This window comes from Mchenga conophoros, linkage group LG23 (assembly GCF_057382185.1).
Source record: "Mchenga conophoros isolate Kocher_MC1m ecotype Shallow Benthic linkage group LG23, M_conophoros_male_GT1.1, whole genome shotgun sequence".
Classification (NCBI taxonomy): domain Eukaryota; kingdom Metazoa; phylum Chordata; class Actinopteri; order Cichliformes; family Cichlidae; genus Mchenga; species Mchenga conophoros.
The window spans coordinates 19435440-19507528 of record NC_140547.1 but is presented as its reverse complement, the minus strand read 5'-3'; the positions used below and the strand labels follow the sequence as shown (position 1 = coordinate 19507528).

At 40.0% G+C, this 72089-nt stretch overlaps 2 protein-coding genes and 1 pseudogene across 4 annotated transcripts; all 3 read right to left on the bottom strand.

Annotated features, from left to right (window-relative positions):
* Nucleotides 1–28802: 28802 nt before the first annotated feature.
* LOC146547088 (uncharacterized) lies at nt 28803–35221 on the bottom strand (annotated as a pseudogene).
* Nucleotides 35222–38697: 3476 nt separating this feature from the next.
* Nucleotides 38698–43119, bottom strand: LOC146547087 (uncharacterized). Its single transcript, XM_085265465.1, has 4 exons — nt 42756–43119; nt 41870–41974; nt 40158–40255; nt 38698–39700 (listed from the first exon to the last, which is right to left on the bottom strand). The coding sequence occupies exons 1-4, from the start codon at nt 43117–43119 to the stop codon at nt 39602–39604; spliced, it is 666 nt and encodes a 221-aa protein (XP_085121591.1). The 3' UTR covers nt 38698–39601.
* A 7753-nt stretch (nt 43120–50872) lies between these two features.
* On the bottom strand, nt 50873–64408 carry LOC146547086 (uncharacterized). Of its 3 annotated transcripts, XM_085264620.1 has the most exons (5): nt 64161–64408; nt 63975–64055; nt 54626–54724; nt 53889–53986; nt 50873–53793 (listed from the first exon to the last, which is right to left on the bottom strand). In XM_085264620.1, exons 1-5 carry the CDS (start codon nt 64336–64338, stop codon nt 53695–53697), a joined length of 555 nt encoding a protein of 184 aa, XP_085120746.1. In that variant the 5' UTR covers nt 64339–64408; the 3' UTR covers nt 50873–53694. The 3 variants fall into 3 exon arrangements, with proteins under 3 accessions (XP_085120746.1, XP_085120745.1, XP_085120747.1); XM_085264619.1 differs by having other exon boundaries at nt 63975–64408; XM_085264621.1 differs by lacking the exon at nt 63975–64055.
* Nucleotides 64409–72089: the final 7681 nt, after the last annotated feature.

Sequence of the window (72089 nt, the reverse complement as noted above, 5' to 3'; positions counted from 1 at the left end):
AAAAGATAAAAGATACTGAAATATTACCCAAAACTCGACTTCTAACAGAGATGACAAACTTCTCTTTAATTAAAAAAAAGTATTTTGTATAAGTTCAAAATACATAAGAACACATATTCCTGACATCTCTTTAAAGTCCTGCTCTAGTGTGCATGAACAGTTCACATGTAGCGCATTGCTGTGAGAGTCTAAACAATGTCCATCAGCCAGACATGCTTCCAAGAACTGCATTAAATTCTGAACGAAAATCTGGGAAGTTTTCATAGCTGTTAGCTCGCTGCAGAACATTCCCACACGTGTGTCCGACTGGTCTTCATATCATATCATATCTTGAAATTCCACATAAATGCTGTTTGTTACTCTAAGATCAGCTCCGGTGCAGAAACGCATACATTTCTGAAGTTTAATGTTATCCAGCTCTCTGATGAATCTTTTGAGATGATTTTTCACTTCCTTTTGTTGTGGAGTCAAATCCACAGCCAATTTCAGCAGCTGGCACACTTTTATTTGAAGTTGGTTGCAGTTCAGAGAATAACTTGGTCAGAATCTGTGGCAAGATCTGAAAACTGCTGTTCACAAACGCTGTCCATCTAATCTGACTGAGCTGGAGCTGTTTTGCAAAGAAGAATGGGCAAGGATTTCAGTCTCTAGATGTGCAAAGCTGGTAGAGACATACCCTAAAAGACTGGCAGCTGTAACTGCAGCAAAAGGTGGTTCTACAAAGTAGTGACTTAGGGGGCTGAATAATTACGCACACCCCACTTTTCAGTTTGTATTTGTAAAAAATGTTTGGAATCATGTATGATTTTCGTTCCACTTCTCACGTGTACACCACTTTGTGTTGGTCTTTCACGTGGAATTCCAATAAAATTGATTCATGTTTGTGGCTGTAATGTGACAAAATGTGGAAAAGTTCAAGGGGGCCAAATACTTTTGCAAGAAACTGTAAAACTGCTGTTCAGTCTAATGAAATTCTGAGGTTTCCACAGTTTTGTGTGTTTCATAGCAAAGAAAATTAAATCTCTATGGTTGTAAAGGACGAGAGATCATGTGTGTTATTCCACTTGAGTTACTTTTGAGTCCCTAGTAAAGTTCCTCTTTTGACAGACTTGCCTCTCAGTTCTTAAGCATTTTGAGATTGGTTTGTTGATCAAAAGGTTTCTATTCTGTGTTCAACAATTTCTTCACAGGAAAATCCTGAACTACCACTGACCTCAAGAGAAAAACCTCCAAACAAAAGACTTAAACATATCTCAAAGTAATCTCTGTAAACAAGTTAAAAAATGGACACCCCAGTCATATTTTTTCACCACACTTTATGTGTTCTATGCCATTATTTAAAGAAACCACTAGGTGGCGCATATGCTCAGGAGGAACTTAAACCTTCTTAGAGGCAAGCCTGCTGAATCAATCCTGCAGTCTAAGCTGTAAACAAACCCATGATCTGTGTGTCTTTATTTTAATGCACAGTTGCAGGATTCAGCTCCCTGATGCCTGCATGTTGGTAAATGTGGTCCATTAACTGGAACATTACTGCAGTACAATGCAATACAGTTACTGACCCCGTCACTGATACTGTAGCTTAGTGTTTTTTCTTCTCAGAAATGTTCAAATGCTGAGTCAAACACATAATGTTGACGCTGTGATTCAAAAGTGACAAATGAAACTGAGCTGTACAAATATTTACAGGTTTTCACGACAGCTTCTGGCTCTGGTATATGTGTCTTAAATTCTTAAACACCTTGAACCAGGTTTGGCTAAGGATTGTCAAATCTGAACCCAGCAGCTGTCATCCACGTGTGCAGGTGTGTCTGTCAGCTTGGAGGCAGTGTGGAGTGAGGAAGCTAAACTTGAGAGTAAACGCTCATCATAGCAGCAGATGAAGGTGGGAGCTGGATCTCTGAAGCAAATCATACAACAACATGTTTTTACCTAAAAGGACAGTGATACCTTTATTGTAAAACTTCAACAGGACTAGAACGAGTACTTTTATACTACAGTCTAGACTGCAAATATTACTTATTCTCTCTAAAATAGCAGTAAAACTTCAACTAAGTGGCACTAGGTAAAATGTACTTCTGCAAAGGTGCATCAACAATCACTAAACCCTCTAAAAAGTCCTGCTAAAACTATAACTGTACTGGCAGAGGTGCCAAAATACTCAACTACCCACAATCCTGGTTATGATTGTTTCTGTTACTTCCTTAAGTTTACTGAGGTGTTAATAGCCTTTAATTAAACTGGTACTAACCTACTTCTTTATTTACAGTTCTGCAACTCAATCTATGAATAAATATAAATAAATTTAGTCACAGAGTAGAGAAATTAGCCTCCGGACTAAGACCACCAGGTACCGGAACAGCTTCTTCCCCACAGCTGTCAGACTCCTGAACTCTGCCTCCTGACATCTGACCCACGTTAACTCATGGACTGGACATACACACACCCACAACCACCTACACAGACAATGGACAACTGTACCCTCAAACACACAATAATAACATGGACTGAACCACCACTCATAATCACTAGCACTTTATATAGCCTCTGTAGGAATTATATCTCACTTATCTTAACTGCACTACTGTATAGCTCTGTGTAAATAATCATTCTGTACATTTGATAATTTTTAACCCTACAACTGTTTACAACTTGCATAGTTCCCATTTCTGTATAACTGTATATCTCAGATTTCTGTAAAGTTATTTATTTCATATTCTGTATAGTTTTTCATATTTATATCCTGTTCATAGCCTGTAAAAAACTAAAAATTGCTGCAACTCTTCAGTTTTTGCTGTTTGTTTGCAGGAATTTTCCAATTTGTGTTTTGAGGTTCAAAAAGAAACGACTGAAGAATGGAGGCGACGTTAAGTTTGGATCCTCTCCTGATAATCATGTTGTTATTGCTTTTGTTCTGATCAATGCAGCCACATCTAAAAGAAAATTGAAAAACTCATTTTTCCTTAGTAAGATTTCATTACATTCAAATAAATATTTAATTAATTTCATAATAAAATATTGTAATAATAATATATAATATAAATATTCATTAATCTCAGAGGAAATTATGTGGTCAGTAACTGTAAAGGTCAAGTATCAACATAAAATATTACAAAATATTTAAAAAAAATTACAGGAAGCTCTAATATATAAATATTCTGATATATTACAGTAAATAAAAATATAAATAAAGTTGATGTTGAGGTTATAATTTCAGGACCATGACAACACATGCAGGTTTCACCATGATCTCATGAGCTGTGCCTTGACAGGTTTTTAATGGCGGGCCTTCACAAAATCAGCTGCTGGCAGTTTTTCTTTTTTAACTAAACAAATCCAGCAAAGGTAAATTATGGTGATGTTGTTAACACTAAAGGTCACAGAGTAGAGAAATAAACTTTTGCCAGTTGGGCATCTCTGGTTCACTTTATGCCCTGCAGGCATGTGACTGCACCTGTGGGTGGGGCAAAACGTACAATATATGAAGACAAGAAACTACAGAGGAGCAGAACATTGTGAAACTCTTCTTTAAAGAACATCAGACAGGTTTGTTTTCTCTGCATTGGTGTTCTCACATGTTTAATGTGTTTATACTAAATGTTACAGAGAAGTACATCAAACCACATTTTGTGATTAAAGCAAACACAACATTAAAAGAACAAACTAAAGAAACCTGACATTTGCAGTGTTGCTATAAAAACACTGGTGAGAGTAGAAATATATGACAACGTCTGAATTCCTAAACCAATAATGAATGAAAGAATAAACCTAAAAATGTGCACAAACAATGGATTACATGTTCTTTAAAGGTTAGTGAAGTCCTGCTGCTGGTATATAAATGTGGGAATGTGAGGTTTTGCTTCACCTGACCTTCCCTCAAACAAACATTGTCTGAATGGAAACATAGTCTATGTTCTTAAACCTGTAGATGTGGTTTGGTATTCATGGGTCCGTCAAATCTGATCAAGGTTATTTAAATGCTGCAAAAGAAGAATGGATTGGAATAAAAAAAAAAGTCCTAACCTTAATTACTGGGGGAGACATTTTTGACATTTTTATCAGGTGGTACACACTGTAAAAAGTTTGAGAAACACTGATAAGTGTATGTGTGCTTTTGGAAAACATTTAAAGCTGCAGTACAGAATCTTTGAAACAAGCTTAAAACATTTTTAGAATATAAACAGAGCATCTGCTTCTCTTTACAGCTCCTCACTCCACCAGGGCTGTTTGGCTCTTTCTGATAGTGTGCAAATGTGATGTACGTACAGCGGCAGTCATACAGACAACTGGACGGTCCAAAAGTTGGCCGACCTATTACTGGCTGAGGTTTCAGTAGAGTTGTGGCTGAACCACATAAAAATATATCATTAATTTTAATCTCCGCAATCAATGATAATGTTATGTTGGGATGTTGTTAAAGAGGGTCAAAAATGCTTCAACCCAGTTTGTTTTGCAGATTCTGTGTAGCAGCTTTAATATAGGGAGGACACAACTTCCAGATTGTGTGAAATCAGTTTTTTCTCTTTGTCAGTTTAACAGTTTCTGTTGTGCCTGTCACTGTTCCCTGTCTGTTTTCTTACCTGGATCTTCCTGACCTTGTACTTTCTCCTCACGTTCCCCTCTTTCCTTCAAGGTTCAAGGTTCAAGGTTCTTTATTTGTCACATGCATAGTTATACAAGTATAACACACAGTGAAATGTAGCCTGACACGCTCCTCGACATGTGCAAAAATTTGGGGGGGGGGGGGGGGGGGGGGGGGGTGTAGAGGAAGAACATTATATATATATATATATACAGACATATAGTATATACACTGGGTGAATGTGCAGTAGTAGCAGCAAGCAGGTGAATTCTGTACATTAATATGAATAGACATCTGACTATTTTACAGGATAGACAATATATACATATTTAAAATTAAAGGAATTGAAATGTACATTGTGCCTTGGTTTAGTGTCTGGAAGAGTCCTGTCTCAGTCAATTATAGATGATGTGAGAGGTGTGTGTGTTTAGGGCACAGATGGCTTGGGGATAGAAGCTCCTCTTGAGTCTCTCTGTCCTTGCCCAGAAGATGCGGAACCTTCTACCAGATTGCAGAAGTTGGAACAGTTTGTTGCCAGGATGGGACGGGTCCTTCAGTATCTGCGCTGCTCTAGTCCGGCATCTCCTGGTGTAGGTGTCCTGAAGCAGGGGGAGAGCAATCCTGCAGCAGCGTTCTGCTGTACGGATCACTCTCTGGAGAGCTTTTTGGTCCTTCACACAGCTGTTCCCAAACCACGATGTCATGTTCTGTGTGAGGATGCTCTCCACAGCGCCTGTATAGAAAATCCTGAGGATCTTTGGAGAGACCCTGAACTTCCTCAGTTGTCGTAGGTGATACAGGCGCTGCCTAGCCTTTTTGGTCTGGACCTGAATGTGGGCAGCCCATGTCAGGTCTGAGGAGATGTGGACACCAAGATACTTGAAGGACTGCACCCTCTCCACTGGAGCTCCATTGATGATGATGGGCTTGTAGTCTCTGTGCTGACCCCTTCTGAAGTCCACCACCAGCTCCTTGGTCTTGCTGACGTTCAGCTGGAGGTGGTTGTCCTGGCACCACGATGCCAGATTCTTCACTTCATCCATGTAGGCCGCCTCATCGTTGTTGGAGATGGCACCCAACACCACTGTGTCGTCAGCAAACTTCACAATGGTGTTGGAGCCATGGGTGGCCACACAGTCTGAAGTGTAGAGGGAGTAGAGCAGTGGCGAGAGGACACATCCCTGAGGTGCTCCTGTGTTGATGGTGATGCTGTTGGAGAAGCACCTGCCCACCCTCACCACCTGAGTTCTGCCAGTGAGGAAGTCCAACACCCATGCACACAGACGGCTGTTAAGTCCCAGATCCCTCAGCTTTGTGAACAGTCTGCAGGGCACTATTGTGTTAAACGCTGAACTGTAATCAACAAACAGCATTCTCACATAGTTACCCTGTTTCTTGTCCACGTGGCTGAGAATGGTGTGTAGGACGTGGGCGATGGCATCCTCTGTGGATCTGTTGGATCTGTAGGCGAACTGCAGCGGATCTGTGGTGTCTGGGATGGAGGAGGAGATGATGTTCTTCAGCAGCCTCTCAAACACCTTCATTACTACCGAGGTCAGTGCAACTGGCCGGTAATCGTTCAGGGATGAGGGTTTGCTGTTCTTGGGCACAGGGATGATGGTGGATCTTTTGAAGCATGTGGGGACCACAGACTTCGCCAGGGACTCGTTGAAGATGTAAGTGAACACACCTGCTAGCTGGTCAGCACAGCAGCGCAGCAGACGGCCGGTGATGCCGTCTGGCCCCGCCGCTTTCCTTGTGTTCACTCTCCTCAGTGCCGCTCGGACGTCATGCTCCGCGATGCTGGTCACCGGTCTCTCGCTGATGACGTCACTGTCCTCGGTAGTCAGGCGGTAGATAGCATTAGCCGCCTGGCTAACCTCGAAACGGGCGTAGAACCGATTCAGCTCGTTGGTGAATGCAGAGTCGGCGTTGATCGGCGCAGTGTCCCTGGCTTTGTAGTCCGTAATGGTGCGTAGTCCGTGCCACATACTCCGTGTGTCGCCCTGGTGGAAGCGGGACTCCACACGTTCCCGGTACCTGCGTTTGGCATCTCTCACCGCGCGCCGCACGCCGTATGAGGCCGCTTTGTAGGCGCTCATATCGCCAGTGGCGAGACCCGCGTTGTAGGAGGCGGTCCTGGCGTTTACTGCAGTGCGGATCGATCTGTCCATCCACGGTTTCTGGTTTGGGAATGTGGTGACTCTCGCAGTGGGGATAATCTCCTCCGCTAGCATATTGACGAAGCATACTGCTACTTCCGTAAACTCGTTGATGTCGACTGCGCATGCTCTGAACATGTCCCAGTCTACGTCGTTGAGTGCGTCCTGTAGCGTAGCTTCTGATTGGGCAGTCCACCGTTTTACCTCCCTCTTGGTCACGTCTTCCCTCCGTATGCTTTGTTTATACTGGGGAATGAGGAAGATGGCGTTGTGGTCAGACTTCCCAAAAGCCGGGTGTGAGACAGCTTTGTAGCCCTGCTTGTATGGCGTGTAGCAGTGATCCAAAATCCGATCCCCTCTCGTTGGACACGAGACATGCTGGTAAAAGTTTGGCATGACTTGTCTGAGGTTCGCTTTGTTAAAGTCTCCTGCTACAATGAGGGCTGCTCCCGGGTCCTTGTTTTGAAGCGAGCTCAGCACATCATGTAATTCGGACAAAGCCATACCTGTGTCCGCTTGGGGTGGGATGTAGACCGCCGTGGCGATGACTGAGGTGAACTCACGGGGCAGATAGAAAGGGCGGCACTTAATGCTCAGGAACTCCAGATGTGGCGAGCAGCCGCTGGAGAGAGTAGAAATGCTCCTGGCATCACACCACTTTCTGTTTATCATGAAACACACTCCCCCACCTTTGGTTTTGTTCGACTCTGCCGTTCTGTCCGCGCGGAGCACAAAGAATGAATCCGACGGAGTTACGGCCTGGTCCGGCACGGTGGGGGTCAGCCATGTCTCCGTGAAGCACAGAATGTTGCAGTCCCTCATGTCACGTTGGAAGGTGACCCTTGCTCTTAGGTCATCGAGCTTGTTCTCCATGGATTGTACATTGGCCAGTAGGATACTGGGCAGTGGTGCGCGATGCGCCTGCTGTCTCAGTCTGTTCCTAATACCAGCGCGTTTTCCCCGGCGCTTCTTTGTTCTGCGCCTCGGATGAGCGGCCCGTCCTTTGTTGTTCTCCGCGCCGCGTAGAATCTCTGGCGGCCAGGAAGGGTCAGGTTTAAAAGTGTCCAAGATTAGATGTGCAACCTTGGCACCGATGTTTACAAGTGATCCGCTGTCGTATACTATAAGACTAGAGGATTTTGGGATGTAAACCAGAGCAAAAAATAGGTAAAAAACAAGAAAAGTGGATAGTCGGAGCGGAGCGGTCAGGAAGGCGTCTGGACGTGGCCGCGCCATCTTGCTTTGTTCCTTGCTTTCCTCTCTCCCTCTTTGGACTGACAATCATACACAAATAGATTGTATTCAATTAGATGAAAAATTACATTAATATGAAAAAAATTCTATTAAGATCACTAACAAAAAGTCCTCTCTCAGTGTACTTTCAACCAAAAGGCAAATAACCAAACCACACGAAAATCTAATAAAGATATAAACATTGAAACACTGATCCAACATTATTCTTGATTGACGGATCATTTGATATTACACTTTTACCTGAATGTGGCTGCTTTTTTTTTTTTTTTTTTTTTTAAACTTCCTTATATCCATTATGAACCTGGCTGTCTCTCTGCACACACACACACACACACACACACACACACACACACACACACACACGCACGCACACACACACACACACACACACACACACCAAGGTCAGACTCTCTCTGTTATTAGCATAGCTCTTCTTTTTTTCTGATACATTATACTGGTCAAGTTAAACTTATTTATTTGTATTTATTTTATTTATATTCAACATGCCAATATTGAGAAATTCAGCACAATCAAACCTTAGTGAATCCACATATAAGTCATAGTAACTGGCACATATTTATATTTAATATGTTGGGTTATAGTTTGATCAGTGTCAGTATTTTGAAGAGTTTGTACAACTGTGTTAACCATCAGTAAAACCACATATAAATCATTGTTATGAAGTGAGTGAACTTACTCTTATTTTACAGTAACAGCTTGCAGTCTGCTTCCTGAGTCCAAGCAGCAGTTAAACATGACACTGAGCCCTTTTTAAACTTGAACAGGGTGTCAGATCTGTGTCTGAGCTGTTACAGCTCACTGAAAATGTGCAAACACATGTAAAACTGCTGTGAAGTCTAATGAAATTCTGAGGTTCCCACAGTTTTGTGTGTTTCATAGCAAAGAAAATGAAGTCTGAAGGTTGTAAAGGATGAGAGATCATGTGTGGTATTTATTCCACTTGTGTTACTTTTGGGTCCCTAATAAAGTTCCTCTTTTGAGAGACATGCTTCTCAGTTCCTTGACTCTTTGATGAAAAGGTTTATATCTTGTGTTCAGCAATTTCTTCACAGGAAAGTCTACCACTGACCACAAGACTAAAACCTCCAAACAAAAGACTTAAAAGTACCTCAAAGTAATCTCTCTGAGAAAATATTTGAATCATGTAGGATTGTGGAGAAAACAATATCATTTTGTACCTCCTGGCATCTGTTGTTGCAGGCTTTATCTGAGAACAGGTAAATTTCATCATCATTACTATGGTCTGTGTGGTTTTTCAGTTGTTTTCTTTCTTTCATTTGACATCCAGTGATGCAAACTTTGTGGTTGGAGCTTGCTGCAGAAACAGGAACCAGAGGTCTGAATACTGTAACCTTCCAATGCCACAAACATACGTGACACAGTCAGCTTTAAACACTTCACAGTTCTCGAGACATTTCTGGGCTTTTCTTTGACAGCAGAAGTATAAACACAACGTACAGTCCTGGTAAAAAGAAAGTAAACTACACATCAGGAGAAAAAGCTAATCTGGTCATTAACAGTTATTAAAATGAGGTAAATAAAACCTCAGATATACAACAACACATTTTATACTGTGTCATTAATTATTTACTCAAGCAAATACAAAAGCAGTATGTTGACAAACTAAGTACACACCGTTACTGCTTCCATTGGAATTAAGAGGATGTGTAGCAGCCAGGTGCTGTTGATCAAATATACTCCATTAACTGTTCATCATAAAGTATGAGTGCCTTTATAAAAGCAGAATTTTTGGCAGTTTGTTGGTGTGGAGCATTCATGTGGGTGTTAACACAAAACAGCTAACTTCTCAGCAAATTCACCCCAATGTCAGACGTTGGAATATTTAGAGAAACTGCAAAAAAACCCAAGAGCTACACCTCAGAGACTACAGGCGGTAAATATTAAAACTAATGACAGTGCAATTACTTTGGAAAGGGGTGCCAGGACAAAGCCTCTGCTCTCTAAAACGAACGTGCAAGACAGTTTAACTTTGCAAATTTAGATGTGGAATGGTGTTGATTTGTGTTCTTTTTGCAGTCACAGGACTTGGACACCTTGCAGGGATTGAGTTGAACTTGAACTTGGCCGTCACCCTGTGCAGTGGTGGACCCAAGAACATGTGACAGATGTGAAAGGATCTGGATAAGCCATGGAGAATATTACGGATGATGTACCACTATGGATATTAGCTTCTGTTAGCCCTGAAGTCACCGCCCGGCATAACAGGTGTAGAGGTGCGTACAGGTGTTTATTTCGAGTGCCACTGCAGTCAGCTGTTGACTGCACCAACCAAACGTCTTCAATCAGGTTTGCCCTGCTCAACACTCGCTCAATCACAAACAAATCGTTTATTTTAAACGATCTTTTTATAAAGGAATCTCTCAACTTCTTGTGTTTAACTGAGACGTGGCAACAAAACATGGATTATATACGTCTGTGAAGGTTCTCAGTCATCCAGGTCATCGTAATCAAAGGAGCTTGCAAAGTTTCGGTTTTCGTCTGTTATGTATTATTAGTCTTAGTCATGGTCTTTGCTTGTTATTTTCCACCACAGTCATAGTTTAGGTTTTGGTCTCAGTACCGTTTTAGTATTTTGTTTCTTAATGTCTTGTCAGTTTACTTTGGTTTCCTGGTTTACTTCTGCCATCATCTAATAAAGCCTCACCTTTCTGTTAAAACCTTACTACTCCTCGTCGTCATCTGCTTTTGGGTCCTGTTTCCACACACATCGGCGCACCCCGCCGTGACAAGCGCTTTCAGAAAGACATCTACTTTGATAAAGTCTACTCTCCATCGCTGTGTAATCAATTATTGTAAATGTAAATGTTATCAGGAAATGATCAGACAGGAGAGGGTTTTCAGGAAACACTGTTAAATGTTCAGTTTCTATGCCATATGTTAAAACAAGATCTAGAGTGTGATTAAAGTGGTGGGTGGGTTCTTTTACATTTTGAGAGAAACCAATTGAGTCTAATAACAGATTAAATGCCATGTTGAGGCTGTCATTTTTAGCATCTACATGGATGTTAAAATCACCCACAATAATTATTTTATCTGAGCTCAGAACTAAATTAGATATAAAGTCTGAGAAATCAGACAGAAACTCTGTGTAAGGCCCAGGTGGACGATAGATGATAACAAGTAAGACTGGTTTCTGAGTTTTACAGCTGGGGTGGACAATGTTAAGCATCAGGCTTTCAAATGAATTAAAAGTCTGTCTTGGTCTTTCATTAATTAATAGGCTGGTGTGAAAAATTGCTGCCACACCACCCCCTCGGCCTGTGCTTCGAGATTTCTGGTAGTTAGAATGACTCGGGGGTGTTGATTCATTTAAACTAACATAATCATCCTGCTGCAACCAGGTTTCTGTAAGGCAGAGTAAATCAATTTGTTGATCAATTATTAAGTCATGTACTAACAGAGACTTGGAGGAGAGAGACCTAATATTTAATAATCCACATTTCACTATTTTACTCTTTGTGTCACAGCTGGCGGAGAGCCGTGTGGAGTGGAGGAAAAGGAGGACCCAAAATGCAGCAAACTGATGATACGAGTGACGTTTATTTACAGGGTGGTAGTGGCAAAAACAGGCAATGAAGCATGAGTAATTACAAACGGAAACCTAAACTGGGAGAAACTAAGTGACAAACCTGAGACCATACAAAAGGGGTGCGGGGCAGAGAGACGCAGAGACAGGAACACCATAGAACGCAGAGATACACGGAAGAATGCAGACGAGCCGACGAGGAGCACAGGCAGACACCAACTATAAATACACACACCAGGTAATGAGGAAATGGCACACAGGAGGGGACACAGCTGGAACTAATGGGCATAACGAGACACAGACCTACAAAGTAAAACAGGAAATCTAGAACCCGAACCGGACACAAGGGGGGAGGACACAGAATAACTAGAACAGAGGGAAATAGTCACAAAACACAAAACGCTGGGTCAACGACCCAGAACCATGACACTTTGGTTCAGATGTATTGTTCTTTCTTTGTAATTGTTTATGTTTAAGTTGTTTGTTGCTGGTTTTTTTGATGCATCCTGTAATATGGCTGCTGACTTCATGACTATCACAGAGTCTTTTAATTTTATGCAGCATGTTTCTGGCCCTACACATGTAAAGGGTCACACATTGGACCTTGTTTTCTCCTTGGGTTTAAATATAAATGACATTCGTGTGGAAAATGTCCATGTGAGTGACCATAGCTGCATATATTTTAACTTGTCGTTTTATTTGGATCCCCCGGCTCCCAAAATAACGATTGAAAGGCGAATCATAAACCTGAACGCCGGCAAAAGGTGCTCTGCCATGTTTGACGCTGAAATGACTTACAATGATTTGGACTCTCTTGTCTCATCCTTTAATAACCAGTGTACTTCTATTTTAGACATAGTGGCACCTCTGAAAAAAAGTACTGTCCTAGGTTTGAAATCTCATCCTTGGTTAAATGAAAACATTCGTAATTTCAGGAGATACTGTCGCAAGCTAGAACGTTTGTGGAAGGCTTCCAAGCTTGAGGTTTATAAGTTACACCTTAAAGAATCTATCCTCTTGCTAAATGACATGTGGAAAAATGCCAGAACAGAGTATTTTTCACACCTCATAGCTTCAAAAAAGAAAGATCCTAAATTCTTGTTTAAAACAATTAAGAGTATTGTTTCTGTCACAGGGTGGAAAGGGACAAGTTATCTAAGTTTTTCTACTATGCATGTTTTGCTGTGTTTTACCTTTTTAATATTTTAATATTGTACACTGGTTTATTTTTATGAGTTTTACTGCATGTTTTAATGGTATTTATTTGGTGACTTGTCCTGGAAAGACTCCGCCCCTACCTGATAATAAACTGATCACACCTGCGAGAGATCCCAGAGAGGCCAATAAGAGGGCCTGGCAGACCAAAGGAAGGAGTTCGACCGAGAGGCTTGAGAGACGGCCAAGAGTAAGTGGTGCCAGGCGGCAGCGCCTGCAAGCCGAAGGGGCTGGTGGAGCTGGGTGTTAGGAAAGGACGGACAGCACCAGCGACTAGGGACGCGGAGCGAACAGGCGGACGGCAGTAGTAACGAGAGCCCAGCTTGTTACAGAGCAGAGGCGGCGAGACAGCTGGTGCCGATTTGCAGTTTTAAAGAAGCGGCGGGCGGAGTTGAGAGCTCTGCCCACCCGGGGTAAGTCTTCGACTTAGCCCCTTTTATTGAATGAAAATTGCCGAAAAGAATAGTGACTGCCGCTCCCTCCCTTTCTTCAGCGTACCAGGACGCGGAATGCGGGGAGGAAGGCGAGGACTCCGCTGGGTTTCCCTTTTACATCACTTCGCTGGACTTTTTTAGTTCTTTGTGACTTTTATATCGTGGCGGATGCCACTGGACTTTTAATGTTGTGTTTTATTGCTTTTTATTGTGTTACCCCTTGGCCAAGGTTGTTTTAATTCATTTTGCATTTTTAACTATTTAAATATAATAAATTATATTTTAATTATACAGTTTTTTAATCGTGTGCTTTCCCTTGGCGGCTCCACTGCTCTGTCCGTTTGGAGGAAGGTTTCCTTCCTTTAAAAAAAAAAAGACACTGTGGAAATAAAATCACCTTCGCTCCGTTACATTTCTCCTGATGCTCCTTGTGCACCAGTTCACTCAACGTCCGACCGCAATGAGTTTATGAACTATTTCAGAAATAAGGTCATTGCAACCAGGTCTAATATCTCTCCATCATCTTCTCAATATCAAACTTTTAACTTGCTCTCCTCTGATACTTGGTCGTCTTTTACTCCTGTTACATTACAAGACATCAGAGCCCTGTTTTGTCATATAAAACAGACTTCAAGACCCCTTGATGTCCTTCCATTTTCATTTTTCACTAGTGTGTTTGATTCAATTGGCCCCTGTATTGTGGAAATGATAAATACTTCTCTTCATACTGGCTCAGTCCCCAGCTTCTTTAAACAAGCTATTGTTGAGCCAATATTAAAGAAACCCCAGCTGGATCCATCTCTTCCTAACAGTTATAGGCCAATATCCAAATTGCCTTTTATATTGAAAATTTTAGAAAAAGTAGTACTAGAACAACTTAACTATTTCCTGGATAAAAATGCTGTTATGGACACTTTCCAGTCTGGTTTTCGTAAATTGCATTCCACTGAAACGGCCTTACTTCGAGTATCTAGTGATATCTTGATGGCAGCAGACTCTGGAGAATACACAGTGCTGGTCCTGCTGGATCTCAGCTCTGCTTTTGACACTGTAGATCACAGTATCATGATAAACAGACTCGAAAACTTGTTTGGGATTACTGGTGTTGTTTTAAAATGGTTAATATCATATCTGTCTGAGAGATCTTTTAATGTTTGCATGAATCATGTCACATCAGAATCAACAGTTTTGCCATGTGGGGTACCTCAGGGATCTGTCCTGGGTCCAATTCTCTTTTTACTTTATGTATTTCCCCTAGGCCAAATTATTAAGCGCTATAAATATATCTCCTATCATCTCTATGCTGACGACATCCAACTATACTGTTCCTTCAAAATGTCTGAGTTTTATGAATTGTCTAATTTAAGTAATGGACTACTTGCACTAACACTTCTGTGTTCTATGTAGTCCTGCTCCAGTGCTTCCGGTGCGGTTAAACCATGGCGACGTTCTACACTCGATGCCTACAAGAGCTCCCAAAATTGAACATCACCGATGTTCATCGGATTTGCAGAGTGACGACTACCCCCGCCAGCAAATTAGATAAAGGATTTAAGTTATATGCTGCATCATATATACACAACTACGAAGGTAAGAAAACGTAAATTAACCGACAAAGAAACGCTAGCTAACGTCAAATGCAAACACTACGTTACTCCGCTATGTCCTTCATTTGATGTCAGTTCTCTACATTACATGTTTTCTTAAACGGTGTTTTATGTCGTCCTAAACTATAGTTGAGGTTTTCTTAACTAATGTCACTTTTGTTGTTAGACACTGTTATATTAGCGTTAGGTAGTTGGCTAACTATGGAGGTAGTTAACTACCTAATGCTACTCTTGCTAAGTGTAAAATATATATGTTTAAGACATGCTGAAATGAGTAATACAGAAATAATGCTAATGGTACTTGTATCTTTATTCAGTGTCCAATAAAGACAGGTTGTCAGGGGAGGTCGGTGTGAGAGCCCTGTGCTACAGGTCGATGAGGAAGAGTGAGGCACCACACAGACTAAGTGTAGGCAGGAAGCTGTGTAAAGTTGTTAATCCCCGTTCTGTGGGGTTCAGTTCATTTAAGCATTAGTTAAGTTCATTCCTAAAGGCCCATCAACTTGAATGTTTTCCTTGTCTCCCTGCTTTATCACTCCTAATTTGACTAGTCAGATAGTTAAATCAACGTGTGTTTGGGTGATCAGAAACATTTGACAACAAGTTAATACTGCAAATATACACAATCTAAGTTATTACAGTTATCAAGCATGGTTAAGTTGTTTTACAGTTTTTCTCGATTGCTTAAACACTATAACCAGGCCTCTAAACTAAAATTTCAAAACCGTAACGCTATTGTTCAAAAAGCTCACCCATTTCCCTGAACTATAAACACTATTCCCTGCTTTGACACATGACTCAAATTTGGTGAACTGTTACTGCAAAACTCTACACACAAATCCCTACATTTTACAGTGCTTACACCATGTAGTCATTTAGAAAGCACTAGCATGCAATAATGTTAACTTAAGTCAGCATAGCTTGAGCTCAATTAGCACACAATTAACCAGGTGGAAACACTAGGAGTCAAAATTTAGCACACACCAATCAGAACCTGCGATGGATAGATAAAAGGGCCAAAGTCAGCTCATTCAGGTTTGAAACAATGGATCCAAAGAGATGCAAAGGAAGAGGACGTGGTGGAGAAAGAGGACGTGGTGAAGGAGGAGGACGTGGTGAAGGAGGAGGACGTGGTGGAGGAAGAGGACATGGTGAAAGAGGAGGGTGTGGTGAAGGAGGAGGACGTGGTGGAGGAAGAGGACATGGTGAAAGAGGAGGGTGTGGTGAAAGAGGAGGACGTGGTGGAAGAGGAAGAGGAGGTGGTCTAGGACAACAGGAAGGTGGTGGAGGAGGAGGGAGAGGTGGAGGAGGAGGAGGACGTGGTGAAGGAGGTGGAGGTGGAGAACGACGGCGACAAGGAAGGGGAAGAGCAAGGGCAAGAAGACAGTCAGTCTCGGATGAAATTCGAGCCACTTTAGTTGACCATGTCCTTGTCCATGGGATGACTATGAGGGAGGCTGGGCAACGAGTACAACCAAATTTGAGTCGCTTCACTGTTGCCTCCATCATCAGAACCTTCAGGGAGGAAAACAGGTAGGTGTACTTGCAGTAAGACTGCTTTGTACAGTAACGTTTAAGGTCAACTATTGAACGGCGTATATTTTAAAGTAAAGGCTTTAAAACCAAGTTAGTACAAACATCATTGTTGTCACATAACTTTGCCAACATGTGGCCAACAGTGATGTTTTAATGTTCTTCATTATTAAACATTTGCACATAAATAAGTGACAGAATCATCAGTACTTACTTTTAAAAGTTTACTCTTCGGCCGCCCCTCTTCCGACGTTTTTTTTCGGGAAAATTATCCACGCCCACTGCCGCACTATGCATTCTGGGATATGTTAGACCACGAAGTCTACACCGACCCATCCTTAAAATTCAGGGAAATGAAGGACGCATTTGAGGGCCGCATTTCGAGCAGCCTTTGAATTGGGACAGCCTTCGTCGCTGTGATGTAATCGGCCTTAAAATGCGGCCTTTAAGGCTGCAGACCCTGAATTGGGATACAGCCCATGTGTAGTGATCAAAACCACACTCAAACTGCCAAGGGCCTTTATACTAATTGTACAAACTTTGAGCACAAAAGTTCTTACATGAATGAGCCCAGAATGAACAGGACCAGGGGTCAGGTATCAGCCAGGATATATTAAAGTTTGTTCTTGTCTTTTAAAATAATAAAGAGGATTTGCAATAAAACTAACACATTACGATAGAAGGTCACTAACGACCAACATCATACATCACTTTGAGCTGCAAGTAAACCTGAGAACACCACTGGTGTTTTGTACAAGGTGCTCATTGGCCACGGCACATGATGATCACTTCCTGCAGTGTGAGGAAGATTGAAAACTGAATCCATTTTGGAGTCTTCAGAGAGAATGAAGCCAACTCAAATAAATAAAGGAACCCCTTTACAAAAGAAATAAGATGGATGGGGAGGTTACTTTAAGGAACTGACATAAGGCTCAGCAAAAAGGGAAATCAGTGATACAGCCTTCTTTGAAAAAGTCATGTAGGCAGGACTGTTCACCTTAGTTGTTCTGACAGCCTTTTTTGAGCAGGCTTTGTCTGAGAGCAGACATGACATCTGTCGGTTTCAAAAACTGACTCAAAGATAAACAAGAGAAAAATCTTAAGAACAACAAGAGTTTTCACAGGGTCTGGTTCACAATCCAGAAACACTTCGGGATCAGATCCATGATCACAAAAAACCAGTCTGCACATACAGTACAGAGCAACGAACAAAATAGTTCTTAACAATTGTTTCTAAATAAAATAAGATCTCATTAAGTTTTCAAAATCAAATACACTGTTGTTTTAACATTGTTTCAGTTTCTATGAATTAAATGTGTATTGCTTTATAGTATTACAATCAAATATATTTATACATCCCTTTTTAAGGCACGTGTAATCAAATCATGAAATGTTTGTAACTTAATTAGTTTTAAACAACTTATTTAGATGAATTAACCCATAACTGAAATGACAAAGTGCAGAAAAGGCAATGACTACTGTAACTCACTCTTATCTGGCCTGCCACAAAAATCCATCAGCAAGCTTCAACGTAGGTCTGGGCGATATATCGAGTTTTTAAATATAATGATATATTTTTATACAAGATATGAGATGTGACAATATTGTTTATATTGATATAGTCTATGTTACCTTATAATTATACTTCTGGAGACGCAGGTTTGCCTCTCTTTCGTCCACTTTTGTCTCTATGCAACGTTACTCTGCCTCGCCTCTCTCCTTCACTGAACACAACTCCCCCTCCCCCACCGCTTCACCTGCAGCCAACGACAAGATGGACACGGCAGCTATCAAAGAGGAGCTGGTTGGCAAAAAGAAAACATTTGGAGATTACTATTTTAGTGCTGCAGCGTTACTGTCATTAAAATGACGTTAACACCATAACTGTATTAACGCGGCAAATCTCCGTTTAACGAGTTACCGCGGATCACCCCGTGTGTGGGGCTGCACAGCGTCGACGCGTTAGCGGTTGGCTCCTTAACGTGTTGACGCCGTGCAGCTAGCACTACTAGTATTTTCACCATTTACAACAGCGCCATAAAGTGCAGAATGAAGAGTGTGTGAAACTGTGTGCTGTATCCCAGACCACGTTTTACATTGAGATTTAAAAATCTAGTTGGTATTGCCAATACCAACTAGATTTTTAAATTGGTATTATTGGTATTATTGGTATGGCGAATCACACAGCAATAGTACATTCATGTAGTTGTAAAAAGCATAATAATATATTAAGTAATCCAAAGTATTCAGAATACGTTACACTCATTGAGTAACGTAACGGAATACGTTACAAATTTTTGGAACATGTATTCTGTAATCTGTAGTGGAATACATTTTAAAAGTAAAGTTCCCAACACTGGACACAACCGTCACTTCTGTAATGTCCAGGAAAGCTGTCCCATTAAAAAAAAAAACGGCTTGTGCGCACAGTAGCAGTTCCTTTATTTTGGTTGTTTTGGCACCACTGTAACATGCCTGTGTCACAAATGCAGCTTGACATTCACCCACTTTCTCGGAGTCTGTTGTTACAGGGAAGTGAAAGTTTATTGCATTTATGCAATTATGTTCTGTCCCGACAGCTTTTTAACACGACAGCATGATTAGCATGATCTCAGTTGCCATGGCCCCTGAACCCACTGCAGCTTCTCATTGGTCACTCCACCCGACAGCTTACCACTTGGACTTTACATGATAAATTACCTAGGTCTGTAATGTATTCATTTCTGAGTGTTATTTCTCTCTATTTGCTCTTTTCATGGTTGAGCTTCATGTTCATGCAGGTCTTGAACACCAAGAACATCCAAGCTCTGCATACTTGTGTCTGTGTTCACAGGTTTCTTTCATACTCGGAATCTTTATATGACATTATAAATATAGATTATGGAGTCATCAACAAAGTCTTTCACAGAGTAGAAAACCTTTTTTTTTAAAAAGCAAGCAAACAAACAAATAAAATATCTAATTTTGGTTTATGTTACTGTGAGAGACTGATGACCCTGGTGGCCCTGAGTTGAATAAGTAGAGGAAAATAGATGGATGTGTCAGTAATTTTGACAGCTTTTCCAGATTTTTGCTGCCCCTCTCCCAACATTTTTGTCATGTACTGTGTGTGGAAGGCAGGATCGGACCCAGAAAGGATTTAAACATAAAAAAACCCCTCAGCTTTATTGCTGGCACACGTTAATACAGAACTACATTGGAAAACCGAGGAACAGAACTATGAACAGCACACAGCTGGCTATGTCAGGGACCTGGGTCTGAGGGACCCAGGATCCATGAGCAGTTGGTGATTTATATTATAATATATCACACTGTGCTGCTGTTCCTGTTGTCCACGCTTGTGTATATAGGCAAGTGGGTGCGGCTGTGACAGGCACCTTCAGGCGTGGTGGGTGTGGCCCTGCCAGGTGACTGGCCACACCTGAAGATTGAGGGCACTAGGGAGCGGACACACGGAGCACAGACACTTGGAGAATACACGGAGTGGGAGTCAGGGATGCACATGGATTCATTGTTGTGTGGATTGTCTTTACGTCACTGTAAATAAACACACTGTATTCATCAAAGAGTCCATCGTTTCGGTCCTCCATCCTCACATCCCCACGGTCTGCCACGTAGACCATGACAGGCTACGAGGGAGATCACGACAATGAGCATAAGAAGACGCAGACACTAAATATAACAGGGAAACACGGCAAAGAGGAAACACTGCTGGCACTAATTACACTGACAAAACAGGGAAGAGCAAGAGCAAAACAGAACATGATCCACACCAGACAGAACAGACAAATGTACAGGGTGGGCCATTTATATGGATACACCGTAATAAAATGGGAATGGTTGGTGATATTAAAGTCCTGTTTGTGGCACATTAGTATATGTGAAGGGGCAAACTCCTCAAGATGGGTGGTGACCATGGTGGCCATTTAGAAGTCGGCCATCTTGTGTACAACTTTTGTTTTTTCAATAGGAAGAGGGCCATGTGACACATCAAACTTATTGGTAATGTCACAAGAAAAACAATGGTGTGCTTGGTTTCAACGTAACATCATGGCTCTCGTCACTAAGTATTTAAGTCAATACCTGATATAATATCAAAATATGCAATTGAAAATTTCTTTTTAAATACTTTTTAAGTGATTAAAATTGTGTCCAGAGTTTTTGTCAACACCGTCAGATTTTTTTAAAAGTACAAAAAAATCAGGAATTATTGTGGGTAGTGTAGGAGTGTTTAGCTTATTTTAGAGTTTAGAAATGTGTTAACATAGAATGTAGAACTATTGTAGAGACATTGACACTGCCCTCAATATAATAAAGGCTTCACTGTGTCGTGAACTTAGGAGTAGATTGTAGGAGACCCCTCCCCCACTTGAACTGTGAAAGTAAAACAGAGAGGAGTTAATGCTGAGTGGAAATTTCCCAGAGGATGTTTGGGTGGGGGTCTCAACATTTGTAACTGGATAACTGTGGTCTGGAAGGGAGATGGGTTTTATGACCTAGGGAGTTACCTACACCCACAGTGTTTTAACTGTCACGCACACACATCCACACGCACACTCACTCATGTGCACTCACACATACACACAGGTATGCGTACACAGTCACACACGAGCACTTACATAGACACGTGGGAACACGCACATGTAGGCATTCATGTGCTTGTACATAGACACAGACACAGAGTTTTTTCAGCACACCGTAGGGGGTTTTATACGGTGGCCCCTAGAGACAAAGCACGTACAAACTCCAAAACACATGCAAAATCCAAAACACTTGCAAACTAAAAAACACATGCAAACTCCAAAACACGTACAAGGTTCAAGGTTCTTTATTTGTCACATGCATAGTTATACAAGTATAACACACAGTGAAATGTAGCCTGACACGCTCCTTGACATGTGCAAAAATTTGGGGGGGGGGGGTGTAGAGGAAGAACATTATATATATATACACACTGGGTGAATGTGCAGTAGTAGCAGCAAGCAGGTGAATTCTGTACATTAATATGAATAGACATCTGACTATTTTACAGGATAGACAATATAAACATATTTAAAATTAAAGGAATTTGAAGTGTACATTGTGCCTTGGTTTAGAGTGTTTGGAGGAGAGTCCTGTCTCAGTCAATTATAGATGATGTGAGAGGTGTGTGTGTTTAGGGCACGGATGGCTTGGGGATAGAAGCTCCTCTTGAGTCTCTCTGTCCTTGCCCGGAAGATGCGGAACCTTCTACCAGATTGCAGAAGTTGGAACAGTTTGTTGCCAGGATGGGACGGGTCCTTCAGTATCTGCGCTGCTCTAATCCGGCATCTCCTGGTGTAGGTGTCCTGAAGCGGGGGGAGAGCAATCCTGCAGCAGCGTTCTGCTGTACGGATCACTCTCTGGAGCGCTTTTTGGTCCTTCACACAGCTGTTCCCAAACCACGATGTCATGTTCTGTGTGAGGATGCTCTCCACAGCGCCTGTATAGAAAATCCTGAGGATCTTTGGAGAGACCCTGAACTTCCTCAGTTGTCGTAGGTGATACAGGCGCTGCCTAGCCTTTTTGGTCTGGACCTGAATGTGGGCAGCCCATGTCAGGTCTGAGAAGATGTGGACACCAAGATACTTGAAGGACTGCACCCTCTCCACTGGAGCTCCATTGATGATAATGGGCTTGTAGTCTCTGTGCTGACCCCTTCTGAAGTCCACCACCAGCTCCTTGGTCTTGCTGACGTTCAGCTGGAGGTGGTTGTCCTGGCGCCACGATGCCAGATTCTTCACTTCATTCATGTAGGCCGCCTCATCGTTGTTGGAGATGGCACCCAACACCACTGTGTCGTCAGCAAACTTCACAATGGTGTTGGAGCCGTGGGTGGCCACACAGTCTGAAGTGTAGAGGGAGTAGAGCAGTGGCGAGAGGACACATCCCTGAGGTGCTCCTGTGTTGATGGTGATGCTGTTGGAGAAGCAGTACTCCAAAACACTTGCAAAATCCAAAACACTTGCAAACTAAAAAACACATGCAAATTCCAAAACACGTACAAATTCCAAAACATGTAAAAATTCCAAAACACGTACAAACTCCAAAACACTTGCAAAATCCAAAACACTTGCAAACTAAAAAACACATGCAAATTCCAAAACACGTACAAATTCCAAAACACTTTCAAAATCCAAAACACGTACAAATTCCAAAACACTTTCAAAATCCAAAACACATGCAAATTCCAAAACACGTACAAATTCCAAAACACATGCAAATTCCAAAACACGTACAAATTCCAAAACACTTGCAAAATCCAAAACACTTGCAAAATCCAAAAACACATGCAAATTCCAAAACACTTTCAAAATCCAAAACACGTACAAATTCCAAAACACTTTCAAAATCCAAAACACATGCAAATTCCAAAACACGTACAAATTCCAAAACACATGCAAATTCCAAAACACGTACAAATTCCAAAACACTTGCAAAATCCAAAAACACGTGCAAATTCCAAAACATAACGGAAGTGCTCCAGGACGCTAGGGGCAGTGTTCAGCTCGATTTGCAAAATAAACGGCAAGTTTGTCTGTATGGGACTGATATCCGTCGCGCTTCCCAGGTTGCCTAGCAACCATGATACTAACCGCTGGAAACGTGTCATACAACTTGGTTTGACAGAAATGAGGGAGAACATATTTTGTTCATTTGTTTGTTTGTTTCTACAAGAGCTTTGTGTGATTTGATAAGTATCTGAAGCTGAGACCACAGGACAGTAAAACATGATTTTTGGGCTTCATTTCTGTACTGAACAGTTATTTCAAGATTAGTTAGTAAATAACAATTAGCTGATGTTGTTCATGAGACTAAAGTCATATCACTTTGGTAATGTAAATATAATATGGCCAATATTATAGTTATTATATTAATCATTATTAGCTATTACAGCAGTGAACATGAACTCTGTGTCAAATACTGAGCTTCAGTACAGATTCAAGTTGCAGTTATTTATATGTCTTATCACCTTAAATCTTCACTCAAAGACAAGTATCTTTGACAGTGCATATATAGGTGTATCATATATAAGAGACAAATGTTGTTCCTTCATGTTGGCATTACTAAATTTGGCTCATTGCTTACATATATTTATAAAAAGAAAATGTACAAGCTGTGATAACTGTTTCTGATAAAATGAAGAGTAGACTGATATATGAAATATTCCTTTATTGGGTGAGAAAATCAGACCATGTCATAACTGCTTTAAGTCATACAGAATAGATATCAGAGCCTTAAACAGGCTGGCTTCTGCTAAATGGGTCAAACTGGGCACAAAGTATACAAACACATAACATCCTTATAGAATATGATGTAACACTATAGATCAACTTACCTCAGAATATATAAAGCATATAAACAATTACAGCAATATGATGCAACAAACACAGCAGTGCTACTAATCCAAAATACTCAAAGCTTCATAGAACTGGAACAAACATTTATTTTTAGGTCCATTCTGCTGCTGATACATACTTTAGGTTTCTGAATATTACACTTGTTGCTGCCTTTCATAGTGTGTAACTTGAAGGCCCTGAGTACTTTCTCCCACACTGCAAACACTGGAATGATAAAATTATTTGAGCATTACCTAATAAGACCGATTCAGGACAGACAATTAGTGATTCTAAACTTTTCTAGCAGTCCTTCACAAACAGGGAACAGTCTGTCTATTCTCTCCATCTGTCAGCTGCTGCTGGCTCTTCCTCCTCCTCTTCCTCACACACTGCTGAGTTTGTCCTGGTGGATCATCAGGGGTGCAAAGCCTCACAGATGATGTGCAGCAGTGGGTCCCTCAGTCTGTCCTCACTCTGGACACTTGCAGTTGTCACACATGGAAATCAAATGTGTGATAAGCTGCAGGATTCAAACACAAGTGTAACTTATAAATACATGTTCATACTTTTATTCCACAATCAGAGAGAAAGAAAAAGAGAGAGAGTGCAGGACAGACAGACAGGTGGCAGTCTCAGGTGTACACACTGCTACAAAACAGCACAAGAGAAGGAGGATTTAGTGTTTGTGTTATTACGAAACAAGAGGAGTTCCCAGATGGTACAGTGGACACATGTGTGACTCCTGTGATTAAAGCATCTTTCTTTCAGCTTAACGAGTGAACCGTCAGCTCGTTCAAACACACGTTAAAGTCCGTTTGGCTCGACACCACCGAACAGAGGCAGCAATTTAACATAGCTAACATTAACAGTGCCGTGAATCCTGCTTGTGCCGTGATATTCAGGACTGCAAACCGAGCAGCATCACTGACTTTCAGCTTGTTGTGTTTGTGGATATATGACTGACTTTAATTATCCACAAAATCATCACATTCTCTGTAAGATTAAGGTCGACTATATATATATGCAATAGACTCAATACTTGAAATGTGCAATTCACTTGTATTTTTATTTTTATTCCTATTTATTCTATTTATCCCCTTCGTATATTTTATTTATATTGTCTCTGTATTTATATATATGTGTGTGTGTATAACTCTGTAACTTCTGTCGGTGCTGTGCTTTTTTGGAAATCGAATTTCCCAGAGGAACCCACCCGAGGGATTAATAAAGTTCTATCTAATCTAATCTAATCTAATCTAATATTTTTTTTTTAAAGTAAAGGCTTTAAAACCAAGTTAATTCTGAAAGTACAGACATCGCTAATGTCACATAACTTTCCCGACATGTGGCCAACAATAATGGTTTAATGTTCTTCATTAAAAAAATATTTGCGCATAAATAAGTGACATAATATTCAGTACTTACTTCTGAAAGTTTACTCTTCCTCCGCTCCGCTTCCACCATTTTTTTTCAGCAAAATTATCCACACCGCACTATGAAGTCTGGGATATGTTGGGCCATGAAGGCTACACCGACCCATCCTTAAAATTCAGGGAAATTATGGACGCATTTGAGGGCCGCATTTCGAGCAGCCTTTGAATTGGGAAAGCCTTCTCTTGTCGCTGTGACGTAATCGGCCTTAAAATGCGGCCTTTAAGGCTGCAAACCCCAAATCCGGTCATTGGTACTTCCTGGCTTGTGTAGTTACTAGGTAACAAAAGCTCAACACTGCCCCTAGCGTCCTGGAGCACTTCTGTTGTGTTTTGGAATTTGCAAGTGTTTTTGAGTTTGCAAGTGTTTTGGATTTTGCAAGTGTTTTTGAGTTTGCAAGTGTTTTGGATTTTGCAAGTGTTTTGGAATTTGTAAGTGTTTTGGAATTTGCATATGTTTTTGAGTTTGCAAGTGTTTTGGAATTTGCATGTGTTTTTGAGTTTGCAAGTGTTTTGGAATTTGTACGTGTTTTGGAATTTGTACGTGTTTTGGATTTTGCAAGTGTTTTGGAATTTGTACGTGTTTTGGAATTTGTACGCGTTTTGGAATTTGCATGTGTTTTTTATTTTGCAAGTGTTTTGGAGTTTGTACGTGTTTTGGAATTTGTACGTGTTTTGGATTTTGCAAGTGTTTTGGAGTTTGTACGTGTTTTGGAATTTGTACGTGTTTTGGAATTTGCATGTGTTTTTTAGTTTGCAAGTGTTTTGGAGTTTGCACGTGTTTTGGAGTTTGCATGTGTTTTTTAGTTTGCAAGTGTTTTGGATTTTGCAAGTGTTTTGGAGTTGGTACGTGTTTTGGAGTTTGCATGTGTTTTTTTAGTTTGCAAGTGTTTTGGAGTTTGTACGTGTTTTGGAGTTTGCATGTGTTTTTTAGTTTGCAAGTGTTTTGGATTTTGCAAGTGTTTTGGAGTTTGTACGTGTTTTGGAGTTTGCATGTGTTTTTTAGTTTGCAAGTGTTTTGGAGTTTGCATGTGTTTTGGAATTTGCAAGTGTTTTGGAGTTTGTACGTGCTTTGTCTCTAGGGGCCACCGTAGTTTTATGACGGGGACAGCCTCTATAAAGCTGGCTGTAACGAACAAAGGGGTGAAGATTTGGAGAGGGACACCGGCCTTGTCTTCCCTTCTAGAAGTGCATGCTTAAATGAGGATAAATGAAGAAGAGTAAAGATAAATGAAGATTAGTAAAAGATGAGTAAATGAAGATGAGTAAAGATGAATAAAGACTTTGTGAAAATGACTACTGAGTCCGGTGCCATCTCTGGATGCTCGAGGAATAAAAAGAACCGAGGTAAAACTGATTTCACAACAGTAGCTTACACTCTGAGGACCCCTGTACCACTTCCTGTTTGATACACATGCCACGAGGTCACTGCTGTGACACTTTGTTTGTTTTTATTTCATTTATTGCACACCTTTCTAATAAAACTCTGTGTTACAACCATAGTGCATCAACACCAAAGTCGATGTAATCCAAGATTAAAATTTTTTTTTTGTAAAAACAGCCTCATTTAGGTAGATTGTAGAGGCCATAAGCAAATGATGAAAAACAAGATGGCTTCTGTCAGAAAAACACGTGTTTTGAGAGAAAGTCGGGTATTTTGTCAACACCATCAGGATTTTTATCTGACGGCGTTGACCCTTTTTCTAATGGTGTTGACAAATGTCACAAAAGTGCGCTATTCACCATTTATATTAAGTTATTTTTTACTAATATTTCAATCATATTACTTCTTGTGTATTTTACTGATATTTCTGCTTCACAGATGTGTCAAATATTATCAAATTTGCCTTATCTTGAATCTCATTGTTTATGTATACATTATTAATCCTGTAGGAAAGTGCTTAGTCCTCTGCATTTAACCCATTCACTCAGTGATGCAGTGGGCAGCTACCAATCCAGGATAGCCTCTGTTCGTTGGATTTGAACGCTCAACCTTTCGATCATGTGGCATCTACTGAGCTAGCTGTGCCCCGAGAGCTGTTCTTTAAGTGATGATGTATGAATCCTGCTTTCGGGCCCAAACTACTCTGCGTTTATTAAGCATGTTGTGCTGTTAAAATGTTTTAATGCTTTTTATCTTGTTGTATTACATCTGAACAAGCCCCTAAAAACAGTCAGTGATCACTGTCAGCCTAACCATCGGGAACCCTCACGATAACTTTTATCAAGTGGAAAAAAGTTAGCATTCATCCTCCAGCTTCACTGTGTTTATGTTATGCTAACACAGCTGTGTTTGGACCTGGAAATGGCTAATGACATCAAACTTAATGGCCGGATAGCATCTCTATTGCTTATGCATAATTGTGTTGTGAATATTCATCCTTAATCTGTGAAAAAGCATAAGGTTCAGAAAAATTATAGTAATTACAAAATGGTACATTTCAGGCTAGAATAGCAAAGAGGAACACCAGTGATCTGAAAGCAAGAGAAAAAAGTCAGAAGAGAAGGTTTTGGAAACAAGCACAGAGAGACAAAAGGAGAGAAAGTCCAGCAAGGTCTAAACACACAACCACAGAGAACTTTAGGAATCAAGGAGTAGTAGACAGCTACTTGCTGCTGAACTATTGTAGAACTTGACATGTGCAAAAACAGAATTGTTATGACGTGTCTTGTGATATTACAAAGGTTGTTAAGGTTTAATTGTCATTTTTGAAAGAAATAATATCTTGTTTTCTACTAGTGTGTCAACACCATCAGATTTGTGTCACCACCGTCAGCACGTTGTCAACTCCATAATATGGAGTTTTTGTTTATTTTTCTCTTTTGGAGAACCATATAGTTTCCTCCCTCATAATCTTCCAATAAAAATACGTAATTTTCTCAATAAATGTGTAATTTCCATGCTGCTTAATATGACTGTTTCTTATACAGATTAAATACAAGCTTCTGAAAATATGTATGACTGTAACTCTAATAATAAAAAGCCAAAACAATCTAACTTTTAAATGTGGTATAATTACTTTGAAAACATATGTGCATAAACAATAGAATAGAGAAGCTGCTAATAGTTTAAAGAGCTGAAACAACTTAATTTAAAATATATATTTTTGCATTTCTTTGTGTCTGACGGTGTTGACAAAAACCTTGTACTTCTGCAAAAACATAAATTATTAAAAAGGGAGATTGTACCAAAACATGGTGAGACAGCCAAAACTTAACAATTATATGTAAATATGTTTTTGAAAAATCAAAAAATATATTTTAGAAAATTAAAACCTGTTTTGTCCCTAATCTCAGGAATCACTGGTAACTAAAACTGATAAAGAATACAGACAGAGGATTCAAATAAATATGAAATGTTGGACTGTTTTTTTACAGGTTTTCACAGAAGCTTTGACTTGACGCTTATCTACCTTAAATCCTAAAACACCTTAAAGCAGGATAAACTGGTTTAACCTTAAAGGTCACATTCATTTGAATCTGACTCAAATGGTCTTACAGCATTTTCTTGATGTCCTGTTGTCCAAGAAGCTAACAGTTGACATGAAGAAAGAAATCCTCCAATGAGCAGAGGAGCAGCAAGATCTCAGTCATCAGACTGACCTCTGTCCACAAAATCTGAATCCACCAGGTATCATCCACCTGTCCAGGTGTGTCCATCAGCTTTGAGGCAATGTGAAGGGAAGAAGCTGAACCTGAGAGTAAACACTCTCAGCAGGAGCAGATCGACAGGGGAGCTTGATCTCCTCGTACTGAAACACAACAGCAGCACTGAGTACAGAACAAAGTAGCACTGAAGGAGAACAATGAGCATGAGCTGCAGGGTCACTTGTACACTTTGAGTTACCTGTGGAGCCTCCAGCCTCTCACTGGTCCCAGCTGGAGGGAGGTTTGCCTGATACTTGCTGATTCTCCTCTTCAGAGACAGTGATACACAACTCAGACCTGCCAACAGACCGTCAGAGGAGTCACTTCACCTTCACACTCACATCAGCACTCATCACATACAACACATTTCTCCGCTGTGCAGAGAAATCTTCCAACATCTGGGACAACACCTGGACAACAGAAGCACTGCTGAAGCCTGCTGGGGCAGTGAGCAGTACGTTTGTGCTGTACTGTCTGTACAGCGTCGGCTTTCAGCCCCCATGGATTACATCTATGTACTTTGGTAATATGTGAGTAACATTAAGAATGTTGTGGGCCAACTTTAAAAATACTTATTTCCACAAATGTACAACTATAAAACTACCTCACATACTTGCAGCTTATGTGTAAAAGTTACAGTATGAACCTGCACTAAATGTTTTATAAGCTGGATGAATATAAACTACAGAAGCCTGAATCCACATAGTAAGAAGCGCTGCTGGAAGGAGAGGGTTACAAGATGAGTTGACATCTATTATAAAAATAAGAGGTTGGTTCAAAGCAAGCTTGACAGCTGGCAGAACACAAAGAGAGGAAGTTGTTTTTAAACTGTGACTGGAAGCTGCTGCAGGTCTGAACTAAACTCTGATCAGAAACAAGTATGAGCAACACTGATCTCTTTCCACACAAGCAACACCAGCTGCAACACAGCTTTGAAGGTGAAACTCTAAAAGGACATGAACTTATATCTCACACTCAAAATAAAAGACAAGAACTACATGCAAAAGTGAAACTTGTACAGTTAAAATTTTCACTTAAAGTGTGTGTGTACTTTATTGGTCCCCGTGGGGATAATCCCTCTCTGCATTTAACCCATTCACTCAGTGAAGCAGTGGGCAGCCATTGGGCGCCCGGGGAGCAGTGTGTAGGGACGGTACCTTGCTCAGGGGTACCTCAGGGTAGCTGTTCAGGGGAATCGAACCCCCGACCTTCCGATCATGGGGCCACCACTCTACCTACTGAGCTATCCCTGCCCACTTTGAATATGAACATCTGATGTTCCGATTGTTTATTTTGGTAAGAATGATTAAACCCCATAGTTTTATTTTATTTAATGTCCTGCTTGAATATTCAGAATGAGTTTAAGCAAGTGAATTATGCTAGCCATGATAAGCTAACATTTAATAAACAATATTAAGAAATTAAACAATACTTTTTCTTCAAATAAGTCATATATTTCTTCATATTTGTAACATTTATTCACTGTCTGTGTTTTAGCTAGTAGTAACATCACTTATTTGCTCTTACACATTTGCTAGTCTTGCTAGCTGCGCCGTTTGGGTGTTGTTCAAGTCTCAACATGTTTTAACATTCATTCTGTCCATGATTAAGACTGAAGGTTTATTTTGACAGTGTCTGCCATCTATAATCCCGTTTTCAGTCAGGTTTCACAATGAGCTCACCCGAAACTCTGGCTGATTGGGACCCACACCCGTTTTCAGGTGAAACGTCTTCAAGCAACTTTAAGAATTCCAGACGCCTTTCTTTGAAAGCTCTTTTAACTCAAAATCTGACTCTAATTCGACGTTAGATCTCTGACAGGGAGACAAGCTAATGTAATGGCTACTCAGAAGGCAGCTGTGACAAAAATTTTTCACAGTGTAAAACAAGATAGACCCCAAACATCCAGTCTGCATAACAACCTGGGATGCAATAGGTTTTGCATTCTTTGTGTTTAAGAAAAAGTTGTATGTCATTATGCCATAAGCATGAAAAAAAATGTTTTCTTTTTTTGTCATATCAGGAATACTTCCTGATTCTACACTGTAGCAGGTTTCTGACAGAAACTAAGTATTTATGAGTACTGTTGTGGAAATTTTAACAATACACCTTCAGCCCCATCCTTTAAACCTTTTCCCTCACAGAGAGAATTATGACCTTGTTTTCTGCTTGGCCGTCACCCAAGGACACATATACAAGAAGATACATCCCTGATAAGCAAAAGGAGTCTCACTATCTATTTAACGTATTCCATGAACTAACAATAGCCTCACTGCGTGCGCATATATGTGTGATAGAGCATAAGGCCCATTTCTAGTGCACATGCATACAACTAGGTGAGAAAGTGATATTACTATTACTAAAGTGATTTAGCACACACATTTGAGATGATTTAGATTCAAATGGGTTATTTTAGTATAGTTAGTAATTTCGTAAAGTTTTTATTTTTTAGTATAACCTGGGCGATAATGTACATTTGGATAATTCAGTTTTTTGATTTGGAACAACTTAAAAGTTTGACTTTTAAAACTGAGTCAGAGAGATTTGAATTCTTTATTTGAAAGAAGCTGAACGATTTGAGTAAGATTGTTTGACTTAAAAAATTTAAGTCAAACTTAATTAAATTAGGTATAAACCTAATTTAATTACTTGTTACCAACTGAACATTAACTAATCAGTTGGATCAATTATTCTCTTTTTTCAGTGTACTAATTTTCAGACCTGCATTTGTGAAATATTTATTTCATTTTTTCTTACTAATTTAGTTCTAATATGAAACATATTGTAGACACCTGCATGCAGACACCACTGACTGTGAGTGATGAGAAAAATAATCTAGCTTAAAGTTTTGCAGATTTTTGACTTTACCTCCAAAATAGTTTTGTAACTACTCTGAAACCAAACCAATTTTTTTAGAGAGCACTTTTAAATACCCAGCACAGGACCGAAGTGCTGTACAGAAAATAAGTTAAAAAACAATAGAACAACAGAAAAGAGCAAAATAAATAAATAAATACACATAATACATAAAAATTTAAACAGCCCTATATTCAAAAAGAAAACAAGATAAAACAGCATAGAATCAACTAAAAACAACTAAAAACTTAAAATAAAAACCAACATCTCACGTGGTGTCAAAGGCCAGGGTAAAGAGGTGGGTTTTCAGGAGTGACTTAAAAACAGATGGGGAAGTGGCCTGTCTCATCTCTAAAGGAAGATCGTTCCACAGTTTTGGAGCTGCTACAGCAAAAGCACGATCTTTTACGCCCAGTCCTGGGTACATTCAGGAGCAGCTGATCCGCTGACCTGAGAGAGCGGGTGGGTGTATAAGGCTGCACCATCAGAGAGATAAGATGGGGCTAGGCCATGGAGAGCTTTAAAAGCAAATAAAAGAATTTTAAAATGAATCCTAAGAGAAATGGGCAGCCAGTGAAGTGAAGCTAAAATAGGGGAAATGTGCTAAAACTTTCGAGTGCCAGTTAAAAGACGAGCTGCAGCATTTTGCACCATCTGTAGATGACTAATATATGATGCGCTGACCCCAATATAAAGTGCATTACAGTAATCCAGCTGAGTGCTAACAAAGGCGTGGATCACTGTCTCAAAGTGCTGCCGTGAAAGAATTGGCTTTATTTTTGCCAGCTGCCTGAGCTGAAAGAAGCCAGATTTTACCACTGCCTTAATTTGATTATCAAACTTCAGCTCACAGTGCACTTTGACCCCCAGGTTTGTAGCAGTTGGCTTAACATACTGAGCCAAAGAATCTAAATACACTCTGGGGGTCTCAGTGGGGCGACCAAAAACCATCACCTCGGTCTTTTATTTTATTATTGAATTTTAAAAAGTTAACAGACATCCAAGCCTTAATGTCATCGAGACACTGAAGTAATGGCTGTGTGCGGTATGTGCCTTTTTTCTTTAGAGTGACATAGATCTGTCATCAGCATAAAAGTGGAAAGCAATATCGTGCTTTCTCAGTGCAGAAACGTGATCTGATGGTTACATCTATGCACCTCTAAATGCACCACGATGCTGCACACTGCGGAGGTGTGCTGATATTAATAAAACAGCAAACCACAATGTGAAAAAAGGACAGACTCACAGATTACCACAAAAACAAGTGCAGCATTCAAGCTCAGAGAGATAGAGACGGCATGATCACTCTGCTGGTTTTTGCTCTTATGTTCAGCTCTTGGATCTGAAAGAAGAAAATGGACACAGGTTGAGAAATAGGTTAAAGAGTGTTTGAAGAAACATGTCTTACATGTTTAAGGACTTTGGGGCTGATTAGTTGAAGCAGTTTGTGATCTACATTTCAAGAAAAGTTTGAGAATGAAGTTGTGAACTGGCCCAGCCGTCAACACTTTTTAACAAACTGGTTTCTTTGAAGCCTCAAAGTGTGGACGGCTGTCAGTTTCACAAAGGTACAAAGTTACTGTAAAAAGCTGCCTTCAGTTTAAGCATCTTAGACTTTTGAAGTCTGTTTATTTTCAAAGCTTTGGACCCTCGTGAGTGTGAAAATAGTTTTAGTTACAGCTGATTTAAATAAATGAGAAAAAAAAAATCATGCTCACATGATAAAGGATTTAAGTTGCCTGTGAAACAGCAGAGTAGGACTAGAAAGCAACACTTAAAACTCAAAACAGCTGGGGGGTTACAAAGTAAACATAACAAGGGCTGGGGACTTATTACCATTGGCAACATCCTTTAATGATATTGCTATAGAGCTTCGGTCAATCTTTCACCAGATGATCCCACTGAACCCTGTGCTGTTTGTTCTGGGTCTATCTATAGTTGGCCTCTCTGTCTTTGTACAAATGCTTTTGTTATGTAAACCTTTACATTTAGCGAGGCGATGTGTACTGTTTCAGTGGATTCAGAGACAGCCTCCCACTGTTACACAATGGTACAGAGAAACATTCAGAGTGTTGCCAATGGAGCGCCTTAGTGCCATTATAAAGGGCAATTATGATGCATTCTGTAGGATATGGCGGCCTTTGCTTGATCTCCAACCTCATGACCTTACTGTGCTAATACATAAAGGGAGATCACATTTTGTTTTTAAACATAATAATTAATGTCTGTATTCCCTTTTTTCTCCTTTTCTTTCTTTCCGTTGACTTTAAATGTGGAGCACTCGACATATTTTGACTCAGAGATGTACATTTGTAACTCATATACCTGTATTTGTTTTTTTTCTTTCTCTTCTTCTTGTTTGTATTTGGCTGTGCTGATTTGTTGCTATTTGTATTGTTCAAAAATAAATAAATCATTGTTTAAAAACATATAACAAAGGCAAGGAACGAATAAAAAAAAACGAAGTGACGCACAGAATCTAACTAGGAACACACAAAGAGGACACTTTTTAAAGAAACTACATGATGTTTTCAGTTTGAGTCTCAAGACTTCATAAGCTATTATTTTTACTAAATACAGCATGAGCATGACAGGGACACCCTGCCAACGGGTCACTGGTGGAAGAAAAGATGTTGCAGATAAGTGTTCATATCCAGAAACACGACAATGAGGTGGAACCAGTGGACATATACTGTGTCCACTCAGAACAGGGAGGTATTTGGTGTAGTCTTTGGTTTCCACCAGTGTGCTAAAACTAGAAGCTGCCTTTAACCACGAGGTCACTGCCTGACGTGAACACCTCTAACAGCAGGACTCTGAGACCACATCCTATGCCGCAGACAGTGAGCTGTTATTAATACAATGATCCTGATCTGCACCAACATTTAACGACTTCTTCCTTTGACTGAAAACAGAACTTTGATTAAGCTGAACTTGTGAGATTTAGCTTTGGACTCATTCATACATATACGTTAGTGCAAACTTTTTTCCCAGAGTGCACTTGGGACCTCCAAACAAACAAGACTGAGTGGAAAAACAACATGCAGCACCCTGAGGCCTCACTCAGGATTCACAGATAAAATAACTAAGAACATTTTTAACATTCATTTATTTAAGGTGGTATGATGGCTGTGAGGGGCCATGTTTCTGTAGTTTTCAGCATTAAAGTAAAAAACCTTCTACTTACCTGAGATGACGTGGAAACTCTCCACAAACTGAATGCTGCCTCCTCTCTTGATGGCACAGAAGTAAAGCCTGCAGTCCTCTGCTGTCACGTTTTTAATCACAAGTTTGCTTCCCAGGATTGAGAATTTGGTTTCAAAACCGGGAGAGTAGTAGGTAGAGTCTGCTGAAGAAAAACTGCGGCCGATACCTGCTCTGAACTGACTGTAGATCTTCATGTACCAGTATGGGTCTGATGTCTGATTGGAGCAGGTTAGAGTGACATTGGTCCCCAGCTCTCCTCTGACCTCGGTCACGTTCTCGGCCTCTGCACAGAGCAGAAGCACCAACAGGATCATCCACAGGAGAACCATGATCAGCTTCAGCATCCACAACAAGACGGAGTCGTCTGAAAGCAGCTCTGATGGACTCTGATAGAGAACTCCTCTACACTTCCTACTTCAGGTGCTGTTGCTCACAAACCACTAATACCAAGTAACTCTACAGGAAGTGAAACTTGTTCACCTTCAGCCAGAAATCTGCATCAGAAATTTTATACAGTAACTCTAAAGGAAGGTTGACCGTTAAACTTAGACGACAGTGATGTCTTTAAAGTACAGAGGAGCAGAGAATGTACTGACTCATGATCATGTAGTACTAGTAGTAAATGTTGCAGTAGAAATAAAAAAACAGGATTCAAATTGTTGAAACAAATCAAAAGCATAACCAAATAGCATCCTTACTTTAACATGTCTGAGCTGAAAAAGTGGCTCCGTCTTGTGTCTCTAACCAGTTACTGCGTACTTTTATACTGCAGTCTGTACTACAGATACTTCTTATTCTCTCTCTAACAGCGGTGAAGCTTCAACTACAGTATGTAGCAGTAGCCTGTGTACTACTACATGACTGCAACATGCACTACGCCCTCTGGCAGTACTGCTTTTATTACAACTGTTTCTCCTTCATTTGCACTACAGCTGTCATCTATATTTAGTTTATACTTCTCTGTTTCCTTTTACTTCATTTTCTACTGTACTTTCTAGTTTTCTATTGTTCTACTGTAAAACGATGGGTAATAACTTTTGTTATGAGCAGAATTACTACCTCATTACTGCCCCTACTGTCAGCACTGATACTGCAAACTTAACCCTGAAACTGGGTCAGACTGTCTGTCCTTGACTTCAGCCTGGAGATGGTTTCAGTTCTAACACTGTTAGTGAATCTCTCTGTCACCTGATCTGATGGTGTTTAATTGCTGGTTTGTGCTGCTACTCTCAGTCTGATCACTGCGGTCATTATTATTTAAAATATCTTGATAGTTCTCATGTTTTATGCTCAGTAACTTTGCTTTCTGTTCTTCAGTCGCCTTCCAACTGCCTGTGTGAAACACCTGAATAATTTTTTCATGTATAATGTTATACCTGTAATACATGTATGTGGAACAAAAGGGTAAAAAAGGAAGCAGCTTTTATTGCTCTTACACGACACTCCAAACAAAAACAGAAAAATCATAAAGAAATAAACAAAAACTAGAAGCTAGGAAAGGAAAACAAATGAACAAGCAAACTATGACGCTATGAAAACATGGAAACACAGCCTATGGGGACAACACGACAACAAGCAGGGGAGATGAGGACAAAAGATTAACCAGAGGCTGGACAATAGGTTGGGACACAGCTGAACGTAATTAGTCACAAAAGGGACAGAGGAAGCAAAAGTGAAGTCAAAGCAAACAGGACAAGAGATTTCCAAAATAAAACAGGAAGCTACACACACACACTGAGACTCACCCCAAGACACATGAGCTTGACACAAGGACAGGGGAAACGAGACAAACTAGAGAGACAGTGGGATGAGGGACCAGACATGGACACAAGACAGACTAGGGAGACGAGGAGCAAAACACAGAGATGAACATGTGAACAGGGACAGAGACAGACACGGTATGACCGAGAGACTGAAAGAATAAGAGAAAACACAGAGATGAGGAGACGAGGACAGAGTGGACATGCAGCTACATGAACAACATATATAGAGCTAAAAATGCAAATGATAAAAAGTCAGTATACAAAACTAAAGACCATCTAATACAGAACTAGAATATGGAAATCTCCTAAATCCAAAAGAACGAGTCACAAAACCAAAATCAACTTTAAAACTGGATCCGAAATATTACAAAATATCTCTAATATATAAATATTGTGATATTTAACAGAAAAATAAAATATATATGAATAAAGTTGGAATTGAGGTTACAATTTCAGGACCATGGAAAGTGCATGGAGTTTTCACCATGATCTGATGATCTGTCTCAAACACATTCTTAGTGTTGGACCTGCACTAATTCAGCTGCCTGCACTTTAACAATGTTTTATTTTTTAAACAAACACAGCAAAGTGCTACTGTTAACACCATCAGGCATTTTATGCGTCGCAGCCCACAAAACTAACCACACTTGCAGTCTTATTAGGACACTGCTATTTTGTCCTTTTTAGTAGATATGGTCATATTTACATACACAAAGGAACGTAAACCTGACAGTTACAGCATTGCTAACACAGGTGACAGTAGAAATATGTAACAACCTCTGAATTTTCTAAACCAAAAACGAATGAATCAAACTGAAAATGTGCACAAACATGGATTGCATGTACTTTAAAGGGTAGTACACGAGTATGGTTTTGCTTCACCTGCAGAAAAAATAAGACTTCCCTGAAACTGACATTTTCTGGAGGACAACGTGTTTCTAAACCTGTAGATGTTCAGGATTCCTCTGCGGTGTGCACTAGCATGTCCCACATTACTCAACACTCTGGCTTTGAACTGTCTGCTGATAGTAACTCAGCATACAAGTGTGTGTGTTCTCCTCTTTGCCCCACATTTCATGCTGGTGCTGTGGGTCTGTCCACTGTGGGGAAACCACACGGTTTGCTGTGAAGCCAGATATCCAAGAAGACACAACATCCATGACTTCCAAAGAATCTCACACTGTGATTGGCCAGAGCATTCAGGGATAGCTCAGTAGGTAGTGTGGTTGCCCCATGATCGGAAGGTTGGGGGTTTGAATCCACTGAACGGCTCCCCTGAGGTACCCCTGAGCAAGGTACCATCCCTACACACTGCTCCCTGGTGCGCCTGTTTAGTGGCTGCCCACTGCTTCACTGAGTGAATGGGTCAAATGCAGAGAGAGTAATTTCCCCACGGGGATCAGTGAAGTATACATCATTATTATTATTCGACAGGTTTCCACTTGTACTCATCTTAACAAACTCCGGGTGCTTTGTCAGTGTTTCTGTCTCTCTGTTTGTTTTTTTCATGGTAGAGTTTGAGCTTTGTGTGTGTGTGCAGTGATTATCCACAGAATTAGGTTTGTTTTTAATGCCGTGCTGCCTCATAACAAGAAATCCAGAAAGTCTTTTATGAAGTGACGTCATTGATGAAACTGAAGCCTCGCTGGTTCAGAAAGTGGTTCGAGTGTTGGTGTGATTTATGTGCATATAGAAAACTCAATGTATGCCCACATAATTTACGTGTGTGTTGGAGACATCACGTGAAAGTTTTTTCTCCAAAGCTAGAGAGCTCATTACTAAAAATCTAACTGACCAAGTCCAAAATATTTTTAGAGAATGTGAATGAAGTCACCATCAGCTGAATATTTGTAAGCACAATCATTGTCCCATCACTGGAAAGCAGTGCAACACTTAATGTCTCATGTCCTGTTTATTTAAACACTGACTGAAATCATATTGATCAGGATTTTTCCACATTGATGGACTTTTATTATCCTTATAAAAACTGATGAAATTAATTAACTACACAAAGTCATATTAAGGTGTTTTTATGTTTTTATTTCTATTCTTTGATTATCTCCATGCTGACACTGTTGGAACACAGCCACAAGGCCATAACAAATAGTTGAAATGAGCACATGAAACCTTGAGAAAGGAACTTTTTTTTAACCCCTTGGAAGAAAAGTTTCAAGGCTTCACTACTATTTACCCTTGCAGACTTTCACAGAGCATTAAATCCCTCTATCTCTTCGAGAGAGATGATGTCACCTATTTTCTTGTAATTTCTCACATGAACATGTTGCTTTTTTGTAGTTTCAGTTCTGTTTAAGCTCTGAATGTAAATCAGCGGATTCTGTTTTTGCACACACACATTGTCACACAGTAACAAAAGCACAACATGACACATTACGCTGTCTCATTATTTATTTAACAAAAGCTAAACCAACTGTTAATCCCAGCCTTACTGTTTCCGTAGGAATAAACAGGATTTGCAGCACCCAGGTGCACATCAGTAACTGATCATCAGTGAGCGTGAGCAGCTCTATAAAAGCAGCATTGTTGGCAGGTTGCAGGTCTGGAGCGTTCAGGTGTTTGTTAACACAACGCAATGATCTTCTAAATTCACTCCAACGTCAGATGGTCTTGAATTGAAAAAAAGAAAAAAAAAGAAAAACTACCTCTCACACTCTGCTTGATCTATTTATGACTTTTTGAAATTTAATTTTCAGTCTCTGGTAGCTTTACAATTTATATTGTTTTTATTTTTTTTAAATCTCAAGATTTTCAGACACGGCCTTTTTTTGTCCAACATTGTAACGTTCACACTGTGTTCACTATAATGTGATGAATGAAAGTGAACTGTACACATATTTACAGGTTTTTACAGCAGCCTCTGGGTCTGGTTTATCCATCTGAAGTTCTGAAGCACTTTAAAAAAGGTTTGGCAAAAAGTTGTGAAATCTGAATCCAGCAGGTATCATCCACCAGTCCAGGTGTGTCTGTCAGCTTTGAGGCAATGTGAAGCAAGGCAGGTGAAGTTTGTAGTAAATGCCCTCTGATGGAGGAGCAGCAGATCGAGGCGGGGGCTGGATCTCCTTCTTCTGAAACACAACAGCAGCACTGAGTACAAACAAAGTAGCACAGAAGGAGAACAATGGGTATGAGCTGCAGGGTCACCTGTACACGTTAGGGCCTTTCCCACTACTAACACTCGGCTTTGTTTGACTCAACTTGGTCTTTAGGTACATAATTTTCCATTAGGTGGTAGTACCTGATACCAGGTACTAAAAAAAGTAGCTGGTTCCAGTTCCTTGTTTTAGAATCTGCTGAGTTTCAAGGGATCTGAGGTGACATGCAACAGCAATAGACTCCATGCCACCGATTGGCTAGTTAGTGGCATCATTTAACGAGTAATGAGAGCGAATTCTTCAAAAACTAAACAGCATTTTTGTGTTACTATCGCATACAAGTAATGTCACAGGATTCGCTACTCAATTGTACCAAACTGACCCAAACTGGGTCGAGTTGTGTAGATACTGGTCGAAAAGTCTGAGTTACCTGTGGAGCCTCCAGCCTCTCACTGGTCCCAGCTGGAGGGAGGTTTGCCTGATACTTGCTGATTCTCCTCTTCAGAGACAACGATACACAACTCAGACCTGCCAACAGACCATCAGAGGAGTCACTTCACCTTCACACTCACATCAGCACTCATCACATACAACACATTTCAGGAAGCACAGTCAGCTGCTCCTCCCAACAATGTGACACCTAATGAGTGCATAAAGGTTCCTTCCTCTCACTCCTTCCAGCAGAGCTTTGTATCATTCACAGTTCAAACTAATCCTTCTTTATCTCATCCTGGACAATAACGCACTCTGAAAATGTTTTTGTTTTTCCTAACAAACTGCTGACTTTAACTAAATAAATTACATGTAAATTTTCTTTATAATTGTGTTACACAAGTGCAATGTAAAACATTTCATGTGATGGAAACTGGTAAAACTGATATACAAGTTTTTACAAAGCACTTTTTTCAACTATTTGAATAAATAAACCTTTGATTTGACATATGTTACTTAAACTTATTGCTTCATGTTTAGTGAAGGTGAAAAATCATTTTTCTGAGTTCAGCTTCTTAGTTCAGTTTTTGTCCTGATCCTGAGTGTGACCCAGTGTTTTGTGTTTAATTTATATTTGGTGATTATTGTTATTCATGGTTTTAGTTCTTTTGAGGTTATATTTTGTTGTTCTGGTTTCTATTTTCAGTTTCTTCACATTCTCTGTGTCCCACGTCTGGTTACTTGTTGCCTCTGTGCTTCATGTTACTTCTGTTTCCAGATCTGTCATGTTTCCACGTCTTAGTGTCTACTCTGCATCTTTGTGAATTGTCTCATGCTTCCTGTTTTACTTTGGTAGTCCTCATCTTATGTAAACGTTTTTACATTTTCTTCCTTTGGTCTCATCATGTTTGATTTCTCCTGGCTGTGCTCTCCTCCTGTTTCTCATTCCCTCGTTATCACTCTGTGTATTTAAGCCCTGTGTTCCTTTTTGCCAGTGTTGCATTGTGCCCTCACTGTGCTGGTCTTCCTCCCCCCCCGCCGCCGCCGTGCTTCTTGGTATCTTTGTCTCTAGTTTTCTAGCTTTCCAGTTTTTAGTTATTAATTTCCAGTTTCCATGTTGTAGTTTGCATTTGATTTTTTTCCCGCTATAGAACAATAAAGCTGCCTCTTTAAGTTTTCATTCTGTGACACACAGCCAAACCATGACAGTTTAGCTCCACCCCCTTTAAGAGGACCCTAAAAATTGCACCTGCTGAGGGACAACACCCGTGCTGTCTGTGTTTGGACATGCTGCACTTTCAGTTCACACTGATCATTTTACAAAGGTTTACGTCATTCATTAAACTTTTCACGTGAACATCTGGTCTTCATGCAGCAAAAGCAGAATTTAAGACCCTTTTAATGGACTTATCTCAACAAAAACTAACGAAAGAGCAAATTAAAATCCTTGAAGTAATCTTGAGAGCTGCATTTGTACAACACAGATGTTATTCTGTAAAATTTTATTAACTTTAGTTAAGATGTTTGCATCCAAACATGTTTTACTCAAATGATAAAATAACAAACACAGACATAAAAACAGCTTCATTAATAAGCAGGTGGTTTGATTGCTGTTCTGTAACATGATCTAATGGTTGCACACTGTGGAGACATGGTGGTACTAGCAGAAGAGCAGAGACACCAAAGCTTCAGACAAAGTAACAGACTCACAGATCACCACAAGAACGAGTGCAGCGTTCAGGCTCAGAGAGCTCAGGATGAAAAGCTCACTCTGCTGGTTGCTGTCAGTGAGTGCGACAGGTTTTTGAGTTACATCTGAAAAGAAAAGGGAGACAGATTTATGAACAAGTGTGTGAAACATGTTTTACATGTCTGAGGACTTTTCAGCTGATAGTTTAAGAAGTTTGAACTGGCCCAGCTGTGAATACTTTTTAACCTTTTTTTTTAACCTTTATGATTCACACTTTAACTTTTGAATTTGCCACTCCTCTGTAAGAAAAATGCTTTGGTGGTCGCTTAAATCACTTGTCTCAAAACTGACATCAGACAAAGCTCACAACCCGCCCACTTGTCTTCACTAAAGGTTAGCGTATCTGTTGCTGCTACAAGAGGGTGTATTTTGCTGACATTCATTGGCCTCTGGTTTCCACATCACTGTTGGTTTCCTACTGTATCATTTTGAGGCATTAGACAGCTATTTCATAGAAATTCACAGCAATCAAATTGAGGGTTACATAAAGGTTGTGTTTTATACAATTTTAAACAAGGTGGATGTTCATTGTTCCATTAGCCCACTCCTGTGTTACTGATAGAGTTACTTCAAGCTCAGCTGAGTTCATTGATACCCATGTAGTCTGAGACTGTTTGGACCTTTATTTTGTTATGTTGCTCTTCAGACTAGTCTAGTCTTTTTTTACACCTTAAATAGGAAATGTGCTGCATTTCTCTGTCAGACTCACATCAGAGGTGTAAAAAGAAGAAAACCACAATTTTACTGCCAGACCTATATACTTTTGACATATTTAACTGACAGTGGGGCATTCTGACACCACATCCTCTAAAAAAGTCAATGCAAAAATGTTAACTAGTCAGTTACCTGAAATAAGATGGAAAGTTTCCACAAACTGAGTGCTGCCTCCTCTCTTGATGCCACAGAAGTAAAGCCTGCAGTCCTCTGCTGTCAAGTTTTTAATCACGAGTTTGTTTCCCAGGATTGAAAATTTGGTTTCAAAACCAGGAGAGTAGTAGGTAGAGTCTGCTGAAGAAAAACTGCGGCCGATACCTGCTCTGAACTGACTGTGGATCTCCATGTACCAGTGTGGCTCTGATGTCTGATTGGAGCAGGTTAGAGTGACATTGGTCCCCAGCTCTCCTCTGACCTCGGTCATGTTCTCGGCCTCTGCACAGAGCAGAAGCACCAACAGGATCATCCACAGGAGAACCATGATCAGCTTCAGCATCCACAACAAGACGGAGTCGTCTGAAAGCAGCTCAGCTCTGATGGACTCTGACACAGAAGTGCTCTACACTTCCTACTTCAGGCACTGATTATGTTGTGTGCAACACCTTCAGACAAACCACAAATACCAAGAAACTCCACAGGAAGTGAACCTCCTTCACATCCAGCCTAACGTCTGCAGCATTGACTTTACTTTGTGCAATCACCATTTCAGGTATTAACGTGATCTGGCCTAATTATACAGTTACAATGCGCATATATATTTGGAGTGTGGTGGGGTGCAGCTTAGAGAGGTAGCTGTGTTTTATGAAGAGATAAAGAGTCTGATTAATCCTGCTGCCCTGACCTCTAAAGGTAGTACTAGTAATACATGTTTTAGCAGAAGTAACAGCAGAAGCTACATCAATGTAAATTCTGAAACACTGAACAGCAGAGCTAATGGTCATCATTGGTCGAGCATGTTGATGAGCTGATCAGGTGGCTCCATCTTGTGTCTTCAAGCTGTTATAGCAGAAAAACACAAATATTTAAATATCTAGAACTCTCATAGTACTCATATTAAAAATCCAACTCTATTCTATATTAGTGCAGATACAACAAACTTCTACTACAGTTCAAAAGTCTCTAAAAGTTTGAAAAACTGACATCTTTAGCTTAGATTTATAACAAGGCTCAGTTGATAGATTTCTGGGAACTGGAACTTAATGATCTTGAGCTTGATTATATGGACACAAATATTCCACGCACATATATTTTATGTAGGTGCAAGATCATTTAAGGCTATACTGGATTCTCTAATGCACAGAGAGCCACTCCAAAGCGGTCACCACTGGCGTAATGCAATATCTTTTTTTTTTTTTACCACTCAGTAATCTGGCTGCACCATTTGACTAACTCCAGTCTACATGTGCAGTCTTTTCAGGGCAGCATTTTTTCCCTGCATCTGCGTGTGTTGTTCCCGGGTACTCCGGCTTCCTCCTCCTGTCAAAAGACGTGCAGTTAGTGGGGTTAAATCAATTAAATCTAAATTGCCTGTAGGTGTGAATGTGAGTGCAGATGACTGTCTGTCTCTATGTATCAGCTCTGCGACAGACTGGTGTACCCTGCCTATCAACAGCTGGGATAGGCTCCAGCCCCCTGTGACCCTGAAAAGGATAAGTGGAAGAGACTGGATGGATGGTGTCGTCTCTTCCAGACTGGATGTTTAAAAAAAATTTACAGTTTGGGGATATTCTGAGCTGCAAGGTACTCTTCACCACAGGATTGCTGTGCTTTAGCAGAAGGAGTTTTTTTCTTTCTTTTTTTTTTAAAATTATATTTCAACCTAAGAATGGAAGGTGAAAAGTGTGACCTTTGTTTTGGACTCTTGTAGCTGGAAAAACTGTGGGACACACACATGGTGGACTCACTCAGTCTTTTTAAGGAACAGTGATTTCCAAGAATCAAAGCTAAATTCAGCTCTTCATTATCTGCATAATAATTAAAAACCATGTTTATAATAATTTGACTTAGATGGAAGAAAGAAAACAACAACAAAACTACCGGCTCCGACATCGACCTCTGTGGGACCCCAAATGTCATCACTGCATCAACAGTGATGACATCTGCAGTGTCTTCCAGTGTTAACTGAGAATGTCTGAATTTAAGAAAATATTTACACCAGTTAAGAGCCAAACTCTGGACTGTGTTTCAAGTGCTCAATGAGCAAGTCATCATGTCAAAAGCAGGACTCAAGTGCACCACAACTACGATGGAACCATCAGAATTGGCATGAAGTGGAATATCATTTGTCAGTTTCAAATGAGGAGACTCTATACTGTGACGTGCTGAAGTCTGATTAAAAGGCCTCAGATACTGTTCTTGTCTAGAAAGAATGAGAGTTGATTTTTTTATTGTAATTACTACAAACACTGCTACCATACATATTGTTGACATTAATATAAGACTGACAGCAGTCAGTTGTGTTTTCTGTGCTTTTGCAGCGTTTTTCTTATTGCTGGTGTTTTCTTAAGTTGCAGTCCGTTTGGCCTCTCAGGCCCACCATACAATTTACAAAACTCATCCACTCTTTTTCTCAAAATCTTAAACACAAGTTTAGGCCACTGAGAATTTGGTTTAGGGAAGGGAGTTTAATGTTTTAGTGATTCAGAAAAACTTTAATGAAACCTTAAACCTGCATTCTTTCCAATATCCAGCAGGGGCAGACTTGTAGCTACAAAAACGATATCTGAATGGACCGGAGTTTGTGAGAAAATAAGTCTACTGATCACCTGATATCTGATCATTAGTGATGGGATTTCCGGCTCTTTTTAGAGAGCCGCTCTTTCGGCTCCCAACCGGCTCTTCAGGTTGTTTTGTTGCTTTAATTAATTTATTATTAACAATAATATAAAATTATGCACAAAAGGAATTACTAATGTAAAAAAAAAGTGGTTTTATTTATATATGTTTATATATAAATATATGTGGTGGTCCCTAGAGACAAAACACGTACAAACTCCAAAACACATTTGTAGCGTTAACTGAACAGAGCTACCTAGATCACTTAAATTACACAATTGAAAGCATATGTGTATTGTTTGTGTGTTTATACACAAGCACACATATATATTCAAATAATTTAAAAAAAAAAAAGTTAATTTACCTGTTACTGCCACACACCAAATCTGGTCGTTGGTACTTCCTGGCTTGTGTAGCCATTGGGTAACAAAAGCTCAACACTGCGCCTAGCATCCTGGAGCTAGGCACAGAGGCCCCCTCTTCCCAGCGCAAAGCACAAGGCTCGCATGTGGAGTGAAGCGGAAGAAAAAGTGCGAGAGAGAGGGTTTAAAGGGCTGAACTATGTCCTGCCGTAATTGTTGTTGTTGTTGTGCAGGTGCGAGCTGGAAAACTGCAGCTGGTTGTGTGTAATTGACAGCAACTGAGAGTAATAAAAGAATGCTGAAATGTATAGAAATGTGATCGCCTCTGCCATGTGGTTATTACAGACCAGTTTTTTCCTTCTTCTTGGAAGCTCACATCTCTGAATGTTTTCTGTCCACTGCTCCCAGCTCTGCTGATATGTTTAGAAGTTGTCTTCTGACCGCTTGGACAGGTTTGCTGGATCTCCTTGCTTTAAGTAGAACTAGGTGAGCTGGGCTGGTGGAGCTCAAGATTTCTCAAAGCCAAAGTACCTGATAGTAAAAAGTGGGGTTGGTGATCTGATCCTGGGGATTGAAATAAAGGTTTCTTGGTTGCTACCTTGAGGTTTGGAAACTGCCGACTTTGACAGTTGCTGACTGGTCTCTGAGTCATAGTCATTATCATAATGATGCTCCATGTGATACAGAAGTTGATTTTTGTTCTCTGCACAGGTTTGACAACTGTGGTGAAAACATAGATGCATAAATACAAGTATTCAGAAGACACACCGCTCCTCCTCTGGATGTTTTGCACCTCATCTTTGAAGAAGAGCAAAGAGCACTTTAAATTAGGTGTTAAATATATTTTGATCGCCCACTGTGTGGTAATGTGTCTCACAATCACATGAGGTATTTTGATCTAAATTTATATATGCGTTAACAAGATGAGTTAACGTCTTGGTTTTTGGTCAGGCTTTTATTAGAGACCCACAACCCCACCAGGAAAACCAGCAGCTGTTTATGAGGAAGTGATTCAAACCTTTGTGATATTTTCAGTTGTGATGTTTTCTAAGTTTGTGAGAAAAAAATTGTAAACATGGAAGAGAATTAATAGAAAAGTGCAAGTTTTATGAATAATTGTCCATTTTTATAGTTTGGCTCTACGTATTATCTGATTTATATCATTATACATGTTTAGACTGAGTCAAAGCCGGAGACGAATATGGCATAAAACAAAAGCTAAAGTTTGTTCTCTGCACAAATTGTGATTAATTGTACGGTTACATTGTATGGTAATGTGTCACATGTACCCACCTGATCAATGACCAGTTCAAGTCTTGGTTTTAGTTAAAATAAAGTTTTTATAGACACAAAGTCACAACACAAGAATCAGATGTTTCATTTTAGTCTCAGTTAAGGAGGGTGTTAAAGGTTAGAGGGTATGAAAAGGATTCACTGGGGAACAAACATACAGTAGGTCTGCATTTAGTTAGACAACAAGTGAGTCAAGTGACAGTCTGTCCATGTGACTGTGCCACAGCTGTTGCAACAAAATAAACACTCCTGATGACGATTCGCCAGGAATCAGTTTCAAGTTGACGTCTCTGACTTTTGGGTTTAAAAGGAAACATGAGTTCTCTTGCCTCATGACTATGACAACATCAAAAACCCGCCGACTCACGCATCCAAACACAAACAGAATATTGCTCTTTAGCATTGAATTTTAGGCCACTTTGAATGATTTACACTCAAGACAAACTTGCATTAAGTCAAGAATGACTGAATACACCTTAACAATAGAGGTTAGTGCCAACTTTGACGAGTTTAAAACAGACGTCTTCGCATATCATCTCTCCTGTAGCCTCCTTCAGGGCTGAGAGGGAAAGAGGATGTGGTTTCAGAGTTTTTTTCTTGTCAAGTCACACTCGGTTCTCTGTCAGACATTTTTTTTATGTGAACGTCCCTGCGGTGACAAAGACTTCTGCAAAGCTGCTGAAGCCTGTTCATGCCTTAGAAATAATAAAATGACCTTCACTCATGCAGATCCCCACTGACTTCTAGCACTAACTAAATATCTGCAAATGCTGCTTCTAGTGTGTCGAATTCGTTATTGCCAAATATAATCTTCTATTACTGCACAGTGCAGACACACACACACACACACACATTACTACACACTTACAGCTACTTCTAACACCTACTCTAGCTATAATACAGCTGTTATACAACTTCTTCTCTTTTTCATTAGTACTGTTACCACTAACACTATTATTATCATCACTAATTATATCTAATTATATTACATATCTAAGAGGGTTTATTTGTCCTCATAAATTTTGTTGTATAATGTGGTAAACACAGGTTTATACACAGATGACTCTGCTCTTTAACTGGGTGTTGATATTCTTCATAAGTTGGGTTTAAAATAATTTTTGTGACAACTTTACACCAGAAATAAGGACGGGTTAGGAAACTTTAAGGAACTCAAATAAGGGTCAGTAAAAAGGGAAATCAGTGACCCAGCAAAGTGAAAGGTTCCCAAATCAACATTTTTGTGTATTTACAGTAATGTTTCTTTCAAATTTGTACACAACACTACAACAATAACTTGGTAACAAATCTAAAAAGTTATTATTAACTAATGACGAGTTTTGAGTGGGTGAATCAGGGCACATATGCCAAATGTCACCATTGTAACCGTCTCTAATTTTTTTAAAAAAAGTTGAAAATGCTGTTTGTTTGCTTCCATATATTGTCTATTCTGAAGTATGTTTCATAAAAAAATCCCCAACCCTACACAAAAACAATAGTGTAACAGATACATGTCTTTCCAAAAAGACTGTTCCACTTTAGCTGTCTTGTTGAAAGTTTCTTTAGAAGTCTTAAGCAATGCTGTTTTTTTTAGGATGGCGTCAGATATCTGAGTCTAAAATTAATGACAATTCCAATGACTCTGCTTAGCTGGTAATGGTCAGTCATACAGTGCTTGAGTTGGGATAAAATTCACAGTAAATATGTAAATGCATAGAAATATAACTGCTGACCCTTAGAACAGTTTAGCAAACAAGCTTCCCTCTTATGAAATGCAGAAGTGTCTACATTGGCATGTTTCCCATAGCTACTGTAGCAGAGTGAATATTATATTTGAAAATTGCATTAATCACATTGTATGGTACTAGTATAAATAATAGCTGCCATCTGAGCATCCCTCACTGGCTCGCTTGTTGCTGTATATATCTGTGCCTTTGGTTATCTTACTTCTATAGCTGTTACAGGTAGGAGTCGCGTGCATGTTGCTGCTGCCTCAGTTTGAATTGGCCACATTTTTGTTGATTGGTGCTACTTGTATTTTTGTAGAGATCACCTCCGCATTATTTCCTCTGAAGCCATCAATCGATTGCTGGTATGTTTTTATTTTGTGCCGTACATTTAATCATTTCACTTGGTAGTAAACAGGTGTTTTTATATATTTTGCTTTGTCTTTTTGTTTTTGCCTGCCTGCTGTATATGGAAGCCTGTTAGTGCGCATTTATTGTATTAAATTGTTTAATCAGAGCAGATAACAGGTCTGTGTGTGTGTGTGTGTGTGTGTGTGTGTGTGTGTGTGTGTGTGTGTGTGTGTGAAGCTGAGCTGCAGGTATGAGTTGATTTTCTTGTCTTGTCCTCACCTAGCATCACATTCACCTGCTGGTAACCCACAGCTCTGAATTTACAGTAAATGTACAATTGAATCCTTATTTTACTTTGATATGTTTTGATTGGCTGTCATTACATTGTTGTTTTGCACTGAAGCATGTTTCTGTCCCAAGTAAAGCAGATTTAAGAGCTGATAATTAGCATAGTTTCAAACTAAATATTCTCTAGGTGAAATTTGTTGCCGGCTTTTTCTCTTTCTTTGTAAAAGCTTTTGAGCTTTCTATTGCTGCTCTGCCATTGTATTGTGTGTGTGTGACATCACTGGTTCCTTGAGCTCTTCCTCATTATTCTCCCACACAAAGAAATGATAAGAATCATGTGGTGTTTTTACACCACTTTCTCTTCGTCTTTATGTTCTTTATGTTACTTGCGGGTCCCTTTGTGTATCTACTGATGTTCCTCTTTTGACTGACTTGCCTCTCAGTTCCTAAACATTTTGAGATTGGCTAATTGTTCAAAAGGTTTCTATTCTGAACTCAATAAGTTCTTAAGGGGAAATTTCTGAACTACCATCATAACAAAAAAAAAAAGACTCAGCACAAATGCAGGCTGTGCTTAATGCGCTTTATTCTTCAAAGACAAACGTGAATAAGGCTCAAAGTAAACTCTATGAACAACATGTGAATGTGATCCTGTAGGATTATGCTAGGAGAAAATATTTAGTATCTTTTGGTAATGTAGATAAATAAATGTGTGTTTTGCATTTGCTTTTTGTTTTCTTTCTAAACCAACTGATACAAATGCATGATCATTGTCGTTATTCTGCGTGGTTTAAAGTACATATACAGTGATGATAAACTTGTGGCTGAAGCTTGCTGCAGAAACAGGAACTAGAGCTCTGAATGCTGCAAAAATTCAACCCCACAAACTGATGTGGCACAGGTAACTTTAAACACTCCACTAGACATGAGGCCTTATTTGTCACGGTCGGACGGCCCTTTCCGGACGACCCTGCTTGTGTTTGTTTTCTGTATATGTGTTTGCTTCTCCCTCCCTGGCCCTCGGGGTTGTTTACGGAAGTGCGCACCGTGGGAGAGGCGTGTCCTGGCGACTGTTGTCATTGGGAGTCCCCCTTCGCTGTTGCCGGCCCACCTGCAGCTGATTACCTGACCAGTGGTTGGTAATCATTCCTCCAGGCTAGAAAGGGGTATTTAACCTGGACTCACGGCGACAGTCGACGTGGGATTATTACTCCGAACTGGTACAGTCTGTGCGAGCAGTGTGAGTGTGTTATTCGGCTAGCGTGTGGCTAACGCTGGATTTTCCTTCTTCCTCCAGGAGGGGCGAGCGGAGAAGCGAGTTGGGGAGCACACACACGAAGGGAGTTACTACACGGAACGCACTGGGAGCAAGGGACGAGCACGATTGGAAAATTGCACTTTTGAATGGATTGTTGGACTTGTCTGTTTCACTGTAAATAAACGCACTGTGTTTCTGTGAGCAAGAACCGCGCCTGGGTCCCTCTTTTCCGTGACATTATTTATGAAAGTAATGAAGAAGCCACTCTAAAATGAACATGCCAACAAGGGTTAAAGTGAAGATGCATTAAAACAAGCTACAAAACATCTAAATTAATGCCCTTTGGACATATAAGACAAAAGCGTCTATGTTCAGCGATAGTGCATAAATATAGTGATAGAGAGGTGATGATTTGGGATTGCTTTGCAGTCATGAGACCTGGGGACCTTACAGTCATTGAGTTGACCATGAACTCCTCTGCATGCCCATGCAAGTATTCTAGAGCCAAATACTGATGCTATCTATCTGACAGCTAAAGCTCAGCCGCAGCTCAGGCGTGCAGCAAATCTCCAACAGAACAGCTAAAAAAGAAAAGAATCAAGTTCAGCAATGGGCCAATCAAAGGTCAGACCTCAACCTGATTGAAATACTGTGGTGGGCCCTTCAGAGAGCCGCGTATAAACGAATGCCTCCAAGTCCCAATCAAAGGAACTTAGTAAAGAAGAGTGACCCAGAATTGAATGTGAGAGATCATTAAACTCAGTTTTTCTACACTCTGTTTCTGAATTTGGGCTTTGTTTGTGTGTTCTTGTTCATCTCAGGTTGTAATGGATTCATTTTAGGACATGATAAAGACTTTTTATCACTGGTGTAAGTCACACAAATCCAATGATTTCCAAATTCAGATTAACAAATATCATCATTCTTGATCTGCCATCTGGACCTGTTTTTGCCCCATCTTCTCTCATCCCTGCTCGTTTTGCTAACCTCTTTGGGACTTTTGGTCATTCAGATTGAGTTATTGTAGTACCTTCACTTTCTTTTATTTCCCCCCCATTTTATGTTTCTGTGTAGTTTCTTCTTTGTTTTGCCATTTTGAGTTTGGTATTTTAGCTCATTTGTACTTCAGAGTTATTTCTCTTATTCTCATTCCTGGCTCTATAATTTGCGATCATGTTTTTCCTGATTTTGTCGGCTTCCTGCCTGCCTGTGTTTCTGTTTACAAGTTCAGTTACTTCCTGCTTTATTTTGTTTGGTGTTTTGTCTCTTGTCTTTGTATTTAGTTTCACACCCCTTCTCTTATTTTCTCAGTTAGTAAAACTACCCTCCCAGGTATCTCCTGTTTGCCCTCATCATCTTGTTTATTTATTCCTTCAGCTTTATTCAGTTTTTGTTGTGTTTTTCCTCATTACATTTGTGTGTGTCTCATTTCTGTATAGTTTTTGAATTCCTCATTCCTGGGGAACATTTTCATTGGAATTTAGCATTAAAGCTGCCTTTTAAATGTATTTCCTGTCTCCTGGGTCCTACATTTGGGTCCAAATCCTGCCTACCAGACATGACACGTGACCTGTTTGTACTGGTTGGAGCAGGATGGGGCCCAACATGGTCAGAATACATGGAAACAGGAAGCTGGCATTTTACTGAGAAGCAACAACTGAAATTGTTTTTACAGGTTGTCACTTGCTGTTGTTTTCAGAACGTGTGAGGAAAGCGCTGAATAGTTTCCTGCGAAATCTGACCAACAAACACTCACATGGCCTTGAGGAAAGAGGAACATTGTGAAACTCTTTTTTTAAATAATATCATCCAGATTTGTTTCTGTCCCTTGTTGTTCTCAAATGTTTAATAGGTTCATATTAAACATTACAAAGAAATACTTCAAACCACATTTTCTCTTTCAAACAAACAAATCACTGGTGTGAACTCAAGTTCTATTTGTGTTAAATAACTACACGAATGCCTAAACCAAAAATAAATGCTGTAATCAAACTGAAAATGATCGCAGTGTATTTTCACAGAACAAAAGAATAATGCCACAGGTATGTAGAAAGTTCTTTTACATATTCTTATACTAAAACAAACCTGTTATGCAATAATTTGCAAAGACCATATAATCTTAGATTTTAAATCAACAGCCCAAATGTTCAAACTGAGATTATTAATGTGGATGGATTAGTTATTTGTGAACAAAGTCTTTCTGGAGAACTTCAGTGTTTACCAGGGATGCTTTAAAAAAAACACATTTAATTTTGTTACATGTTATTGTGACAGACTGGTGATCTGTCCAGCGTGTACCCCTCCTTTAGCCCTATGACAGCTGGTATAGACTCCTGCATACTTAAAATGGATAAGCAGAGGAAAATGGACGGCTCAGTAATTTTGACAGCTTCTCACAACATTATTTTTAAATTTGATGCTGCAACAAATTAAAAAAAATATGTCTTTCAAAAATCACATTTCTCACAGTCAACATGTGATATTTTGTCTTTGTCCTGGTTTCACTTCTGTTTGACATTTAATTGTAAAATGCAGCTTTCTGTTGTCATACTTCATCATCATGCTGACCTTTTAGGGAATGAGACTGTGTTTAAAATCTGTGCTTTGAAAACAGCATAAACAACAAAACAGCTGAAACAAAAAAACAAAAACTGATAAACAGATACAAACTATAAGAGAACAAATAAATATTAAATGTTGGAGTTTCATATTTACAGGTTTTCACAGCAGCATTGAGTTATGGTGTTAAATCCTGAAGCACCTTAAAGCAGGTTTGGCTAAAGGTTGTCACATTCTTGGGTCCATCTCAGCTCAGAAGCAGAGCAGATTGTCTCTGACTAAAATTAATCTTGCAGCACTTTCATCAAGTTTGTGGAAAATTTTGATTCAGAACTTTTGGTCCAACAACTCAAACCAGAGAGGAAAAAATAAATCCTCCTTCGAGCAGCGGAGCAGCAAGTCTTCAGTTATCAGACTGACCTCTGTCCAGCAGGTATCATCCACCTGTACAGGTGTGTCCATCAGCTTTGAGGTAGTGTGGAGCGAGGAAGCTGAATTTTGTAATAAACACACTCTTGAAGCGGAGCAGCAGAGGGAGTGGGGAGCTGGATCTCCTCGTACTGAAACACAACAGCAGCACTGAGTACAGGACAAAGTAGCACTGAAGGAGAACAATGAGCATGAGCTGCAGGGTCACCTGTACACTTTGAGTTACCTGTGGAGCCTCCAGCCTCTCACTGGTCCCAGCTGGAGGGAGGTTTGCCTGATACTTGCTGATTCTCCTCTTCAGACACAGCCATACACAACTCAGACCTGCCAACAGACCATCAGGGGAGTGACATCACCTTCACACTCACATCAGCACTCATCACATACAACACATTTCTCCACTGTGCAGAGACACCTTTCAACATCTGGACAGCAGAAGCACAGCTGAAGCCTGCTGGGGCAGTGAGCAGTACGTTTGTGCTGTACTGTCTGTACAGCGTCGGCTTTCACCCCCCATGGATTACATCTACGTACTTTGGTAATATGTGAGTAACATAAAGAATGTTGTGGGCCAACTTTAAAAATACTTATTTCCACAAATGTACAACTATAAAACTACCTCACATACTTGCAGCTTATGTGTAAAAGTTACAGTATGAACCTGCACTAAATGTTTTATAAGCTGGATGAATATAAACTACAGAAGCCTGAATCCACATAGTAAGAAGCGCTGCTGGAAGGAGAGGGTTACAAGATGAGTTGACATCTATTATAAAAATGGGAGGTTGGTTCAAAGCAAGCTTGACTAAAAATTACTGTGGCTGAGCTGGTTGCATTAAGTACTGCTGCATGAGTTAGTGGTAGCATTTCTGCATATCTACATATGCAACATGTTGCTGTGGAGGGGTGCTGGTATTAATAGAAGAGCAGACAGACCACAGAGATTTAGACAAAATGACTCACAGAGTACTAAAAAGAGCACAAAGTTCAGGATCACTGAGCTGACGAGGAAAGTCTGCCTCTGCAACACTCCACACTCAGGGTCAGGGGTTGGACAGATATCTGGAAGAAGAAAAGTTACACATATCAAACAAGAAATTATAGTGTTTCGTAAAACTATCAGACATTAACAATGTTTTCATGTCTGAGGCCCAGCTGACTACACTTTAACAAATAGTTCATCTAGTCGACCCAAGTTACTGTTTTATATTACAGGAACTTTCAAAAGCTGAAAAAAATTGCAGTAATAAAAAAAAAAAAAACGTATCTGTTTTTGCTCAGGCTTTGGGCAACGCGATTCCCGTGTTGTGCCAAAGACATTTTGCACTGGTGTTTATTTATTATAATATTAGATATATTATTGTTTATTATTTTAACCTTTGACCATCTATGAGTTGTAGTTTTGAGGGTGAGTGGTAATTGATTAGTGAGCGATTAGTCTGTTGTAACTTTAGAGACCAACACAATGGTGGAAAACAAATGTTTCCAAGATTAGGTGAGTTGACAGGTTGATTTAGCAGCTGTTAGGATGATGTCTTTTTATGTTCTCAGGCACCCAAGTCAGGGAAGTCTAAGTAGCTTTGAAAGAAAGCGACTGGACTTGAAAGAAACTTTTTAGATTAGAGAAACTTAAAGTAGTCCAGTCGCTTTCTTTCAAAGCTCCTTGGAGCCTTTTATATTTCAAATTGGCAACCTGTTGAGGATCATGTCGTATTTGAGCAGCTGTCTTTAGAAATGAATGATGTCATCTTTCAGGTAAAGCCTCAAATTTTGTTTCGACTGTTCTTCTATTGTACAGTAAAGAGGTCACACTTCAAAGAAATAAGGTTACCAGAGATGGGCAGTAACACGTTACTGTAATCCGATAACTTTTTTTTAAGTAACGAGTAAAGTAAGGGATTACTATTACAAAAAAGGTAATTAGATTACTGTTACTTTCCCATAAGCATGCTGCATTACTAAACCATGATTCTCATGGCAGTGACGTAAGCGAGTGCGACGTTCGTGGCAACAGTGGATCATATATCGAGTGTGGAGAGAGTATGATCCTGCAGCGTTTAAAGCGTGGAAGTACTGACCTGACTTTGAATTTGATTCTGTCAAAAGTGACAAAACATTAGTGTCCTCTGTTCACTGCGTGGGAAGAAAACTTCTTTTTACAGTGAAAAAACCCTTAACTTCAGAGCAAGCTGCCACGGGAATGTGAAATTCACAAAACCTTCGACACACTGCGGCACACCTGCACCAGGGCAAACCTCCGCCTGCCCCACTCCTGCTTTACAGGGGAAAACAGAGCAACAGGACCGTTGAGTCTTTGATTTTATTTATTTTCTGCTGTGTTTTATGTGCATCTATTTGAAAGACTGAGTGTAAACAAAAAATATATATTTTATTTTATGAGCTGGAATGTGCAGAAAATAAGTTTAAATGTTAAACAAATTTCCTCCAGTCAGAGAATGTTGCATATAATTTAATTTTTGCTTGATGCATGAAGTTAAAAGATTAAAACTAATAAAAACAAGTTTTAAAAGGAGACTTTTTCATTTGATTACAGTTTGTATGGGCTTAAAGATCTATCACTTTATCACCTATTCAGGTTGTAAATCATGTTTTTAAAAAGTAACTAAGTAACTGATTACTTTTGCAAATAAGTAATCAGTAAATTAGCAGGATTACTCTTGGGGGGGGAAATGATCAGTAATTAGTTACTGATTACTTTTTTCAAGTAACTTGACCAACACTGGATATTACTGAAGCTTTACTTTACCTCTAAATAGGACACTGTTACAATAATGACTATTTGCAGAGAACATTTAAAACACACAGTCACAAATTTCTTTACTGATTTGATAAAAACAAGCAAAATATAAGTTTAGGGGGGCGCTAGCGAGCCAGCAATGGAGTAGGACGTGTTTCTGAAGGCTCCCGCTAACAGAGTTTCAGAAATAGTTTTTTTTCAACCTACAAAGTCTCATTTTATGTCACAGGGGAAGCTAACAGTTTTATATACTATATTAAAGCTTCACTCGAGACAAAATGGCATCGAACCTAAGGAAATACAAGTACACCGGAGGAACTGCGGCTAGGCCCGGCGCATCCTCGGGCGAGAATACCAATGGTGGCCCAAGGGCGGCGCCCGGCTCAGCGACCACTGAGGAACGGGCTCAGCAGAGCGATGGGCGCTTTGTGGACACTGATGCCCTGAAATTAGAGCTTCTTCAATCCATTAAAGATGATATCAGCGTGGTGTTAAAAGAAGAACCCAGGAATGCACTGAAAGAAGATTTTGATAACATTAGGGCTGACGTGCAAGAAGTGAGAAATGAGATTGCTAACAATACGGCGGCAGCGCGCGCTGAAATGGATGGAGTTAAGGCCACGGTGAAAGAAGTAGAGGACGGGCTGTCAATGTGGAGCGATGAGGTGGTCACCTTGCAATCTACGGTGAAGACTTTGAGGAAGGAGCTATCTGACCTGAAAGATAAATGTGATGACATGGAAGGCAGGATGCGGAGATCCAATATCCGTATCATGGGGGTCCCGGAGGGCCCGGATTCGAGCTCCACCACGGCCGTATCCGCGCTACTACGTGAAGCGCTGGGTATGGATAAAGATGTTATTGTCGACCGCTCACACAGGAGTCTGGCCCCGAGAAGGCTGGGTGGTAACCCGCGGGCCATCATAGCCAAGCTTCATTACTACCAGGACTGTGTGGAAATTCTACGCCGTGCCAGGACCCAAGCTCCGCTGAGGTTCAATGGACAACCGATTGCAATATTCCCGGATTTTACGACCTCGGTGGCCCGAGCTCGGGCTGCTTTTACAGAAGTCCGGAAACTTCTCCGTGAGCAGGAAGGTATCCGTTTTGGGATCAGGTTCCCAGCGCGACTAGGTATCACGCACAACGGGGAGGAGAAAGAATTTCTGGATGCGGCGAAGGCAATGGAATATGTTAAAGAACATATTATCAACGTTTGAGGAGGCTGCGCCTGTCGCTCTATGTGGGAGCGCCAGTGCTACGGTTGGTTGTCTCAGTTACGGCTGAGTGTACATGACTGTTTGTTGTAGCGTTCGCACGGTGATGAAAAGCTTGAAGAGACACTTCTTGTTCAGACATTTAAACTTATTTCATAAACACATTTTGGTTCATTTTATTTCATGGCAATACCATTGGGTTTAGAAAAGTTCTATACTTTGTTTGGATGTCGATATATGTATGTGTATGTATATATATTTTTTCTTTTTCTTTTTCTATTTTATTGACTATTTTTCTTTGTAGGATATGTTATGTCAAGCGGCCAGCGGGAGCCTAAGAGTCTGGCTTATAGTAACCCAAACAAGCACTAGGCTATATGTGTGGATCTGTTTGCAGGGGGTTTGGCAGTCACCATGTTCGATCTGGTGTAATTGCTCATTGTGTTCTTGGTTTGGGCTTCAGCCAGATATGTTTATTTTACTTATCAATGTGTTTTTTGTTTTTCCCTTTTTTTTTTCTTTTTTTTTTCCTTCTTCTTCCTCCCCTCTCTTGCCTCTTCTCCTATGCCTGTTGTGCATCTGGAGCTTTCATATTTTACTATTTGAGCAGGGATGAGCACAGCGCGATCATTTAGTGATCGGGTGGTAAATTTTGTAAGCTGGAATGTAAAATCACTCAACCATCCAGTCAAGCGGAAAAAGGTTATTACTCATTTACAACGACTTAGAACGGATATAGCATTTCTCCAGGAAACGCATCTGCGTACCTCTGATCATCTTCGAATCAAGTCTGGATGGGTAGGCCAGATATATCACTCTAAATTTAATTCTAAAGCTCGGGGGACAGCAATATTGATAAGCAAAACTTTACCATTTATAGCCACAACTGTAGATGAAGACCCTGCAGGCCGTTTTGTTGTAGTTGTAGGACATTTATATGGTTTCCCCTTGATTTTAGCGAATGTCTATGCCCCTAACTGGGACGATCATAGTTTTTTCACTAATGTCTTTGCACGGCTTCCCAACATGGCAACGCATAATATTATTCTTGGTGGGGACCTAAATTGCTCATTATCTGCTATGGACCGCAGCTCGCACAAATGCACGCCTATTTCAAAATCAGCACGTGTTATACAGCGTTTTCTTCATAACTACGGGTTAGCTGATGTATGGAGATTTCGTAACCCAACTTCAAGTCAATATTCTTTTTTTTCTAATGTCCATAAAACATATACTCGTATAGATTATTTCTTTCTGGACAAAAAACTCCTCCCTTTGGTGACAGACTGTGATTACAAGGCCATGGTGATTTCAGATCATTCACCTGTTGTTCTTTCACTGCGTATTCCCAATGCCTACTCCAATTATCGGCCATGGAGGTTCAACCCAGTATTGTTAGCAGACGAAGAGTTTGTTAATTATATTAGGTCTCAAATAGATTTCTTTCTTGCCATCAATCAAACTCCAGAGATGTCACCATCAACTGTTTGGGAATCTCTAAAAGCATATCTGAGAGGCCAGATAATCTCATTCTGTGCGAACAAAAGGAAGAGGGATACTGAGCAACTCTCTCTATTGGCTGACGAAATTACTAAACTAGACGCTGTATATAGCCATTCCCCTGACCCGGTATTATATAAACGTAGGCTGAAATTACAAACTGAATATAATCTTCTATCTACAAAACAGGCTGAGTATCTAATTTCGAAGTTGCGTAGCTACTCGTATGAGCATGGAGAAAAAACAGGCAAGCTGCTAGCTCATCAGCTACGACAAAGAACAGCTAATCAAGCTATCCCTGAGATCCGGAATGACCAGGGAATAAGATGCACGGATAACCAAGGTATAAATAATAGTTTTTTTAGATACTATCAGACTTTATACAGCTCCCCCCCGGCTAAGGATGACCTGGCTCTAGAAAATTTCTTTGAGAAACTTGATATCCCTTCCTTAGGAGAAGATGCGGCCACCAGTTTGGAGGAGCCCATTTCTGATGCTGAAATTGAAATGGCCATACGGAGTATGCAGTCTGGAAAATCACCTGGCCCCGACGGGTATCCTTCCGATTTTTTTAAGAAGTTTTCTAACCAATTGAATCCATTGTTAAAATCGACTTTTGAAGAATCTTTCCTCTCACAATCCTTGCCTCCAACAATGCGTCAGGCAGTGATCTCCCTAATTCTAAAAAAGGATAAGGATCATTTAGATTGTGGCTCATACCGTCCAATATCTCTGCTGAACACCGACACCAAAATCCTTGCTAAAGTGTTGGCCCGCCGTTTAGAGAAACATCTGCCCTCCATTATCTCACCTGATCAGACAGGCTTTATCAAAAACAGGTACTCGTTTTTTAATATTAGACGTTTATTAAATATAATCTATAGCCATGTCAAAGGTACTGTATTGGAAACTGTTATTTCACTTGATGCTGAGAAAGCGTTTGATCGGGTGAGATGGGACTTTCTTTTCCATAGGCTTGAAAAATTTGGCCTCGGGAGTAATTTTGTATCCTGGATAAAAGTATTGTACTGTGACCCTGTAGCGGCCATTCGGACCAACAATAGTCTGTCCCCCTTTTTTCAGCTTCAGCGTGGCACACGACAGGGGTGCCCTTTGTCACCTCTCCTTTTTGCCATCGCAATTGAACTGCTAGCTATTGCTCTAAGACACTGTGTTGAGGTTGAGGGAATACGTCGTGGGGATATCGAGCATAAAGTCTCTCTTTATGCCGACGACATGCTCTTGTTTATTTCCAACCCTTCAAATAGCCTCCCTAAACTTTTAGATGTACTTAAGGAATTCGGGACAATTTCCGGATATAAGGTGAATTTCGGGAAAAGTGAGGCAATGCCTTTAGGTACAATAACCGGGGAACTTTCGTCTATTTTAGCACCTTTCAAGCTCAGCTATAACAAGTTCAAATACTTGGGCATTTGGATTACGCAGAATCATAGAGACTTGTATAAAACTAATTATCTTCCTTTATTGTCTAAACTAAAGGAGGATTTTGGAAAGTGGGAGTCCTTGCCTCTTTCGCTGGGTGGTAGATTAAATATCATTAAGATGACTATATTCCCTAAATTTCTATATCTTTTTCAGTGTCTTCCAATTTTTTTAACCAAGTCTTTTTTTAATAATTTAAATAGTCGAATCTCCTCCTTCATTTGGAACAAAAAACCACCTAGGCTGAAACAGAGTGTATTACAAAGACCGCGGAGCGCAGGAGGCTTGGCACTCCCAAATTTTCTGTTTTATTACTGGGCAGCTAATATAAGAGCATTATTGTACTGGATGAAAGACCATGATAATTTATCATCATCATGGGTAACACTGGAGCGGCTATCGGTGAGTCAATCCTCCCTGGTGTCTTTGCTGTGTGCCAGATTACCTCTGGCGAGACCGATCTCCAGCTTCACCACGAATCCTCTTGTTGTCCACTCACTGAAGTTATGGTATCAGCTCAGACGGCACTTTAAACAGACTGAACTCTCTCTTAATGCACCACCGCATAGACACTGCATGTTCTCCCCATCCTTGACGGACGAGGCATTTAACATATGGACAAAGCTGGGAATAACGTCAATGGCTGCTCTTTTCACGGACAATATCTTTTCCTCATTTGAACAGCTGGTGAACAAGTTCAAGATCCCTCAGTCACACTTTTTCAGGTATCTACAACTCAGGGATTTTGTTGCTTCTAATACTGACTGCTTTCCGTCCTGTCCACCACCATCCCTTTTGGATGATATTTTTGATTTTAAGCCAAATGCTAAGCGGGTTATAAGTGATGTTTATGAGCTGTTGAGTAATTTTAGGCTGTCCACATTGCAATCACTTAGGGAACGATGGGGAAGTGATCTTGGCCAACGGATTACAGATGAGACTTGGCACAAGATAATCAATAGCATTTCTTCATCATCTATTTGCCTTAAACATGTGGTGATTCAGTTCAAAGTTGTTCACCGTCTCCATTGGTCTAAAACTAGACTGAGCAAAATCAAGGATGGGTTTGACCCCACATGTGACCGGTGCAAACAAGAGCCTGCTTCCCTATTTCACATGTTCTGGGCGTGTCCAAAACTGGGTAGCTTTTGGAAAAGCATATTTGAAACCATATCCAACATATTTGGTGTTCCAATTGCACCCTGCCCGTTTATAGCTATTTTTGGAGTGACGCCTTGTGATGCCAGTCTTTCCAAATCACACTCTGATCTTCTGGCCTTCTGCACTCTTTTGGCCCGTAGAATGATATTATTGAAATGGAAAGAGCCACTTCCACCTGTATATGGGCAATGGGTTAAGGATGTCATGTACTATACTCAGCTGGAAAAGATCCGCTACACTGTAAAAGGTTCGGTTCGGCGGTTCTATGACACATGGCAACCTTTTCTTACTTACTTTGAAAGATTAAGTCCGGATACTATTGCTTAATGTGCGTGTGAGTGGGGTTTTTTTTTTTTTTTCTCTTGCTGTTGTTCATTTATTTTATTATTTACTTTGTATCTGTAACTTTATTTTATTTTATGTTATTTTGTCTCTCCTTTCCTCTCTGGCTGGGTTTTAGTTACACTGTTCTGGGGGGGTGGGGGCACAACTGTCTGTTAATTTTGCCATAATTGTTGTTGGAAGCAATTCTTTGTTCAATAAAAAGACCTTGATCAAAAAAAAAATATATATATAAGTTTACATTTCCACACAGACAAACATGCAGTCTTACATTCAGTCATCATGTTGACTAAATGAACTATAGTCAAAATAACTGGCTAAAGATTAAGGAAAAGCTAACCTACAAAGGTTTCAGATAATTCAAAGCAATCATTAAACTGACCAAATAAGAAAACTACTTTCATGCCATGGTCATCTCTGGATATGAAAAAGTTTCACTTCCAGTTCCAAGACACTCACAAAATGATCAGAGGGACCAACTACTGGAATGAAGTCTTGGCAGATCTGCTATATTGCCACATACCTGATCATGTAGGGAAATATATATGCTCCAAATAAAGTTTATAAATGAATTCTAAATTTCTAGCAGCCAAGCTGCTGGAATAATTAGAGATTAGCTGAAGGTTTGAGCAATGCATGGGAATACTGAATCAGAACAATCGAGATGGGAAGAAGTTAAAGTTTGTGCTAATGGTTCCTCCGCTCAAGTGAGCCAGTGATGGTTTGATTTTTGCAATGTTTCTAGATGAAAGAAACAAGACTGGGTGAGCTTTGTGATGTAAAAGTTAAATATCAAGATTCAAATGCTGATCAAGAACAACACCAAAGTTGTGATGGAGGAAATCTCATCAAAATTACATCAGCTATGAAGTAATCACTGTGGTAGGAGGTAATAAATCTTTTATCAGTGATAAATTCAGGAACATTTTGTTTTATCTCTAGAGACAAGCCTATCACTGCATTAGTCACAACAGGGAGCTTCACCTATTACAGTCTGTGGTTTCCAACATTATACAAAAAAGCAACCATGAATGCACTGCACCACATAAATACCTCTGGTGCACTGCAGGGAAACTGTCACCACAGCCACCAAAGCCTGTGAGCTAAAGAACAATGCAATTTCAAACAGCATGATACAGATCTGCAGGAAAGCGTAATGAGTTTTTGACTAAGAAATAGCTTCACTAAAGCGTACCAGTGAAACTGTGTACAAACAATTACAGTGGAACCCCGACTTACGAATACCCTGTTTCACGAAAAATTCAATTTACGAAGGCACTGAACGGCAATATTTCTGCCCGTGTTACGGCAAAATGCCCGAGTAACGAAATCCGCTTTCTCTGATTGGCTGAGCCTACAATGCCCACAATGCCTTCCGAATCATGTGACATCCCCTTGGCTTCTGTACTTGCGCTTTGCTGTTCCACTTGAACGACATATTGTTGTTCTAGTTAGCAATTAGCCTATAGCCTATCGTTCAGCATCGCCTCACTCAAAACGCGCAATGGGTGCTTCGACTTACGAAAATTTTCGACTTACGAAAGACCCTCGGGAACAGATTCATTTTGTAAGTCGGGGTTCTGCTGTATTAATAAATGTAGTTTTAGTTATCAAATACAACTCTTTTTTTTAAATATATTTTTTTCTTTTCTTTTTTTTCATTGTGCACTTTGGCCCTTAGAAAACACAACATGCAAGATACTGAGAGCTGACTGAAGTTACACATTTAAGTTATCTTTATTAATCCTTTATATCCAGGTAAAAATCTCATTGAGGTTAAACATTTATTTTCCAAGAGAGACTTGGCATCATGGCAGGTCTCTCAAGTAAATCAATAGTAATAAGTACTTCTGTTATTATTAGCATTAAATTTAATAAACTTTGTACTTACCTGAGACGAGGCTAAAACTCTCCACAAACTGAGTGCTACCATTTCTCTTGATGCCACAGAAGTAAAGCCTGCAGTCCTCTGCTGTCAAGTTTTTAATCACAAGTTTGTTTCCCAGGATTGAAAATTTTGTTTCAAAATCAGGAGAGTAGTAGGTAGAGCCTGCTGAGGAAAAACTGCGGCCGATACCTGCTCTGAACTGACTGTAGATCTCCATGTACCAGTGGATCTCTGATGTCTGATTGGAGCAGGTTAGAGTGACATCGGTCCCCAGCTCTCCTCTGACCTCGGTCACGTTCTCGGCCTCTGCACAGAGCAGAAGCACCAACAGGATCATCCACAGGAGAACCATGATCAGCTTCAGCATCCACAACAAGACGGAGTCGTCTGAAAGCAGCTCAGCTCTGATGGACTCTGACACAGAAGTGCTCTACACTTCCTACTTCAGGCAGTGATTATGTCGTGTGTGACGTCTGCTGATAAACCACAAATACCAAGTAACTCTCACAGGAAGTGAAACCTTCTTTTTACCTCCAGCCTGACTTCTGTAGCAGGAATCTGACACGGAGCTTTCAGACTCAGTTCTTCTGGAACTGAATTTTCACATTACGAATGGTACTGTAGGAGTAATAACAACAACACAAGCAAAGGGGAGTTTAAAATCAGCATGAGAGGACAGTGTTTCATTTAAAGTACAAAGCACAGGTAGAAAAACTAGCAGTAGTAGTATATGTTTTAGTAGAAAATAAACAGACGTGCAGATACAATGAATGAATCCAAAACTATCCAGATTTGAACATGTCTGAACTGACTCAGTCCTGTTTCTCTGTAAATAAAAAAAATCTTCATCTAGAACTTCAACTGTTACTCCAGTGAAACACATCTCAAGTCAAATCAGACAGTAAATTAAAGGACAGTATATTTAACCCCTTCAAACATGGCTTCGCGTCTGTTACACCACAGCGCCTCCAGTTGTATCCAAATATTACTGCAATCCACAACCCACTGAATTCCTACTATAAATACTTCTATAACCTCTACTGCAAAAGCAGGTATTAAACTCTTTACACTCAATATTCTCACTGAAACTTTAACTACTGTAATTACAGTGTACCCCATTCAAAGTGTATTAGAATGACTACTTTCACTACTACACTCTGTACTACAAATATTACTCAATCTGATTAATCTAATTCAAATATGAAACTGCTGCCTTTATCATAGCAGCAGTGAAGCATGATGTGAGTGGCATTTAGCTACATCTGCATAACTGCAACAATAACCACTACACACTCTGACAGTACATTTTACTAATGCTCATCAAATAACCTTCTGCCCACAGCCCTGGTTTTAGTGCCTGCTATTACAACCTAAAACTATGACAAAGTTGCTCCTCCATTTGCAGCACTACTATCATCTATGTTCTGTTTATCCGTCTGTGACTGTTTACTGTTACCGTGTTACTGCGAAATGATCAGTTACAACTTCTGTTAATGACAGATATCAGCCTGTTACTACCTGTGCAGTTAAAGCTGATCCCTGAACTGGGTCAGACTTCCTTGAATTCAGCCTGAAGATGGTTCCAGTTAAGAAACTGTTAGCTGACATAAAATGTACTTTACTATATACATGACTGATGTCTTTAAAGGATATCCAAAACACAACAGCAAACACTTAAAAGATATTTGAACTTGCATGCATGTATAGATGGTGCATCAACACTGATGCAGTTTAAAGTTAATCAATATATATGAGGCCAAAACTACTTAAAAATATTTGACCAGAATTGAACTTTTCATTCATTTGGGAGCTGTGAGCCTGTTGTGAACCTTATGTTGGAGCACATACGCAATTCTGAAAAAGTTGTTACACCGTAAAACATTTTGAAGACAATTGTTTTGAGACATTCTTCTTCCATCAAATTTAAACTACATAAATATTTTTTTTCCAAATTGTACTTTTCCTTAGTTTAAACGTGCTATTGTGAATTAAATAGGGGTTGATGAGATGATGAGTAAAATTATTAATAACACCTGAGATGAGTGATACCTTTAAAGTAACACACAGGGACAGCACCAGCAGTACATGTTTAATAGAAGTAACAATAGCCATAATATGGTTTGAATTTATAAAGGTCAGAGCGAAGATCATCAACACATGCGAGCAGATCAGCTGTTTTCATCTTCTGTCTCCAAACTGTTGCTGCAAAGAAACTCAAACATGAACACAATCTGAAAACAGTGAAAAGGTCAAAGCAGACAAGCTAACACAGGTGGTACATTTTCTAATACTGTAACATTTCTAAAACATGACATTAATCATACATGAGTAGAAAAATGCGTCTTCAGCATCACTTTGTCAAGTGTAGGCTGTGTACAGGCAGGATAGGAGGACCCAAAGTGCAGACTCATGGAGGCAACCGTGAACTCAAACTCAGCTTTTATTGCTGGATGGCAGAACAGAACAGTAAACTAAATAAACTGAGAATAAAGAGAGCTAAATTGGCAGGCAGGCAGAACACACAGCAAGGGATGATAGAGATCACAACACAGACAAAGGAAAACACAGGGCTTAAATACACAAGCTGTGCCCTAAAATGTCGGCTGCATCCTTCGGAGGACCCGGCCTTCGCGGTCTACGTGGGCCGGGTCCTTCGAAGACCGAGTAGGCCGGAAGAACGAGGCTGTGAAATGGGACAGTCTAGCCTTTTGATTAGCATCACCGCTGTCTCGGTGGAGTTTAATAAACTAAGCCGTCTGCTCCTTGCTATCTAAAATATAATATCGACCATCTCACACTTCTGTTTCATCAGTTTTCTGTTTCACGTTTATTCAGCTGTGTGAAAATCCCAGAGGAACCCACCAGATGGATTAATAAAAATTTATTTAATGTAATCTAAGTGAATAACTCTAATCTCAGCCAAACCGATTTACTACGGAACAAATAAAACACAGAAAAAAGCCAAACAATTACATTTTAAAGTTATCTGAGTGACTTATATATCGTGTTTAACCTGTGTAGCGAAAGACAGCGGGGGTCTGAAAACAATGAAGCCGGGAGTCCACTGCTCTCGCCGGGTTAAGTGACCATTGAACCCCCCGGCTTGCTATCGAGCGGGTGGGTAACAGACGTCTCAGAAAACGTTGGCGCACTTTTGCAAATATGCGATGTCTTGATAAACCAAGCAGTTATTTAAAGTTTACACAGCAACTTTCTCGCATGAAAATATGTTAAAAGTTTATTTTGTGACCCAGAAAGAGTAATAAGAGTAATATTAAAACTTAGTAGTGCTCGCCATTGTTGGAAACTGGAATTGGCTGTGCCGCGCTATGAATTCTGGGATATAGTGGGGCCACAAAGGACACACCTGACCCATCCTTCAATTTTGGGGAAAATAAAGGACGGATTAGTTGGACACATTTGAAGGAGTCGAGGAATTGGGACAGCCTTCGTCACCTGGCTGTGGCGTAAGCCTTCAAATACGGCCTACAGAGGATGCAGCTTACGTTTTGGGACACAGCTACAGAGGGAGCAATCAGGGAATGGGAACAGGAGACACAGACCTTCAAAGTAAAACAGGAAACAACAACTGAACTTACAGACTCACAAGCAGACGCTGCAACAGAGGGAACAGGGACGTGAGACCAGGGCAGACACAAACACGGACTGGACACAGAACAGAGGGAGTATGGAAACCAAAACTGAAGAACTACAAAATCTCACACCAAGAAGAACAGAGGGAAATAGAAATACAAAACAGAAAGCAAAACCTTCACAGTAATAAACCGAGATGAGAACACAAAGGTACAAAACTGAAAACACTGGGTCAACAACACAGGTACCCTAACACACTTCAGTACATGGAGGGTTGGAGTGGATCTCATCCTGAAACAGAGAGCACAAATAATCAGCACTCTGTGATTGTACCATTGATATTGGTAGTAAAGTTAACAGCAGCAGAAAAATGGCATTAGCAACACTAAATCCACACACAGAGTGGGTTAAAGCAGTTGTGAGTCATGGTTTAAGAGCTTTGAGGTGAATGTTGTGGTGATTTGGCGCTCTGTAAATAACATGACATGAAAAGTAGTAATAGTTACAACTGATATTAGCATTAATGTCTTTTTAACAAATACAGCTAACATGTATATATGTACATGTGTACTGTATAACTGGTGTCAGCAGTCCCAGCTGGAACTGTTTACCTGGGCACTCTGCACAGTCTCTGCATTCCAATTGGTCACAGGTCGAGGGCTGCGCACCTGGAGAGATTTCCTCTTCATCCACAGAGACGTAAAAACCACAACTGCCAGCAGAGCAAATAACCCGTTAACTGTCAATCAACATCCTCACTGAGAGACTCATAAACATGTGAGCATGACCCCAAAATGATTATTGTGTTCATCTGGACGTAGTGTTTTGGGTCAGAGAAATGTTTTGTCACTCATCTAAGTGACTTCTTCAGATTCTGAGACTGAATTTTTTTACCTGCGTGATTAAGCATGCATCAAAACATGTGACTTTTTTCCGCAAAATAAATAATAATAACAATGATAATCAGATCTAAGCAGAGTGTGATCCAGATTAAAAACTAAAATTAATGCCTTCTTCCTGTTTTTCTTCCTGCAGTAATCTAACATGTCTTAATAAATTCAGCTTGGTTGATTCTGAGTGATCTTCCAGCACGGGAAATAACGCAGTGCTACGGATATAATGAATATTGGCTCTACCAATGTTAATCCAACAAATAAGACTCACCCAGTATGACAAGGGTGATGGCAGTAATGAGGAAGGCTGAGCGGTATATGATGATGAGGTGATGCTGTGATATGGAGCTGCTCTGCTGCTGAGGGTCTGGCTCAGAGGTTGGAGAGATATCTGGAGAAAGAAAAACTGGAAAAAAGGGTGAAGATGAACTGAAAATCTAAAACAGAAAAAATGAAATGAAATTCCTAAACTTTGACACAGCCAGGAGGAGGTAACCGTGGCAGGCTTTTCAAGTCCCTTTCTTGAATCACTTCCTTTGTTTCCTAGTGTCTTTTTGAATTTATCATCAGATTATCTTTGTAAGTCTTCCTTACCAGAAACAGACCATACAGTTTTTAGAGGTTTCTTAAATTATTTTTTCTACATATGTTGTTTCACATTTTAACACTGAATGATTGCAGTTGTTAATTACCATAAACATGTCAGCATTTTACTTATTTTGCTTCTGTAGTTTTCAGAGTTAAAGTCAAAAACTGTGCACTTACCTGAGATGAGGTGGAAAGTCTCCACAAAATGAATGCTGTCATCTCTCTTGATGCCACAGAAGTAAAGCCTGCAGTCCTCTGCTCTGAAGTCTTTAATCACGAGTTTGTTTCCTAGGATTGAAAATTTGGTTTCAAAATCAGGAGAGAGGGTAAAATATGTTGAAGAAATCTGGCAGCTGACACATGCTCTGATCTGGCTGTAGATCTCCATGTGCCAGTGGGTGTCTGAGGCCTGATTGGAGCAGGTTAGAGTGACCTCTGACCCAAGCTCTCCTCTGACCTCGGTCACCTTCTCGGCCTCTGCACAGAGCAGAACCACCAACGGTATCATCCACAGGAGAACCATGATCAGCTTCAGCATCCACAACAAGACGGAGTCATCTGAAAGCAGCTCAGCTCTGATGGACTCTGACGTCCTCTACACTTCCTGTCCCAAATGCTGACTTCAGCCTATATGACACCTGATAAAATACCACAAGTACCAAGTACCTCACAGGAAGTCCAACTTGTGCACCTTCACTATGAACACTGCTGGATGGGTTAATATGAGAGACTTTCTGTTGCTTTGTGATGAATTTTAAATATGGCACTGCAGTATTTAAAGTACAGGCAAAAGTGTTGAATTTAATTCTAACAAAGTCAAAGTATGTGTTAACATTTTGAGCTTCAATACAACGCTTTTCAAGGTTTTGCATTAACACAACTGGACAGTGGCAGCTTGAGACACAGATAGAGGAACAAGTGGGAGAGAAAAACATTTAAATTAAAAGAGCAAATCAATGAAATTAATCGTTGCCAAATTTCAAAGCCATTTATAAAATAAAACTCTTTTTGGAAAGATTCACTTTACTGGAATTCTAATAAATATCTCAACAATGACCTCTACAGGATGGAGGAGGCGGTGTGTGTGGCCTGTGTTTAGTGTATTCAGTTTTTCTTCCTCCAGATTAGCATCCGTTGTGTTCGAGTCCAGCATTTGGGTCCAGCCTCATCCTGCCTGTCACAGCACCGTGCATGACGCATGATATAACTCAGTAATCAAGGAAAGAGCCGTTGTTGTGACTTATCTATGTATTTATATATCTATATCTATATATAAATATATAGATATAGATATATAGATATACACAGACTTTTTTTTCTTTTTGGTAGGATTTCATCTTTCAAGTGTTGTGATTTGTGTAGCTTGTTTAAAAGACTATCTGTTTTTGTTTTTACATTTTGATTGTGTGATATTAATTCCAGAACCATGAATGCATGACAACCTTTCCAATCATACCACAGCCAAAAGCTCCCAGTTAAACATACCTGAAAAGTTACACTCACGTCTCAACTGACGATTATTAATGTATTTATTTCGGTGTCATTTTAGTTTCGCTTTTGTGCCTCTTCACAGTAATGATGTGTTCCCATTCAATGTGATTTGTTCAGCAGCTGACAGTCGTTTGCTTGCTGATGTACCTAAATCATGTTACCTAGATAACTGCCTAATGCAGAGATGTCAAAGATAAGGCCCAGGTAACAGAATCAGCCCGGTAAAGACTCCAGCTTGGCCCACTGGGTGTCTTTAAAACTGTGAAGCAGGGCATAGATTTTGGACATTTAACTGTAATTTCATAAGGTTTATAGCTGATAAAGACCTCCATTGCCATTCAAAATACAGATAAGTAATAGATAAATAATAGATGAAAATTTAAATGACAGAAAAGTTTTTCACTATTGACATTAATAAAGTATTACTTTACAGTGTTTCTATTTTTACAAACAGCAAACAAAAGTACATTTTTTGGGAGTTAATAAAAATAAGAGTCTGGGCCATTAGATACTGTAATTTTACACATTTATTCTACTATTACTGTTGAAATTGCAAATAAATTAAGCTGGGTTTTGCTAATCCAACCCACTTATGATCAAAGAGGGGCTGTATATAGCCAACGATGCAAAATACGTTTAACACCCCAGCTATAATGTATTTACTCCATGTCATATGTCAGTCAGTGACATTCTTCATTGCAATAGTCCATTTGATTTCTTTCACTCATCAAATTAAAAAAATTCTGACTGTAATAGAGGACAGCATGTTTTATTAGAGCTAACCACAGCAGTAATATAGTTTGATTTAATATACAGAGTCAAAGATCATCATGAGTTTAACATGTGTGAGCAGATCAGCTGTCTTCAGCTTCATTTTCTCATACTATAACATTTTTAATACATTATGAAATAACATTAACCATAACCGATATATGCTTCTTTAACATCACTTCAATGATATGGAGGGTTGGAGTGGATCTCATCCTGAAACAGAGAGCACAAATACTCAGTACTCTGTGGTTGTACCATTGATATTGGTAGTAAAGTTAGCACCAGCAGAAAAATGCCATTAGAGACACTAAATCCACACACAGAGTGGGTTAAAGCAGTGGTGAGTCATGGTTTAAGACTAGTAGCTGACTTCACAGTGACTGCATCCATCTTAGCTTTAGCATTTTAGTAATATTAGCAGCAGTAGCGCCTTGAGGTGAATGTTGTGGTGATTTGGCGCTCTGTAAATAACATGACATGAAAAGTAGCAATAATTACAACTGATATTATCATTAATGTCATTTTAAAAAATACAGCTTACATGTAAATATGTACGTGTGTACTGTATAACAGTAGTTGTGGATCAGATGAGCACTCACACTAATGTCAGTGTTAGCAGCTCCAGCAGTGGTTTGTTTACCTGGGTGCTCTGTCTCTGTATTCTAGCTGGTCACAGGCTGAGGGCTGCGCACCTGGAGAGATTTTGTCTTCACCCACAGAGATGTAAAAAGCACAACTGCCAGCAGAGCAATAACCAGAGAGAGTTATTAAAGCTGCAGAG

What these genes read in the sequence shown, in the direction of transcription:
- LOC146547086 (XM_085264619.1), bottom strand. Translation starts at nt 64,338, where the DNA reads ATGCTGAAGCTGATCATGGTTCTCCTGTGGATGATCCTGTTGGTGCTT. An exon ending in TGTGCTCTTTTTAGTACTCT is followed by an intron (nt 53,987 to 54,625) that starts GTGAGTCATTTT and finishes GTCTGTTGGCAG; the next exon opens with GTCTGAGTTGTGTATGGCTG. An exon ending in AGAGGCTGGAGGCTCCACAG is followed by an intron (nt 53,794 to 53,888) that starts GTAACTCAAAGT and finishes GTTGTGTTTCAG; the next exon opens with TACGAGGAGATCCAGCTCCC.
- LOC146547087 (XM_085265465.1), bottom strand. Translation starts at nt 43,119, where the DNA reads ATGCTGAAGCTGATCATGGTTCTCCTGTGGATGATCCTGTTGGTGCTT. An exon ending in AACTTTCCATCTTATTTCAG is followed by an intron (nt 41,975 to 42,755) that starts GTAACTGACTAG and finishes TTTTCTTTTCAG; the next exon opens with ATGTAACTCAAAAACCTGTC. An exon ending in ACTCGTTCTTGTGGTGATCT is followed by an intron (nt 40,256 to 41,869) that starts GTGAGTCTGTTA and finishes GTCTGTTGGCAG; the next exon opens with GTCTGAGTTGTGTATCGTTG.